This window comes from Pleurodeles waltl, chromosome 1_1 (assembly GCF_031143425.1).
Source record: "Pleurodeles waltl isolate 20211129_DDA chromosome 1_1, aPleWal1.hap1.20221129, whole genome shotgun sequence".
Classification (NCBI taxonomy): Eukaryota; Metazoa; Chordata; class Amphibia; order Caudata; family Salamandridae; genus Pleurodeles; species Pleurodeles waltl.
Genome location: NC_090436.1, coordinates 265,793,656 through 265,865,744, shown reverse-complemented (window position 1 = coordinate 265,865,744; position 72,089 = coordinate 265,793,656).

Sequence of the window (72,089 nt, the reverse complement as noted above, 5' to 3'; positions counted from 1 at the left end):
TCCAGGAATCTGCACAAGATAGTTCCCCCTTACAAGGAGGGGGATGACATTAACAAGTGGTTTGCTGCACTTGAGAGGGCCTGTGTTGTACAGGAGGTCCCTCAAAGGCAGTGGGCTGCTATCCTATGGCTATCATTTAGTGGAAAAGGTAGGGATAGGCTCCTTACTGTGAAAGAAAATGATGCTAATAATTTCCAAGTTCTTAAGAATGCACTCCTGGACGGTTATGGCTTAACCACTGAACAATACAGGATAAAGTTCAGAGAGACCAAAAAGGAGTCTTCACAAGACTGGGTTGATTTCATTGACCATTCAGTGAAGGCCTTGGAGGGGTGGTTACATGGCAGTAAAGTTACTGATTATGACAGCCTGTATAACTTGATCCTGAGAGAGCATATTCTTAATAATTGTGTGTCTGATTTGTTGCACCAGTACTTGGTGGACTCTGATCTGACCTCTCCCCAAGAATTGGGAAAGAAGGCAGACAAATGGGTCAGAACAAGGGTGAACAGAAAAGTTCATACAGGGGGTGACAAAGATGGCAACAAAAAGAAGGATGGTAAGTCTTCTGACAAGGGTGGGGACAAATCTAAAAATGAGTCTTCATCAGGCCCACAAAAACACTCTGGTGGGGGTGGTGGGCCCAAATCCTCTTTTAATCAGAACAAGGAAAAGAAACCATGGTGCTATTTATGTAAAATAAAAGGCCATTGGACAACAGATCCCAGTTGTCCAAAGAAAAGCACCAATGCTCCTACCACTACAACCCCTACTGCTACCCCTAGTGTCCCTACTAATAGCAGTGGTGGTGGGAGCAAACCTACTAATAGCCAATCCAAGGGAGTAGCTGGGCTCACTATTGGTAACTTAGTTGGGGTTGGCCTTGTTAGGGAGGCCACAGAGGCTGTGTTAGTCTCTGAGGGGGCTATTGATTTAGCCACCTTAGTTGCTTGTCCCCTTAATATGGATAAGTACAAGCAGCTACCCCTAATAAATGGTGTTGAGGTTCAGGCCTACAGGGACACTGGTGCCAGTGTGACTATGGTCATAGAGAAACTGATCCACCCTGAACAACACCTACTTGGTCACCAGTACCAAGTAACCGATGCTCACAACAACACACTTAGCCACCCCATGGCTGTTGTTAATCTCAACTGGGGGGGGGTTACTGGTCCAAAGAAAGTTGTGGTAGCCACAGATTTACCTGTAGACTGTCTACTAGGAAATGATTTGGAGACATCAGCTTGGTCAGATGTGGAGTTGGAGGCCCATGCAGCAATGCTGGGCATCCCAGGGCATATTTTTGCTTTGACAAGGGCTCAGGCCAAAAAGCAAAAAGGACAGGGAAGCTTGGATCTTGGAACAATGGACCAAGTGCTCCCTAAAGCTAGGGCTAGTAGAAGCAAACCACTTCCTACTATCCCTCCCTCTACAGTGGATTCAACTTCTGAGGAAGAAGAATTCCCTCCCTGTGCAGAACCTACACCAGAGGAGCTGGAAGCAGACACTGCTGAGCTTTTGGGTGAAGGGGGGCCTGCCAGAGAGGAGCTGAGTGTGGCACAGCAAACCTGTCCCACATTAGAGGGTCTCAGACAGCAAGCTGTCAAACAGGCTAATGGGGATGTCAGTGACTCTCACAGAGTTTACTGGGAGGACAACCTCTTGTACACTGAGCATAGGGATCCTAAACCTGGAGCTGCCAGGAGATTAGTGATTCCTCAGGAGTACAGAAAGTTCCTCCTAACCCTGGCACATGACATTCCCCTAGCTGGGCACCTGGGTCAAATGAAAACTTGGGACAGACTGGTTCCATTGTTTCATTGGCCTAGGATGTCTGAGGACACAAAGGAATTTTGTAAGTCCTGTGAAACCTGTCAAGCCAGTGGCAAGACAGGTGGCACCCCAAAGGCACCCCTTATCCCACTGCCTGTGGTTGGGGTTCCCTTTGAAAGGGTAGGGGTTGACATAGTTGGCCCCCTTGACCCTCCTACTGCTTCAGGCAATAGGTTTATCTTGGTGGTAGTGGACCATGCCACAAGATATCCTGAAGCTATTCCTTTAAGGACCACTACAGCACCTGCAGTGGCAAAGGCCCTCCTGGGAATATTTTCCAGGGTGGGCTTCCCAAAGGAAGTGGTATCAGACAGGGGAAGCAATTTCATGTCTGCATACTTAAAGGCCATGTGGAAGGAGTGTGGTGTAACGTACAAGTTCACAACACCCTATCATCCACAAACAAATGGACTGGTGGAGAGATTTAATAAAACTCTCAAAGGCATGATTATGGGTCTCCCTGAAAAACTCCGCAGGAGATGGGATATCCTTCTACCATGCCTCCTTTTTGCCTACAGGGAGGTACCCCAGAAAGGAGTGGGCTTCAGCCCCTTTGAACTTCTTTTTGGACACCCTGTTAGGGGTCCACTCACACTTGTAAAGGAGGGTTGGGAACAACCTTTAAAAGCTCCTAAGCAGGACATTTTGGATTATGTACTTGGCCTCAGATCAAGAATGGCTGAGTACATGAAAAAGGCCAGTAAAAACCTTCAGGCCAGCCAAGAGCTCCAGAAGCAATGGCATGATCAGAAGGCTGTTTTGGTTCAGTACCAACCAGGGCAGAAAGTGTGGGTCTTGGAGCCTGTGGCCCCAAGAGCACTCCAAGATAAATGGAGTGGTCCCCACACAATTGTTGAAAAGAAGGGAGAAGTCACCTATTTAGTTGACTTAGGCACGGCCAGGAGTCCCCTTAGGGTGCTCCATGTCAACCGCCTGAAACCCTACTATGACAGGGCTGATCTCACCCTGCTCATGGTAACTGATGAGGGACAGGAAGAAGACAGTGATCCTCTACCTGATCTCTTCTCTTCCACAGAACAAGATGCTCTTGTGGAAGGTGTAGTTTTGGCTGATTGTCTTACTGCTGAGCAGAAAGATAATTGCATAAATCTCCTAGATCAATTCTCTGAACTCTTCTCTACTGTGCCAGGTACCACTTCTTGGTGTGAGCACACTATAGATACTGGAGACAGCTTGCCTGTCAAAAGTAAGATCTATAGGCAGCCTGACCATGTCAGGGACTGCATAAAGCAAGAGGTCCAGAAAATGTTAGAACTAGGAGTGGTTGAGCACTCTGACAGTCCATGGGCTTCTCCTGTGGTACTGGTACCAAAACCCCATTCCAAAGATGGAAAGAAGGAAATGCGGTTTTGTGTAGACTATAGAGGTCTCAACTTGGTAACCAAAACTGATGCTCACCCTATACCCAGGGCAGATGAGCTCATAGATACACTGGCATCTGCCAAGTATCTAAGCACTTTTGATTTGACTGCAGGGTATTGGCAGATCAAATTGTCAGAAGATGCTAAACCTAAGACTGCATTTTTTACCATTGGAGGACATTACCAGTTTACTGTAATGCCTTTTGGTTTGAAAAATGCACCTGCCACTTTTCAGAGGTTGGTGAACACAGTCCTGCAAGGGCTGGAAGCTTTCAGTGCAGCATATTTGGACGATATAGCTGTCTTTAGCTCCAGCTGGGATGATCACCTGGTCCACCTATGGAAAGTTTTGGAGGCCCTGCAAAAGGCAGGCCTCACTATCAAGGCTTCAAAGTGCCAGATAGGGCAGGGTAAGGTGGTTTATCTGGGACACCTTGTTGGTGGGGAACAGATTGCACCACTTCAGGGGAAAATCCAAACAATTATTGATTGGGTTCCCCCTACCACTCAGACCCAGGTGAGAGCCTTCCTAGGCCTCACTGGGTATTACAGGAGGTTCATTAAGAACTATGGCTCCATTGCAGCCCCTCTTAATGACCTCACATCCAAGAAAATGCCTAAAAAGGTATTATGGACAGCAAACTGTCAGAAAGCTTTTGAGGAGCTGAAGCAGGCCATGTGCTCTGCACCTGTCCTGAAAAGCCCTTGTTACTCTAAAAAATTCTATGTCCAGACTGATGCATCTGAATTAGGAGTAGGGGCAGTCCTATCACAACTTAATTCTGAGGGCCAGGATCAACCTGTTGCTTTTATTAGTAGGAGGTTGACCCCTAGAGAAAAGCGTTGGTCTGCCATTGAGAGGGAGGCCTTTGCTGTGGTCTGGGCTCTGAAGAAGTTGAGGCCATACCTGTTTGGCACTCACTCCATTGTTCAGACAGACCACAAACCTCTACTTTGGCTAAAACAAATGAAAGGTGAAAATCCTAAATTATTGAGGTGGTCCATATCCCTACAGGGAATGGACTATACAGTGGAACATAGACCTGGGAGTAGCCACTCCAATGCAGATGGACTCTCCAGATATTTCCACTTAGACAATGAAGACTCATCAGGTCATGGCTAGTCTTATTTTCCTTCGTTTGAGGGGGGGGTTGTGTAGGAAAGTACCATCTTGCCTGGCATGTTACCCCCATTTTTCACTGTATATATGTTGTTTTAGTTGTATGTGTCACTGGGACCCTGGTAACCCAGGGCCCCAGTGCTCATAAGTGTGCCTGAATGTGTTACCTGTGTAGTGACTAACTGTCTCACTGAGGCTCTGCTAATCAGAACCTCAGTGGTTATGCTCTCTCATTTCTTTCCAAATTGTCACTGACAGGCTAGTGACCATTTTTACCAATTTACATTGGCTTACTGGAACACCCTTATAATTCCCTAGTATATGGTACTGAGGTACCCAGGGTATTGGGGTTCCAGGAGATCCCTATGGGCTGCAGCATTTATTTTGCCACCCATAGGGAGCTCTGACAATTCTTACACAGGCCTGCCACTGCAGCCTGAGTGAAATAACGTCCACGTTATTTCACAGCCACTTTACACTGCACTTAAGTAACTTATAAGTCACCTATATGTCTAACCTTTACCTGGTAAAGGTTAGGTGCAAAGTTACTTAGTGTGAGGGCACCCTGGCACTAGCCAAGGTGCCCCCACATTGTTCAGAGCCAATTCCCTGAACTTTGTGAGTGCGGGGACACCATTACACGCGTGCACTACATATAGGTCACTACCTATATGTAGCTTCACAATGGTAACTCCGAATATGGCCATGTAACATGTCTATGATCATGGAATTGCCCCCTCTATGCCATCCTGGCATAGTTGGCACAATCCCATGATTCCAGTGGTCTGTAGCACAGACCCTGGTACTGCCAAACTGCCCTTCCTGGGGTTTCACTGCAGCTGCTGCTGCTGCCAACCCCTCAGACAGGCATCTGCCCTCCTGGGGTCCAGCCAGGCCTGGCCCAGGATGGCAGAACAAAGAACTTCCTCTGAGAGAGGGTGTGACACCCTCTCCCTTTGGAAAATGGTGTGAAGGCAGGGGAGGAGTAGCCTCCCCCAGCCTCTGGAAATGCTTTGTTGGGCACAGATGTGCCCAATTCTGCATAAGCCAGTCTACACCGGTTCAGGGGACCCCTTAGCCCTGCTCTGGCGCGAAACTGGACAAAGGAAAGGGGAGTGACCACTCCCCTGACCTGCACCTCCCCTGGGAGGTGTCCAGAGCTCCTCCAGTGTGCTCCAGACCTCTGCCATCTTGGAAACAGAGGTGCTGCTGGCACACTGGACTGCTCTGAGTGGCCAGTGCCACCAGGTGACGTCAGAGACTCCTTCTGATAGGCTCCTTCAGGTGTTAGTAGCCTATCCTCTCTCCTAGGTAGCCAAACCCTCTTTTCTGGCTATTTAGGGTCTCTGTCTCTGGGGAAACTTTAGATAACGAATGCAAGAGCTCATCCGAGTTCCTCTGCATCTCTCTCTTCACCTTCTGCCAAGGAATCGACTGCTGACCACGCTGGAAGCCTGCAAACCTGCAACATAGTAGCAAAGACGACTACTGCAACTCTGTAACGCTGATCCTGCCGCCTTCTCAACTGTTTTCCTGCTTGTGCATGCTGTGGGGGTAGCCTGCCTCCTCTCTGCACCAGAAGCTCCGAAGAAATCTCCCGTGGGTCGACGGAATCTTCCCCCTGCAACCGCAGGCACCAAAAAGCTGCATTACCGGTCCCTTGGGTCTCCTCTCAGCACGACGAGCGAGGTCCCTCGAATCCAGCAACTCTGTCCAAGTGACCCCCACAGTCCAGTGACTCTTCAGTCCAAGTTTGGTGGAGGTAAGTCCTTGCCTCACCTCGCTGGGCTGCATTGCTGGGAACCGCGACTTTGCAGTTACTCCGGCCCCTGTGCACTTCCGGCGGAAATACTTTGTGCACAGCCAAGCCTGGGTCCACGGCACTCTAACCTGCATTGCACGACTTCCTAAGTTGGTCTCCGGCGACGTGGGACTCCTTTGTGCAACTTCGTCGAGCACCATTTCACGCATCCTCGTAGTGCCTGTTTCTGGCACTTCTCCGGGTGCTACTGGCATCAGAGAGGGCTCCTTGTCTTGCTCGACGTCCCCTCTCTCTGCTGGTCCAATTTGCGACCTCCTGGTCCCTCCTGGGCCTCAGCAGCGTCCAAAAACGCTAACCGCATGATTTGCAGCTAGCAAGGCTTGTTGGCGTTCTTTCGGCGGGAAAACACTTCTGCACGACTCTCCACGGCGAGCGGGATCCGTCAACGAAAGGGGAAGTCTCTAGCCCTTTTCGTTCCTGCAGAAACCTCAGCTTCTTCTGTCCAGTAGAAGCTTCTTTGCACCCGCAGCTGGCATTTCCTGGGCATCTGCCCATCTCCGACTTGCTTGTGACTTTTGGACTTGGTCCCCTTGTTCCACAGGTACCCTAGATTGGAAATCCACAGTTGTTGCATTGTTGGTTTGTGTCTTTCCTGCATTATTCCTCTAACACGACTTCTTTGTCCTTAGGGGAACTTTAGTGCACTTTGCACTCACTTTTCAGGGTCTTGGGGATGGTTATTTTTCTAACTCTCACTATTTTCTAATAGTCCCAGCGACCCTCTACAAGGTCACATAGGTTTGGGGTCCATTCGTGGTTCGCATTCCACTTTTGGAGTATATGGTTTGTGTTGCCCCTATCCCTATGTTTCCCCATGGCATCCTATTGTAACTATACATTGGTTGCACTGTTTTCTAAGACTATACTGCATATTTTTGCTATTGTGTATATATATCTTTTGTATATTTCCTATCCTCTCACTGAGGGTACACTCTAAGATACTTTGGCATATTGTCATAAAAATAAAGTACCTTTATTTTTAGTATAACTGTGTATTGTGTTTTCTTATGATATTGTGCATATGACACTAAGTGGTACTGTAGTAGCTTCACACGTCTCCTAGTTCAGCCTAAGCTGCTCTGCTAAGCTACCATTATCTATCAGCCTAAGCTGCTAGACACCCTATACACTAATAAGGGATAACTGGGCCTGGTGCAAGGTGCAAGTACCCCTTGGTACTCACTACAAGCCAGTCCAGCCTCCTACACCAAGCACTTGGCATAGGCAGTGCAGGGGCCCCCAAGCACCGAATTACGGACAGTGGAATGCGCGACGGGTGCTGCTGCACCCGCCGCACCTCCACTTTGGCACCGCCTACATTAGGGCCCTGTTCACTGCAGGGCCGGCGGGTGGAAACACTGTTCCTGCCTGCTGGCCCTGCGGTGAACTCCTAATAGGGCCGGCAGGGTTCAGGCCGCACAGGCGGCCTGAAGGTGGGAAGAGTTTGGCAGGCGAGTGACTTCCGCCGCCTGCCATACTCGTAATGAGGGCCAAGGTGTCTTTCTCAACTACTGAACCACCTCTTCTTATAAACTAAATATGTGATAACCTCCACCAATCCGATGACAATTCAAACATAGTGAAACACACATTTTTATATTACATTATTTCTTTCCAGAATGTTCCTCATCTTTAAATACCGCTATGAGCACAGTTTCATTCTTAGTCACGGAGGAGAAATTCATGACTATCAAATATACGTATACTACGTTGCAAAGGTGAAAGCGCAAAATCAACATTAAAAAATAGGCTTAAAAACAACTAAACACAAACAAATATGTGTATATATATATATATATATATATATATATATATATAGAGAGAGAGAGATAGATAGATTCACTGAAAAAAAACAAAGGTTACAGGGACATTATAGTAAGGTTCTGAATTTACTCGCACAAAACCATAGAAATTCAGCAGTTTTCTCATAAAAAATGTTATTAGAAATGGTGCAATGATACTATCACTGATGCTGTAGAAGATGTTATCAATGATGTAATATGTAGAGTAATTAGCTGTGCATGGTGAAGGCGTGAGTTATAGTTACCTTAGAGTGCGAGTTATAGTTATTTGAGATAGCTTTAACTATAACTGCTGAATTTCTATGGGTTTGTGTGAGTAAATTCAGAACCTAACTAGAACGTACCTGTAACCTTTGTTTTTTTCAGTGAATTTCTAAGGTTTTTATAATTCTATTTCCTAGCTATAACGTCCCTGTAACTTTGTTTTTTTAAAGGTGAATTTCTTTGATTTGTGTTTAACACAAAGTAATTTCAATTCCTATATACTAATCCAACCACCACCATGCAAGGCCTTTAGCTGTGCACACCGGAGGTTGACTGCAGGCACTGTGCCTAATCCCCAATAACCACCCAACCCTGCACAGTGTATGGTCTTCAGCCATGCACAGCAGGGATTGGCCACAGGGCCTGGCCTCCAGCTCCTATAACAACCCAACCATGCACGGGGGTGGCAATGGGGCATGGCTAAACTACTAAATAAACAGACACACAACCATGAGATACCAGGATTTGAACATTCAACCTACAGAGTGACAGTACAAAAGCTTCACCAACAGGACACAGGTGACTCTGGTATGTTGTGCAGCAAAACATAACTATAGCTTCTGGACCAAACATCTTGCAGGTGTGACACTTTGAAGTCATTGTATGGAGAAACCATTGCAATATTATTTCTCTCTCTCTCTCTTCTATCACATTATGGGACTCAAGGCCCTCGCAGTCCTAGCCAGCTCTCGACTCCTGATGGAGCCAGTATTGCTACTGCAAGCACGAGCTGCTTTAAATAGCAGCTCCCTGCTTGTAGGAGCAATGTTTTCATCTGTTTCCCTGCATGCAGGAGCAATGTTTTCATCTGTTTCCCTGCTTGAATTTTTGTGTGCAGGGAAACAGATTAAAACTCCGCTTTCTGCAAGCAGGTTCTGTTTGACAGCTCCCACTTGCAGAAAGCAGAGTTATGTTTGCTTTTGCTTGGTGGGAGAAGCAAAAGCAAACAGCTATGTCCTGGGGAACGGCACCCCAGGACAGAGCAGGAGTCAGCACTGGTGGGTAGCAGTACCTAGGGCCATGTATGGCTCCATGAGGGCAGCTGTGCAGTCCCCTTCCAACATTGTATTTCCCCCTGGGAGGTGGTATGCCCTGGGCTGGGGGTCCACAATAAACCCTCTTCATTCTTTTATTTTAGCCCCAGAGAGGTGGCAATCCTTGGAGCTGCAGGGGGACCATGCGACCCTTGCATGCAATTCAATCTTTGCCCTGAGGGGGTGGCGGGCCCCAGGGCAGGGGGGCCAGGCGGCCCTCCGTATTTTTATCTCTGATCACCCCAGGAAGGTAGCCCTCCCTGGTGCTAATACAAGCCCATAGGAGGGGGGCCCATGTGCCCCCCTCCTTTTTAAAGTCCCCAATGCTCCAGGACCTGGCCCACCAGGGGGCAAAAGAAAAGGGCAGGAGACCACCCTTTTTTTTCAATGTTGGGAAAATCTGGGGGTCCAGATCCATGAATTGTCCCATCATTTAGCCCTGACAGGTGCCTGAGGAACCCCTCTACCAAGGCCAGCGGCTGAGGGTGACCCTACCCCAGCCCCTTTTTGCTTTTTGTCACTTCCTTTTGTGGGACTTTCCTGGAGCCCTTTTCTCAGCCCCTGTTTGACGTATCTCCCCGAACTTTTCAAAACAGCATCTAAACTGACCAAAGTATAAGCTTTGAAAATGTAATAAATATTCATCAAATGGTGCCAAAGTTATTGGCAACACAAAAAACGCCCTGTCTATGAAAAAAACGTACTATGTTTCCATAAAAACGTGTTTTTGACTTGCCTATATCGTTGGTGCCATTTGATGAATCTTCACGAAAATCTCCCAATAAAGTGTTGTAGAGAATCTTGTTGAACATGGGAAGATTCTGGGTGATCTGTCAATCTGGGATTGAGAAAAAGGGGGGGAGGGCAAAAAAAGTGTGTTTTCCACAATACGGATTTTGAACATGATTACAGCCCGTAATGCTGGACGGAATTAAGATTCGCTATTAGAGCTCATCTTGGCTTTTATCCCTGAAAGGGATTTTTTTTTACTTATACTGGGTGCTCCCTTGTGTCTGCTGAGCTCTAATGAGAGCGAAACATGTGTCAGGGGTTGCTTTTACTCATTCCAGGTTGGCTTGGGCGGTATTTTACCAGTCCAAAGGTACAATACTGTGCCTGGAGTGGTAAATGGCTTTTGTCATTTTACAGCTCGGCAAGGTTGACACTGTGTCAAACCTATGCTTAATGATTTTGCTGTACAAATGACAAAATACTTTGTCACTATCTAGCTCGGTGTGGATAGCACTTTGCTGATCCTATGCTTAAAAACTTTGCTAGATAAACAGACATTTTAGGCGAGCAAATACTAGAGTGTCGCTGGTGTTGCAGGGTGCTGCTCACTAGAGCTGCTCTCCAACTAAACTTGGGAACTACCCAGAGTTCTCTATTCTTTTTTGCATAATTTATGCGTCACTCTAACCCTGAAAGGTTTTTATTTTTTACTTATACTGGGTGCCCCCTTGTGTGTGGACAAAGCTAACTTCTTTGATGAGCTCTTATGAGAGCGAAACACATGTCAGGGGTTGCTTTTACTCATTCCAGGTTGGCTTGGATGGTATCTTACCAGTCCAAAGCTGTAATACTGTGCCTGGAGTGGTAAATGGCTTTTGTCATTTTACAGCTCGGCACAGTTGACACTGTGTCAATCCTATGCTTAAAGATTTTGCTGTACAAATGGCAAAAGACTTTGTCACTATCTAGCTCGGCGTGGATAGCACTGTGCTGATCCTATGCTTAAAAACTTTGCTAGATGAACAGACATTTGAGGTGAGCAAATTCGAGAGTGCCGCTGATGTTGCAGGGTGCTCCTCACTAGAGCTGCTCTCCAACTAAACTTGGGAACTACCCAGAGTTCTCTATTCTTTTTTGCATATATATATATATATATATATATATATATATATATTTGTGTGAAACAAAAATAACTTCATTTTCAAAACATAAACAAAAAAAATAAAAAAATTGCAAAAAAATTACAAAAAATATTGCAAAAGTTGAAAAATAAATAGAATTATAAACAAATATTAATGATAAATACATTTACCCAATATTAGGAAATGTGTTAGAGTCTGGGAGTAATAAATATACTATTGCCACTTCAGTTCATGCAACAGTAGAGAAAGTGCAGGGTGCAGGACTTTGGAGGATTTAAATATATTATTTCCACTGCAGTCTGTGCAATAGTAAAGAAAGAGTTGGACTTCGGAAGGGTTAAATGTGCTGTTCCCACTTTAGTCTGTGCAACAGTAGGGAAAGCATTGCACTTCGGAGGAGTTAAATTTACTGTCCCCACTCCAATCTGTGCAACAGTAGGAGAGTGTTGGAATTTGGAAGGGTTAAATTTATTTTCCCTCCCCAGTCTGTGCAACCGTAGGATAAACATTGAACTTCCTCTGAGTAGTAATTGGCCATTTCCAAATCCTTACATGTCATCCTCACATTTATTGTAACATGGTTATCAAGAGCAGTCCCGTTTGGCTACATCACATTCTGGTCCATTGCTGCAAATAAAACAATCGTATTGTTATTCAGTTTTCATTAATCATATCTGATGCAATTCTATTGCCAGTAAAGGTAGTTCCTGGGATAGTCTCCAAAGAAAGTAAGGAACAGGAGTCACAAAAATTAAACTTCTGATTCTTTTTTAACCTTGTGAGTTCTCAAACATTTAACATTTTTAGAAGAATGATTCCAGCTCAAGAGGATTTAAGAGGGCTCTGCGTCTTCTAATAAGTCTTGAATGTCATTGGGAAACCATAGGAAAAGAAATGCTTAATTAAAAAGTGTTTCACGATTAGTTTCACCCCGTTGAAGTAGTTTGTGACTTCTGTTTATTGTTAGTTTGCAGCATCTATTCTGACTGTCTTTCTCTGAGCTATTTGTTGCACAGGTCAAGAGGGAAGTTTCCTCCGCAGACACCAATCAGTCGAAAACATCCCATGAATACCCAGAAAACCTTGTTCCTGAAAAATGTTACCAGAGAATAAATATACATTCATGAGAACAGGATCTGCATTTCCTTGCACAGAAAGGTCTTGAATTGAGCCGTTAACAGGCTTTCACTGAGAATAGTATAAAGATGTAGTGGTAAAAAATTCAAAATACTTGGAGCTACGAAAGAAAAAGAATTTCCTCCAGAATGGGCTTTCTGTACTTAAGGAACATAAAGCAAATTGTGATTTTCAATGCACTTGCAGGGGTGTATTTTGTGAACCTATTCTGGATGTATGGTGGGCAAGTCTGATGAAATGCTCTGTAAGTGAGAAAGAATAATTTGAACTTAATTGTAGACTTAATTGGCAGTCAATGCAGTTGCTTTAGGCCTGACCTGACAGAGGGCCTAATTAGGAGTTTGGTGGATGGAAGGACCCGTCGCTGAACTGCCGAAAGTTTCCACCAGCCAGCCTAGCAGGAAAGTGGTGGCAGCATTGTCTCTGGCTCTTAATCGAGCTGGTGGCAATGCTGTCGCTTGCAGGGTGCACCAGCACCATCGCAATGTTCACTATCTGCAAAGCAGCCAAGTGCATAGGATGTGCAAGGGCTCACCTGTGGCCCCCTGCACCTATTTTTTGCCAGCCTTTTCATGGCGGTAAAACTGCCATGAAAAGGCTGGCAGGGAACCAGGTCGTAATCAGCGGGGGTGCTGCATGCAGCGCCATCCTGGCTGATTCGTACCTCTGCCACCATCAGCCAATGGTGATCAGTGATTCCGGCAGAGATGGTGGTACCCTGGCAGTCTGACCACAACGGTCTTAATGTGGCAGTCGGACCACCACAGCAGCGATGGTCAGAACACCACAGCAGCAGCGGTCCAGACTGCCACAGCAAGGCTGGCGGTCTACAGACTGCCAGCCTCATAATGAGGCCCAGAATACCTTTTAGAAACATTTAACACAAGCCAGGCTGCAGCTTTCCGAACACGCTGAAGACGCAAACACGCTGAAGCCACATAAGCTGTTCTTGAGAAGCTCCCAGGTAGAGGATATTAGCTTAGTCTAATTTGGAGGCAATCGAGGCATGTACATTCCCCTTTGGGATGACCAGAGGGAGATATTTAAAAAAACGTTTTCAGTGATTTTAGCAGTCCAAAACAAGTAGCACTTGTAACATTGACCGGGGGTTTGAAAAAAAATGCCATGTCCAATAACACCCCAAGATTCCTGATGACTGTGCTTGCCCCAGTTTGGTAGGCTCGAGTCTAGTGGCATCAACTGGGGAGGGAGTACCAAACACCAAAATTTCAGTTTTGTCACAGTTAAATTGCAAACAGCTGTAAGACATTCCTGAAAATCATCAACCACAGAGTTGTCAAGTTGTTGGAATGCCAACATAAGTTGTGTGTCATCAGATACAATGTTCAGACCCCAACATTCTACATCCAAATCAAATGGGCCCATATGGATGTTAAAAAGAGTAGAGCTCAGAGCTGAGCCCTGAAGGACACCACAACTCATGTGTCTAAACTGAGATGTGAAAGGGGAACAAATACTGCTTGTTGTGTTCCAGATAAAGAGGAACAGAGACATTCTAGGGCTATGCATCCTATTCCTCCCTTGTCCAATCTCTGCATGAGGAGTTTATGAGATACTGTATCAAATGCAGCAGGGGGACAAATAGAATGTCCCGTGCCTTACTGCCCAGATCCATGTTCGTTCTGATGTATTCAGTGATCTCTAAGAGGGTTAATTCCTTGCTGGACCCTGCACGGAAACCAGATTGAAAAGGATGAAGACTATTGTTCCACTCAACATAATTAGTTATTTGTCAATTCACCAAGAAGACCAACATCTTCCCTTAAATCGGGAGGAGTAAAATTGGTCACAATAACTCAGAGTGAATTGGTCAGCATTTGCTATTTTTAAAAAGGGGCACTACGAGTGCCTTTTCCAGAGAGCAGGCATTTCACCCTGTTCCAAACAAAGATTAAAAACAGCATTAATCTGGGGCTTAATTTCAGTAGCTGCCTTGCCTAATATGTAAGAAGGATCCAGATCCAGAGAGGACCCAGACATCAGTTTGTGGATGATAGAGTCGGATTCTCCTAATAAACTTTCTTAAACAAATCAAGCAGTGGACATTCCTTGTCTTGCAAGGAGTGTGGAAAGGGCCCACAGTGTGGGAGGAACAGCAGCCTGTTTGAATTTCGCACACATTATTTCCACTTTGAAATGAAATTAAATGAAAGGAAAGGAATTTGTAAAACTTTCTTTACCTGGCTACAATCAAGGCGCTACAGCTAAAGAAATCCAAAACCATATCAAGGAATCCCACCAAGAGAGAAAGGTAGACAGATAGAGATACTGCCATAAACTAAGAGAAAAGCAAAAGTATAGAGGATAGAGCAACTAATCGAACTAAATCTAGGAAAGTACAAGCCGAGGACATTAGGAGTTTAGGTTTTTAAATGTTTTCCAAAGGAGACGAAGGGATCAGTCTCAGCAAAGTAACCTGGCAGGGTATTCCATAATTTAGCAGCTGCCGCAAATATGACATGAGCATTCCATCTTGCCTTTTGGAATTTGGGAACTAAAACTTTTCTGCCAGAAGGTGATCTTAAATGCCTCGTTAGCCTGTACTAATGAAAGCAGGTCCTGAAAAACAGTGATCCTTTGTCATGGAGAGCTAGATGCACTATAAAAAGTGCTTTGAAGATCACACACTTCCTAATTGGCAGGCAGTGCAGATTCCAAAGGCCTTCTTTCACCGAAACATGTTTCAGAATGTCGAGGATGAGCGGCAAGCCACATTTTGCACCACCTAAAGTTTGTACAAGAAGCAACTATTAATATTAAGATATATGACATTACAATAATCTAGTCACAAGGTGATCAGCACGATTGCCACTGCTTTGCAGCTCCTCAGGAATGAAAGAAAAATTCTTCCTGGGGGAATAAATAATGAGAAAGCAACTGCTCGTGCTATATTTCCCTGTGGATTAAAATTAAGAGACAAATCAAATAATGCACCAAGATTCTTAACTCAATTCACAAGGGTGGGGAAGGGCCCACATGACTCCGGCCACCAAAGCTCTGACCAGACTGAATGCTGGGCTCCAAAGACCATCATTTCAGTTTCATCAGCATTAAGCTTAAGGAACTTCTTTATCCAGAGGCTTATTACAGTCACACAGCATTTGAAACACTCAGCTGTTTCCGAAAGATTATCAGTGAAAGACAATAACTTGTGTATCATCGGAGTATGATAAAACCTGGAAGATAAAAGATCTCACCAGGGTGGCCAAAGGTGAGACACACAGGGTAAAAAGTGTGGGGCTAAGTGTGGCGTCCTTCTGCAATCTACTAGGAAGTCTGTAGGCCTTGGCCCCAAATTGACCGCAGCTCAATCATACGTCTCCCAACCAGAAAGGAGTGAAGCAATCCCAGCACCTCGTCACCCACCACTACTTGCTGTAGCTGCTTAATCATTTGTGAGGGGGAGATAGTATCAGAAGCTGCCAACAAGCCCAGTAGGACTAAGACAGCAGCTCCACTCTGGTCCACCCGCATTCTCATCACATCAGTCGCAACAATGAGAGCTAACTCTGTACTATGACCAGTTCTGAAGCTGTTTTGAACCCGGTCCAGAAGCTCATGGTCAATAATGAACTTGACTAGCTTATTATTCAACTGTTTCTCAAGTATTTTTTCAGGGGTAAGAAAAAGAGAGATCAGGTCGTAATTCTTCAATTTGCCTAGATTTACATTTGGCCTTTTAGGGAGTGGGATAACATTCGCTTCCTTCCAACACCCGGGCCTTCCAACACACTTTAGTGTGGAAAAATAAATATAAGTTATCTGCAAGCACCTGGGAAGTTGGGATGGTTTGTTTGCATGCCTCAGGCTTTAACAATCTAAAAAAAAAATTCAGATGAATCTGTTTGTGCAACAAATAGACTATTATGAACTGCTTCAGGACAATACAGTAAGACAACGTTTTCTCAGTATCATAAGTTAGCCTCCATTTTCTTTCCAACTATTTACATTTATGATTTCCGATCTGAAGGCTAGATAGGAACCAGCCCGCCAAAAGCGCAGATCTTTTTCTAGTACATGTTTTTTTGGGCTTCAAGGCGACACAGCCCAAAGAAAAGGCATCATTTAAGAATCTGATTGCAACATATGTTTCCATAAACATGTTAATCTTTATACGAGAATATAAATTGGCTAAACTCGATTCAGAGATAGTCTGACAAGGTCTGGAAGGACCTTTGTCCTTACAGATAACAGTCAGGACCATAGCAAAATAGACAGAGAAAGGCAGTTAAAAATGACCCACCCACGTGATTTGAAGAGGTGGACCTGTCACAACCAAAGAGTGGCTAAAAAAAATCAAATCAAGGGTATGACCCTTATCCATAATATGAGTAGCATCCTTGGCAACCTGTATAAGATTAAGGTTAGCCATTGATTCCTTGACCTGCTCTTCTACTCTATTGTTGAGATCACCTGCATCTGCATTGAAATCCCCCAGCACCACAAAATTTGCATTTTCTAAGTGTAACGGGGAGATTGCATTGATAAGTACACCCACAGACTAGGAGAAGGCTTTAGGGGGGCCATACATTAGGGCACCTGATAGAGAGAAGTGTTCTGAAATGTTTAAGGAAAAAAAAAGCTCCTCAGTTCACCCTAAACCCTTCAACTCATTAGAGGTACACGAGAATTTTGAGTGATAGATAGCAGGAATACCACTACCAGGACTTACTTATCAATCAACTTCAGAAATTGAGTAGCCATCTGCTATGGCCAGGGTGATATCAGGCCCAGAAGTAGCACTTAGCCAAGTTTTAGGTAGAAACATAATATCCCACACATTATCGTTAAGTAGGTCCTAGATTTGGGTTTTATGTTTAGACAGGGATCTAACATCGACTTGTCAAACTTTTAATTCCTTATGATATGGTGGTTGAACCCCCTTAAACAACTTAGAGCAGTGTGTGTTTGCAGAAAAATGACCTATGGGAGTCAGACAAGGTACGCTAATTGAAGTTATATTTAGAACATTTCGAACCATGCTACCTGCAGGAAAACAAGACAGTATTTCGTGACTTGGCAGCATACAAAGAGACATTACTGAGACTTTATTGTAAGTCAGTCTCTGAGACAAAGCTGGACCAAAAAGAGCAGCATGGTGGGTGCTGGTCATGTCCTGAGCACAAACAGGAGCAGACGTGCTCACCTTTGATAGCGCGTCCAGTCCTTATAAGTTACTCATATTTGGACACGCTGGAGGTCGGTGAACCTTTTGACCGAGTTGAGTTCTCCTCATCCAAAAATAGTCAGATCCCTCAAATCAATAACTAATAATACTTTATAATGAATAACCAATACTCAATTAGTAATCAAACAACACATTAGGAATCAATAACAATCAGTAATTTGACACACCATGACCTTTCAGTCATGAATAACCACACCTGTCTATTAAAAGTTAATGAGTTTATTTCCCTATATTAACAAAGCTAGCACAATATAAGTAAGTCTCAAAATCAAATGGTATACATATACGAACATTGCTCGCTGTCCATAGCGACGGAAGAAACACAATCTACGCAAAATTTGGATTATAATGCACTCGGTTATAGCAATTCAAATTACTGATATAAGTAACTGAATTTGACTAATTGCATACATCGGTCAGCATAACAAGATTTCAATTCAACATGGTGCATCAAATGGATACCTCAACTATCTTCTAATTAGCATTGGAATATGGGGCCTTCATGCAAAACGAATTTAGTCAACACAAATTTAGAAAACTTCTGGCTTGGGCTCTTTCAAAATAAGCAGTTGGTACCTAAGAAGGAAACACAATGCATAATTCATTTATCCTTTCATAATTACCAAATACAATCAGCATTCAAGATAGGTCTTCGTCCTTCAGGTACCAGCTCTATCAGCATGGGGCAGATTTCAAAAGGGCAAAGTTTAAGTCAAGTTTTCCTTGCAGCAGCAAGGAGAATGGGTCAAAAGTTATTGCATGGGCAAGGCGGGGTAAAGTTAAAGTCTCTAGGGTGAGAATTCTTTAAAGTCTCTCTCTCTGGGATAGAGAAAATGCATCAAGGTGTCATTTAAAATGACGTCTTGAATCTGGCTTCAAATAGGCATCAAAGAAAATGGCTGACTTCTCTTTTCCGGTGGGTTTAAGTAAGAAACGTTCCAAATTCTTCAGGGTCTTCCATTGGAGGGTTCATAGGGTGGCTTCTTTTTAACCAATGTATAGTGTCTTTCTCTTAGTACTCATTTATGCATAAGGTGTCCTTGGAGCTTTGGAACACAAGTAGCAACAAAGTTTGCCAATTATTTCTGTATCAGTGTCTTTATTGTCTGCACCTGCAGAAACTGACCTTGATTCAAAGGGGATGAAACTTGCCTAGCACGAAACCTTGAGATAAATGTATTAGTCATTTTACTGGAAAAATACAGCCTTTAAACTTTAAGCATGTTTTTGTTAATACAAGTGAAAACCACGCAGTCAAATTTGGGACCACGCAACTAGGCCAAAGCCTTTGCTAAATTTAGGCTAAACATATAACAGTTTCAACAAGAAAATCATAGAATACATTTGCAATTTTGACAGATTACTACATTGTCGATTCTTCATGAATTAAGCTTGTTTACAGTAATGGAAACTACTTTGTGGGCACATTTTCCCACAAACATTATTTTTCTTTGCTAAAATCACACTACCTTATATGAATTTTGTTACATGATATATGAATATTTGTTAGCCTTTCTTTTTCTGCTTCATCGATCCCTCCTCTGATGACTAATTATGTCATCACATCAAATCTTTCACCACAAATTTTAGTTCATTAAAATTCTGTTTTAGTAATTTGGCATTTCAGTCAATTCCCTCTTCATTTTTGTTCCCTTTGATTTTTCTCTGTATATTTCTACTATTTTATTTTGTTCTTTCTCTTCTCTTCTCCTCTTGCTTCTTGATTTCAATATTTTAATAGCTTTCCAGATTCCCCAAATACCTATTAAGCAAATTAGTATTATTACTATTCCTTTTACTATTTTCAGTAATAGTCCGTTCCAAATGTTGGTGAGCCAATTTCCCTTGGAAGCAAATCCTTTTCCAACCTTTTCCCATACTCCTGGTTCTTTCAATTATTTCAAATCTGCACTCTTGTTAGTTAAATTTGTAAGCATTTTCCTAATTTTGTCTGGTATTTATGAACAACAGTGACGTGCACTAAGCATTTTGCAAACGCCGCCATTCTTTGCTAAAAGAATATCTAAAGCAAGCCGGTTTTGAAGAGTCATAGCTCTTTCTGCAGCAAGTTCAGCATCATGGCTCCTTAGAATTTTGTCAGCATGTTATCCACAATAGTAGACATCTTTCATATTTTAATTGAATTCAATATAACTCCTACTGAAGGAATCATTGCTCCAAATATATCTCCTACCACACCAGAAGCTGTCTCCCTTTTCTGAATACGATGTAATTCAGACAGCTTTGGAAATTTCTTTAAGTCGTCCAGTTGAAAAATCTTTGGAAATACTATTCCCAAATAACATCTCCCATACCATCCCTTTAGAAGACAATAATAGGTATTGAGTCCACAAATATAGTATACTCCTGGAGTAGCTGGATCTAGGCCATTTAACATGAATGTCCACTTAGCCTGAAACAAAAACACGTGTTTACATTCACTCGTTCCTACAAAGATTGTGGCATAATATGATTTAGGTGTATATTTACAAAGCTTCCCTACGTGTATTGCATCGAAAGCTAATTTCCCTTGTGTCTTTCTTGCGGCAAAAGCATAGTTATCTACAGATGTCCTTTTGTGTAATTCTTTTTCTAATTTCTCCTTTACCACTTTCCTTCTATCTTCAGTGTGATCTAAAAAGCTTTTCTCTACTGGTCAAAGCAAGCATGTAAGGTTTTCTCTATGAGCTTGAGCTGTGGTAAAGGTGATAGTGGTTCACAGAAACCCCTAACTATTTTTATGTAATAATCTCTTTCTACTTTACTCAAGTACTCTATTATGGGGACATAAAAAAACATGACATCATGATTGGAATAGAAGTATTGACTCCTGACCATAAAATCTGGTCAGTATTAAGCTACATGTTATTCCATACGTAAGAGGCATGCTATGATATGTCACTCCTTCTATTACTGAGGTAAGTATTTGTGTGCACACATAACAATCTTTTGCGTCCATTGTCTCAACATACTCATTCAGCAAGCGATAGAAGACGTTAGAAGAAAGTTCCTTCTTGTTGTGTAAATATTTCTCGTCTTGTTCGAGTTTCTGCAAAGGAGTTAATTCAGTAGTAGTTTTAGAAGTAGAAGCATAATTTGCGTCGCTCTCATTCCCTCTATGCATTTCAAGAATTATTGCCATAATTATTAGTATGCATGCAGTTATTAGACCTATACACATGTATTTACAATATTTCCTTTTATGTCCTTTTGTAGTACTGCCTGGCATGATCTATATAGAATCAGAAAGCTGAAGACACGTTATCAAATCAAATTTGCAGATATATATGTAAAGTTGAACGAGGTCAAAGTACACACGGTTTTCTTTAGCAGCTTAGTCTCTTGTCGGTTTAGCAGCTTTGTCTCAAAATCGGTTTCAAAGTCAATCAGGTTATCAATGTCTTATTCGGTTCAGAAGTCAATCAGGTTATCAATGTCTTATTTGGTAATGTCCATGAAATTTCACTTTTCAAGTACCAAAGTGTTGTTCTGTTTCTTCGTTTTCAAGACTGAGAGATAGAAATTCGTCTGACCAATCGTTAGTGGCTGTGTATGCCCATTCTGGACCAGAATATCTTCTGCTCTGTATTCTTTTCCTTTTCAATTTTGCATCTCCTTTCGATTCCCTTTCACTTATGTCTTGTCCTTTGGCTGTGTCTTTTTCCTCATTCGATGTTGTTATTGCGATAGACACTTCTTTTCTTTTCTCTTTCAATTTTGTCCCTTCATTTTCTTTTAATGTTTCTTTAGTCTTTGATTTCACTGGCGATATGCTTTGTCTCCATTTCGCGCTGTTTTCACCTGATGGACCTGCAACCGGTTCTGGAGGAATTTGAACAATTTCACTCTGCTCTGTCTTGTCTTCTTCCCCTAGGAGGTCAATCGGGGTTTCTCCTTCTTTTCCTGTATCGTCTGCTTCTGGGAAGGCCCTCCTCTTATTAGGCTCTCCTGCTTCTTCACTTGAGATAGGATCTTTGTCACCTCCAGGATCTTTGTCGCTTCCTGAGGCTTCTTCTCCATTTTCCCCAAGATGAACGACCTCGTCTTCCTCAGAGAATATTTCTTCTGTCTCAATTTCTTCTTGTTCGCTCTCAGGCTCTCTTTTTTCTGTGTCAGTGCTTGGTACTTTCCTGTCAGTTGCTGGTAATTTCAGCGCTTCAATTTCCTCTTCTGTGGGACACGTCACCCTTTTCATGTGACTGGCGTGAATCCAGTTGGGAACTCCCGCACACTTCACGGCGGTGGTAGTTGTCAGAATCACTTGAAAAGGTCCTTTCCAACAGGGTTCCAGACACAACTTCCTCACATGCTTCTTTATCACGACCCAGTCACCTGCTTTCAGGGTGAGTCCTGTACCTTGGATCGGTGGCAAGTGGTTGCCTCCACCTGGTGAGAAAAAGAGCGGACCACATCAGCCAGACCTTTGCAGTAGTCCAATACCATATCATCTGTAATATTTACAAGAGCATTTGCAGGAACTGCTGGAAGTCTCATGGTTCTGCCCATGAGGATTTCATGCGGTGAGAGTCCAGTTTTCCTATCAGGTGTGTTTCTCATTGACATTAACACCAAAGGTAACGCGTCAGGCCATTTCAAATTTGTGGATGCGCATATTTTCGCCATCCTCGATTCCAGTGTGCCATTCATTTGCTCCACTAGTCCTGAAGCTTCAGGGCGATAGCTACAATGCATTTTTTGTTCAATGTTCAGTGCTGCACACAATAATTTAATAACTTCATTATTGAAGTGACTTCCCCTATCTAATTCTAAAGAGATCAGGAATCCAAAACGTGGTATTAGTTCTCTCAAGAGTAGTTTTGCAACTGTGAGACTGTCATTTCTGCGTGTAGGGTATGCTTCAATCCAGTGACTAAAAGTACACACAATCACCAACACATATTTCAAGCCTGCATGCATAGGCATCTCAATGAAATCCATTTGCATCCTGCTGAATGGCCCACCTGCTCTTCCAATGCGGCTCAAATTTACTACGGTTCCCTTCCCTGCGTTCATTTGTTGGCAAATGACGCAACGATGGCAAACTGCTTCAGCAACTTGGCAAAATTTGGGGTTAAACCAATCAATTTTGAATAATCTAATCATGGCATCCCTTCCAAGGTGGGCTTGTCCATGATACAACCTGGCTAATTGTGTCAAAAGACTGTCTGGCAAAACTAATCTCCCTTCGCTTGAAACCCACAAATCATCTGGTTTCTTTACGCATTGTAATTTACTCCATGAGAGTTTTTCATCCTTACTGACATTATTTTGTAGGAATTTCAATTCTTCGATTGTGTCTGCAACTTTTAGAGCAAAGGCCTCGCATGGTTCAAGTTCTGGCTCATTTATCAAATTCCATTAGTCTCTGAGCAATATACAGTTCAATGCGCAAAACCTTGCGACTTGATCTGCATATCCATTTCCCAAAGAAACAAAGTCTTGTGATTTCGAGTGTGCACTGCATTTTACCACTGCTACTTCTCCTGGTAACTGAATAGCATGTAACAATTCTCTTATTCTTTCACCATTTTTCACTGGTGATCCTGAAGAGGTCATAAAGCCTCTTTGTGACCACAATTGTCCAAAATCATGCACTATTCCAAATCTGTACTGACTGTCAGTGTAAATGGTGACTTTCATTAATGCGGAAAGTTGGCAAGCTCTAGTAAGGGCTACTAGTTCCGCTACCTGTACAGAGTAAACTCCTTGAAGCCAAGATGCTTCCAGAACACCAGTTATTGTGCATATAGCATATCCTGCTTTCAATATTCCTAGTGCATCTCTTAAACATGAACCATCAACAAGAATAATTTGATAATTTTCATCCAATCGAGTATCTTTGATATAAGGTCTTGGTTTAGTACAAAATTCAGTCACCTGAAGACAGTCATGCTCAATATCATCCGCATGTTCAATCTCAACATTCTCACTGGGAAACAAAGTTGCTGGATTGAATGTGGTGCACCTTTTCAATTGCACATTCGGTGATCCCAAAATTATTGTCTCGTACCTTGTAAGCCTAGCAATAAGTATTTCGACTGAGTGAGGGACCATAACTCTTAAGGGATGTCCCATCACTATTCCTTCACTTTGATTCAGGCTTATACCAACTGCTGCTACGGCATGCAAGCATCCTGGTAAGGATGCTGCGGCTGGATCCAAAGTAGCTGAAAAATATGCTACTGTTCTGTTTACGCCACCATGGGCTTGAGTCAAGACAGGCAAGGAACATGCATCACGTTCATGACAAAACAATGTGAACGGCTTTGTGTAATCAGGCATACCTAAAGCTGGAGCTCTGCACATGCATTCCTTTAATTCAACAAAGGCATTCATTTCATCTCTTTTCAACACTATTTCATAGCGCATCTTTCTGGGTCAGTTTCAGTAAAGGTTTGGCTAGAGTCGAGAAATTGGGAATCCATTGGCGACAGTAGGTCACCATTCCCAAAAACGTTCTCACTTCTTTTCTCGTTTTGGGTGGACTCATTTGAAGTACACTTGTTATCCTTTCTTTCATTATTCTTCTTGACCCTTTTTCTATTTGGTGACCCAAATATTTCACTTTCTTCTGGCAGAATTGAAATTTCGAAGGAGACACTTTGGTGGTCATTCTGACCCTGGCGGTCTTTGACCGCCAGGGCGGAGGACCGCGGGAGCACCGCCGACAGGCCGGCGGTGCTCCAATGGGGATTCCGACCGTGGCGGTAAAGCCGCGGTCGGACCGGCACCACTGGCGGGGTCCCGCCAGTGTACCGCGGCCCCATTGAATCCTCCGCGGCGGCGCAGCTTGCTGCACCGCCGCGGGGATTCCGACCCCCCCTACCGCCATCCAGATCCCGGCGGTCGGACCGCCGAGATCCGGATGGCGGTAGGGGGGGTCGCGGGGCCCCTGGGGGCCCCTGCAGTGCCCATGCCACTGGCATGGGCATTGCAGGGGCCCCCGTAAGAGGGCCCCTACATGTATTTCACTGTCTGCTGTGCAGACAGTGAAATACGCGACGGGTGCAACTGCACCCGTCGCACAGCTTCCACTCCGCCGGCTCGATTCCGAGCCGGCTTCATCGTGGAAGCCTCTTTCCCGCTGGGCTGGCTGGCGGTCTGAAGGCGACCGCCCGCCAGCCCAGCGGGAAAGTCAGAATTACCGCCGCGGTCTTTCGACCGCGGAACGGTAACCTGACGGCGGGACTTTGGCGGGCGGCCTCCGCCGCCCGCCAAGGTCAGAATGAGGGCCTTTGTGTCCATTCCTTCCCAAATGGTTCAGTAGGGCAATAGTGTCAACTGTACAGTAATTTTCTGTTTTGGATGCGATCAGTAAATCGTCAATATACTGTACTAAGGTTGATTCAAAAGGTAATTCCAATGATTCCAAATTTTTCTTTAGAATCTGATTAAAAATTGATGGTGACTCTGAGAACCCTTGAGGAATTCGACACCAACTGTAGACTCTGTCCAGGAATTTAAAGCAAAAGAGAAATTGGCTGTCCTCATGAAGAGGCACAGAAAAGAATGCTTGTGACAAATCAATGACTGAGAACCACTCTGCTTCACAGGGAATTTGAAACATTATTAAAGCTGGGTTTGGTACTACGGGACAACATTTGACTATTATTTCATTTATTTTTCTCAAATCTTGAACAATTCGGACCTTTCCTCTTGGTTTTCTTAGTCCCATGATTGGTGAATTACATGGGCTACTTAGTACTTCTTTCAGTACTCGCTGTTTCACAAACTTGTCAATGAGTTGGGCAACTTTCATGAGAGTGTCTTGTGACATATGGTATTGTGGAGTCTGAGGAAAATTTACATTAGGTTTTACAGTCACTTTCACTGGTTCTGCTCCTTTGGCCAACGCTACTTCTTTCCCAGTCATATCCCACACTTCCTTTTCAACTGTTTCTTGTAACTCAGCTGGAATATCTGCTTCAGTGATCATAGGATAAAGAGTAATCAGGGGATACTCCTCATCAACAGTTTCCATTTCGTCCTCTCCTAAACTGTCCTCTTCTTCCTCATCACTGTTTGTCTGAATTTTAATTCCATTATTTGAGCACATAATTGAGCATCCAAATTTGCACAACAAATCTCTCCCTAATAGGGATATCGGACTTGAGTCACACACCACAAATTTATGTGACCCTTGAAAGTTACCAATTTTGACTTGCACTGGATCTGTAATTGGGTTTGTCAGATACCTATTTGCTACTCCCACTACTTGAACTGCTCTCCCTGAAAGTGGCAAATTTGGTACTTCGATACTTCTGACTGTAGAGCGTGTAGCTCCTGTGTCAACCAAGAATGAAACGCTGTGACCCATAACTCTTCCTTCCACATACGGTCCCTTTTGATCAACTTCCAAAGATGCTGTAAGCATACAATTTCACTCCTCATCTGAACTCTCAGTCTCCCATACATTGTTTATTCCATTCTCACTGTGTAACGGGAATTGGTGTACTGTGTCACTTTGATTCATTCCTTGACCCGTGACCTGTTGAGGAAGCATTATTTGTTGCTGATTCATTGGTGCTAAGGGTATTTGCATTTGCTGATTAGGTACCATAGGAAACTGCTGTTGCATTGGCTGCAACTGTGCCATCTGGGCACGGGGCATTTGCACCTGCTGTTGTTGTATGGGTTGTAGACCCTGCATCTGATTTACATTATTCTGGAAATTTGGGTTTGGACCTCTCAATTTTGGTCCTCTCATATTCTGAAATGTATTGACATCATTGTTTTGCTGACCTGCACCTTCCTGCACCAACATTGGGCACTCCCGTTTCAAATGCCTGACGATTCCGCACGTGTGACATGGCATCACTTTCTTCATAGCCTGGATACCATAAGGAATCACGACATTATTTAAATCAGGACCATTATTCACAAAACCTCCTCGGCTTCTGCCTCTCATCTGTGGCTGAAACATAGCATTTCCCTGCTGTTGCTGCTGCGGCAACTGTTGTTGAAAACCTTGCAAACCTGACTGAGCTGCTCTAATCTGCATCACCATCACTTTTTCTTTCAACCTTTTCTCCTTTGTCTCAATCTCATCACTGCAGTATTTTGCATAGTTCAACACTTCATCGATCGATTTTGGCTGCCAACAAATCGAATGCATTTTAGTCATCTGGCTAATTTCGGGTCTCAATCCTTCCACAAATCTGAATACAAAATGGAGCATGTCCTTTGCCTCAATCGTTTCCGTGCCACTGTAATTTTTAAATGCTTTCAACAATCTCTCATAGTATGCATGTATCGACTCTTTAACCTCTTGTGCTGTTCTGTCAATTCTCTGCCAATCCACATTTTTCGACGCAACTTTTGTTTTTAAATGCTCAATCACCTTATGGTATAAACTCATTACCGTAGGCGATGGTGCACCTGTGTCCCTATCTCTTTCTGGTTCACTTGTTGGCCAACCTACAGCCCTTTTACAATCTTCCCACAAATCTGCCGGTACTACAGTTTCGAATAAAGTATTCAGGTCTTCCCAAAGACATTTTGCGAGTTTCACAAATCTATCTGTTTGTTGATACCATTCGATCGGTTTCTCTCTTAATTTAGGGAAGTCATCCGTAAAGGATTGAATATCACACCTGTGCCATGGTACATGGACAAGCTTTCCCCCAGCTGTTTCTCTCATTGGTAACATCGTTATAAGGTCATCATTCTGTTGTGCTTTTTCATTCCGATCTGGAGTACTTTCTTTCTTCTTATCCTTTTTCTTAACCCACCTGCTCTCCCACTTCTCTAGACATCCCCAAACCTGTGCACTTTCAAGTATCTCTTTAAGGTGTGTTTTCATTCCTGCAGACCTCATGTGTTCAAAATCTTTTGTCTCAAAGTCTAATCTGTAACTTCTGCTCAAGTGCTTGGTTTTACTTATGTCTATTTTGTGTCTGTCTGCAATTTCTTGTAACCTTTTATGTATGTTGCTCACTTCTCTTGTAATTCTAGGGCAAATGTATCTCAGCTCTTCTTCTGTGTATGATTCTAACCTGTTCAGACCCATTGTTCCTTCTACTAGTTCATCTGTTTCCATGCCCAATCTTATTCTATTCAAATATTCTTCTCCTTTCCCGCTGGGTGTACTCTGTGGGGAGTTCAGGCTGTTCAACCATTTGGTTAACTGTTGTGCGTTCAGTCCCATCAATGTAGCATTTACATTGACTGCCACTGATGGTTTCTGTAACATTTCTGTTTTTTAAGTTAACTGTACTATTAGTGGTGGACTTGACCTTACCACAGTTGATGGAGCACAAATTGGAATTGGACTAAATTCCAACAAAGACCCAGATCTATTTGGCATTGCTCCTACCGGAGTCGTTTCTTGAGTATTTTCTATGTATCTCCTTCCTGTCTCATTTTGTGTCATTACACCTTGATCGCATACACTCGGCTTTGCCTGTATATACAATGGTACTGGCGGACCTACAGTAATAGGCAAATATATTGCGTCCGGATTCTGTCTGTTACCCAAATTCTGTGGCATGTTAATTCCCACATTATGGTTCATCATTGCTGGCATGTCTAACTGTGTTTCTGCACTATGAATGTACTTCGGCATGTCTTGCATCTGCTTTTGAGACATCAAAATTTGTGTTGGTTCGGTTTGAATCAATGTCGGTCTTTGGTTATTCTATCCTCCTTGCACCATTGAATTAGAGGTCATTTCCAAAATATGCTCATCATAATAGCGTTTTTGGACCTGTGGCTGATAATCATTAACAGGTTTCAGTTTAGTCATGTAAGGATCTATTCTCTGAACTTGTGGTATTTCTGGTGTAAAAGGCATAACAGGACTATTTTGCCTCTGCAATATTCTCAAATTCAGTGTTACAGTACCCTGTATTGGTTCTTAGGGGCAGTACTAGTGCTTGGGCCATTTTCATTTTCCACATATGGTGGTGGGCGGTCATTTAGTAATTGCGGAATTAACTCCTCATCATCTGATTCGTCTGACCTTTTTGAGTTTCTATTGTTTTCTCTATCTCTGGACTGACTCCTGTTTGTTTTATAGGTAGCTTTCTTTCCTTCCATCTCTGCTTCGTCAGTAATTGCTGGAAACAATTTAATTCCCTGCAATATATCTGATCTCCAAACCTTTTGAGTATTATCCCATCTAGCATCCGCTAGTGTCTTTTCTACTTTTCTCACTCTTGTCTCAAATTTCTTTTGCCTTCTAGCCATTTGTTCCCAAATTGCTAATGCTTCAAACTGTGCTGGTCTTGGAGGTGTTTTCATGTCATATAGCGCAAATCTCGAATTCTCCAAGACTCTTAGGTAAAATGTCCCATGGATAGGAAACGCTACACTCCCATGCTTTTCTGTTAATTTACACCATTGCTTTAACCAAAAACATGGCGCAACACCCTTTTCTTCGATTATGATGTAAGCTGGTGTACCCTCAGGCGGTGTTTCTTCTCCTACATTTGCTTTAATACATCTCCCCTCAAGGCACTCTTAAGTGCTTTGAAAAATTTCATCTTTCCGTCTTTTATTTTCTCAAAAATGCAATCAATAAGTTACTTTAATTCCCGGAATACTCTTCACTTGCCTTTCCCCACCAATTGCGCTTCACGGACTGCGTCCAATCCGTGCACGACCCTTCTCACCAACCAACCTATCCCAGCGCGGCTCCTAGTGACGTCACACTCAAACACTGCGGCAGACAAAGTCTCGCGGCTTGTCCTCCTTCATTCAGCTTCACCCAAAACTAATTTCTGCAATATATCGCGAGCACTAACCAAAAAGAAGAAAACAAATCTGTCGGTTTACTACAGGAAGGGTAATACAATCGCTTAAGAAACCCTAGGGATTTTTCACTAAAATTAGTTATTCTATCTTTCTCGGTTTCCCACTTTTGCAAGCAAAATTTGACCTGCAAACTTTACTCTCAACTGATCAATGAACTATTCTCGAACACCTTAGAATTCGTCAAATCTCAAAGTTGAAATTTTTTTTCATTCCTCAATATTCATACTGACTCTTTGACCACGCCCGATCAACCTATTAAAACGAACAGATTACAACATCAATCAAGTGTCTCATACATTTTTCAACATACTCCGGAGTCTCTTGACCTCGCAGTTCCCATCTCAACATCAACAACCATGTGGACAATTTTTCCTGCACAAAGCGCTACACTCATATGATGTTCGACGACTTCCCTACTCTCACACTTTGGAGTATCACTCCTCTGAAATTTTGATTTTAGTTCGTAACCCCCTAAAATCCTCACACACTTCACAATTCATCTGTGGCATAAGCTGTGCAAGCGCAAAACCCTAACTTCACTCATACTGTCACTAGAAACGCCGAAAACACCCTCACACCTCCATTTCCTCCATTTGCAAGCTCCGAGATTCCGGGAAAGTCATTGGGGATTTAGGGCATCATCATCTCTCCAACTTGTTTTATCAAAGAAAATTCTAACTTGAATCCGTCTATTGTTCGGATGGGGTCCCAAAGGGCGAGACCATCAAACTCTGCTACCATCTACTGATAGCGCATCCAATCCTTATAAATTACTCATATTTGGACACGCTGGAGGTCGGTGAACCTTTGGACCGAGTTGAGTTCTCCTCATCCAAATTTAGTCGGATCCCTCAAATCAATAACTAATAATCCTTTATAATCAATGACCAATACTCAATTAGTAATCAAACAACACATTACGAATCAATAACAATCAGTAATTTGACACACCGTGACCTTTCAGTCATGAATAACCACACCTGTTTATTAAAAGTTAATGAGTTTATTTCCCTATATTAACACAGCTAGCACAATATAAGTAAGTCTCAAAATCAAATGGTATACATATACGAACATTACTAGCTGTCCATAGCGACGGAAGAAACGCAATCTACGCAAAATTTGGATTATAATGCACTCGGTTATAGCAATGCAAATCACTAATATAAGTAACTGAATTTGACTAATTGCATACATCGGTCAGCATAACAAGATTTCAATTCAACATGGTGCATCAAATGGATACCTCAACTAACTTCTAATTAGCATTGGCAAGTGGGTCTTCATGAAAAACGAATTTAGTCAACACAAATTTGGAAAACTTCTGGCTTGGGCTCTGTCAATATAAGCAGTTGGCACCTAAGAAGGAAAACACAATGCATAATTCATTTATCCTTTCATAATTACCAAATACAATCAGCATTCAAGATAGGTCTTCGTCCTTCAGGTACCAGTTCGATCAGCATGGGGCAGATTTCAAAAGGGCAAAGTTTAAGTCAAGTTTTCCTTGCGGCAGCAAGGAAAATGGAGCAAAAGTTATTGCATGGGCAAGGCGGGGTAAAGTTAAAGTTAAAGTCTCTAGGGTGAGAATTCTTTAAAGTCTCTATCTCTGGGATAGAGAAAAGGCATCAAGGTGTCATTTAAAATGGCGTCTTGAATCTGGCTTCAAAATGGCATCAAACAAAATGGCTGACTTCTCTCTGTCCGGTGGGTTTAAGTAAGAAACGTTCCAAATTCTTCAGGGTCTTCCATTGGAGGGTTCATAGGGTGGATTATTTTTAACCAATGAATAGTGTCTTTCTCTTAGTACTCATTTATGCATAAGGTGTCCTTGGAGCTTTGGAACACAAGTAGCAACAAAGTTTGCCAATTATTTTTGTATCAGTGTCTTTATTGTCTGCACCTGCAGAAACTGACCTTGCTTCAAAGGGGATGAAATTTGCCTAGCACGAAACCTTGAGATAAGTGTATTAGTCATTCTACTGGAAAAATACAGCCTTTAAACTTTAAGCATGTTTTTGTTAATACAAGTGAAAACCACGCAGTCACATTTGGGACCAGGCAACTAGGCCAAAGCCTCTGCTAAATTTAAGCTAAGCGTATAACAGTTTCAACAAGAAAATCATAGAATACATTTGCAATTATGATGGATTACTACATTGTCGATTCTTCATGATTAATTAAGCTTGTTTATAATAATGGCGAACTACCTCGTGGGCACATTTTCCCACATGCATTATTTTTCTTTTCTAAAATCACACTACCTTATACGATTTTTGTTACATGATATATGAATAATTGTTAGCCTTTCTTTTTCTGCTTCATCACCTTCGGCGCACCTTTGGTGTGCTAGTGGTGCATCTGTGCAGCTGCCTACATTTGAAGGGCTGGGGAACACACTGTTAGCACTGTCCACCTCCAACCCCTAGAGCGCTCGGCTCAAAGCAAACAAGTGAAATGGAGCACAGAAGAAAAAATTCACAACACCCTCCATTCAAATTCCACATCCTGCACCACCCAGTTAAACACAGCTTTGAAGTACTGTCAAAATGTAAGAGCCAGGAGGAGCTTTGAAAAGATGCCTAACTTGAATTAAAAAACTCGTATTGAGACATAAAAGTGACGTATTGTTGATATTTAAAAAAAAGTTAAAACACAATTCAGTTAAAAAACACAACTAAAGCCACAGTACAGAAACAATAACAATACATCCTTACTCTCACGCTAAAGCGTGACAACACAGCTGCCTGAATTGGAAGGGCTGGGGAGTACTGCCAGCCACACCCACGTCTGATCACTAGAGCACTCAGCTCAAAGCAGAGAAGTGGAATGGAGTGCAGGAGGAATCGTTGGAGTGATTCCTCCCCAAATGTTTGCCCAGTCGGTTGTTCTGCCTTTAGAATTCTGTGCATTTCACCTCTGATATGCAAAAGTAAAATTCATGAATTCCCCCTTTAGACAAGGTTAAATTGGCTTAACCCTATTAACATATTTTAAATGCCTATTTGCCACTAGTGCACGATGTAGATATAGAAAATACATAATGTCACTGAAGTAAACAAAAAAGTGATGGCTGGGATGCTTGAATTAAGCTTACCTCCTGGTAATTACTCAGGGGCACATTCCGGCCCATCCTGTGGACTACAGTACCTATTGTGCCATTCACCAAGTTGGAAGGTTGGCCTGTAAAACATGCATTAATTCCTAACATGTAACACCTGACTCCAGCAGCCTTGAAACCTGCTATCAAACCTTTCTAATAATTATTTTGTGCTTGAAGTAAACCCAGCATTTAAATATTAATAGGTCACCTCTGAATATACCTTGGCACCCACAGGGTAGGGTGCCTGAGATGTAAAAGCAGAACCTGTGGAAAATGTTAAATTGCCATTTTCCTTAAGCAGCTAATCCCCTAAAGCTGTTTTCACTGGCAGGGCTGCAGCTAGATCCTAGAAAATGTCAAAGTACAGATTATACACTTTAATCTGTAACTTTTGGCAGGTGATTTGCCATTCAAAGACTTTCTTTCATATTTATTAAAAAACAAATTAATTGGTTATATTAGATTCTTAATAAATATTTAGGAAATGTTACTTTTAGGACGTTACCTTTTTCCTTCCCAAAACAACTGATTGCTGATGGTACACTAATTTGAATTAGCGTACCATCCGCTACCAGCCCATGCTTCACAATAAAGAGGTATGAAAATTGCTTACATGGCAAAACAGTTGTTTACGCTTGTAGACAGGATGGACTGGGCTAGAGATTATGATACATATAAGCTCATACAAGGCAGCAGCCAGGTTCCAGGAACTTTGTTAACTTGAAAGGGACAGAGGTCAAGCATGCCCATTCATAGTTTAGTGCAAGGGAGACCTATGAAAATGACAGCCTATGTTCTTTATGCCCAAGGTAGCCAGATGGGCACCAGCCCAGTGGTATGGGGGAGCAAATCCCAGAACCAATTTTTGGTAGCTGAGAAGGAGGGTCCTGCACCCTAATCACACCCCTGGTACACAAGCTCTGCCCAAGGGAAGAAGGCCTGTACCATCTTGAATGTCCCTTCGAATAGTAGAGTGTTGGAGAGTTTCAGTTAAGGCAAACAAGATGTGCTGCAAAAGTGGGTAGGATTGCCCTAAGAACTTTCTTACCATTGGTTAGGGAGTATACAGGAATCACCACACCCATAACAAGCGCAACTAATAAACATGGCAACCCAAAGAATCATCCTCAGAACACTTTCTGAGCCTACAGAACATCAGAATAGGACTGGGCCTGCTATCTGTAACCCGGTCAACAAAGTGGACTCCAAAATTAGTTGACCTCCTCTGTGGCTACAGGGACACAACAAGCTACAAGAGGCTTTTTTCTTGAAGTGACCAGTTGACCAATGCTAATTGCACTTGGACTGGACTGTGCTGGTGGCCTCTGCTTGATGCAGTCATGGCCCCTAAGTGCTGTCCCTAAGGTTGCAGGAGTCTTAGATGTGACCCAGAGGAGCTACTCCAGAAATCCTGAAACATTAGAACTTAGAAAATCATTGAACTTCCAAAATCTCTATCGCTGTCAATGGAACCTCGCAGCAAAGGTGTTTGATGCACATTCATTGGTTACAACTACAAGCCTGCCCCTCTGGAAGATTTTGAGCTGTATAAAAAGACAATTGGAAGATCAAATCTTAGACTGGGACAAACCCACTTGGTGTATCCGATCCGCACTCCATAATGGTTGGCCAGTCCCAATCTACCACGTCAATAGTCATTGGTGCTTGGTGCTTTGTGGTGCTATTAAAAAGTCATATCTCTGGTTTTCCTCATTGGATGTTGCTGTTTCAGTGTCATTTTGCTAAGTCAATGTAGGATTTGTATTTTTTGGTGTTTTGATTTTGTTACTGTATTGGTATTACAAAAATATTTTTCCCATTGCTCTAAATTGAGCCTATGTGGTGTGAGCCATAGCTATCAAGGGGTTGAGCTCAGGTTAATTTAGTGACTTTGTAATCTACTCTGACATGTTAGTGGTATTATTCTTTGAGGTGGGCAACTGCACATTCACAAGAGTGTACATTTTATCTATTGAAGAGATCGATCACATGGTGACCAATCAAGCCTTGCCTATCACAAAGGTGAATGTATTTACACACATGTACACTTGACATGCCAAAGACCAAAAATTATGTTGGAGTCACCAAAATCCACTTTGTTATTTCTTCCACATTAAAAGATTGCATACAATCCTAGAGTCCCTAGTATTGGTTTCTATTGCTCTCCAAGTTCTTGTCTCCACATTCACATCACAAAATGTTGGATTCAAACCATAAAAACTATTACTCACCACAAAATAAAGCACCTGGACTTTTTGGCTAACATCAGTTACAAGGTCAAGGACTATAACAATATAATTTATAAAAATGTCAACTCTTAAAATAAATTCTCAATAAAGGTCAAGCAAACCACGGCTTTCAAAATCCTTATCCTTTAGAAGAAAACTGATAGAAATGTGGAAAATTGAGGGTGACATTCAAATTCCATATTTTCCACATCAAACTAATAAGATTAGGAAAAGATTACAAACATGATGTCCTATCAACTAAATCTAATTTCATCTAGGAATATATGAATATCTTGCATAAACCTTCTAGATCCCTCTCCTGGCACATTCAGTTAAACTCAATATTAGGCCTGTAATTTTTTCTCTCACCCTAGCTCACCAAGCACATAATTACCTGTTAAGGGGTTATAATAATAATACTGCTGAGTATTTATTTATCAGGTGTGATAAATGACACCTGTTATAAGTTCATGGGGAATAACATGCGGATTTTGGTGTCTAACACACCAAAATCTGCATGGTAAGGTAAATACCTTATGTTTTCTCCTGTTACATTTCAGATTGTTTGACCTGACGAAATCCAACAAATGTTGAGTTATTTAAGACATCTAATTACTATTTAATGCCTTATATAAAAGCAAACTCATAACTCCGACCCTTGCGTAAACAGGATTTATGCATGGCTCAGAATATTATGAGAAATTCATAATCAGGCCCTAAATATAAGCAATGACATCACTAATTTGCTAATACGATTTGGGCATTCCCGCACCAAACTTTAAAAACACCTGGAACTCTTTCCCACCTATGTAGCTTTGTTCCTTTATTCACCCTTTGTCCTTTTTGTTTGTTTGATGCTAGATGGACTGTAGTTAGGAGTAGGAGCAGTTTCTGGGATTGTTATGTTAAGAGATAATGTTTGTACATGTTTGTGATGGTGGAGGCTTAGGGGCATATTTATACTCCATTAGCGCCAAATTTGTGTAATTTTTTTACTCAAATTCGGCACAAAACTAACTCCATATCTATATTTTGATGTTAGACACGTCTAACATCAAAATATTGGAGTTTGAACCATTTGTCAGAGGCGTGAACCTACCTTGCTTCATTGAAATACAAGGTAGGCATTACCATCTATAAAAAATGATGCTAACCCCATAGACCCATACTTATCCCCCCATGCTAAAATGATGCAGGGGTGGGAGGAGGGGCTAAATAATGGTGCAAAGCTTGCTTTTCACCATTATTTAACACCTGGGTCAGACCAGCTGTTAGAGGACCTGTGGACCTATTACCATGTTTAACCACCATGGAATTGGTCCACAGGTGCCCTCCTCAAGCCCCAGGAACACCCCCTCCTACACCAGGGGGACACCGGAGGATGGGGGACCCCATCCCAGATGAGTAGGTTAAGTATAGGTATTGTTTTTTTTTATTTAAAGTGCCCTTGGGGGCCCAACATGGGGTCCCCTGAATGGCACAGGGTGGAATGGCCATGCCCTGGGGACACTGGTCCCCTCTGCTGGCCATTGGGTGATGGGCATGACTCCTGTCTTTTCTAAGTCAGGAGTTATGTGGTATGGATGGTTTTGCATCAGACCAGCCCCTAACCAGCCTAACGTCATTTTTTGGTGCAAAACTCCATTCTCCCACAACGCCACCCCCACCCGGCTAATGTCATTTTTTTACCCACCCTTTTCACCAGCTTGCACCATTCCATAAATATGGCACCTGGCTGACGCTCATGAGTGGCGCAAGCCAGTGCTAAACGTTTTGATGCAAAACTGCATTAGTGCAGTTTTGCATCAAAAAGTATAAATATGCCCCTTGGTGCTTTAAATACGATTTCTACATTTCTTTGTGTTTTTTTGGGGGGGTGTGGATTTTATACTTATTTGTTAATGATTTTATTGTGCTGTTGTTATTTTACTGTTAGGCTCCCAGTCTGCGCTGCAGTGCATTTTGCAAAGTTTTCTTACAGTTTCAGCTGCTCCTGTACTACATGTTTTTAATCATTTTAGGGATTGTGTATTGCCGTGTGTTAAAAGCAAAATGTGGGTTATTTTTTGTCTGCATGTGCCTGTAGGCAGCTAGGATCATGTTGACTCCTGGACTTCAAATACATGTAGGAAAACATGTTTCGTTGTTCCCAGCTACCCTCTTCCCAAGGTGTATGTCCACCATTTTTGTATGTTTGTGTATGTATGACATAGTTAGTATTGTTTTATTTCAGTGTTTCGTAGGAGTAATTGATGCTGCCTTGGTCTGTTTGTGGTTAGGGAATTTTTAGTGCAGATTTAATTTTCTTTTCTGATGTTACTTATTTGCTGGTGGTAGATAAAGAGCAGTCTCATGTGTGGGTACATTTTGGGCAGTTCTTCCCCTCTAATGCTAAAAGATGTTTTGTGATGATGCTCTATGCAGAAGAGTCCACCATGGTCTTTGTTCTCCATGTCTCGCATCTTTGCTGACCATGCAAAAGTGGACATGTTGTGTAGCCAGTTTGTGTGTGTTTTTAATTGCCTGCCATTTTTTACTGTTCTCCATTTCTCCTTCTTTACTGGCCATATTGTTGTGGCCATATTGTGGAGCAAGCAAAAGCATGTGGGAGTGTTTAATGACCATTTTGTCTTTGTTTTCCGTGCCTCCTTCTTCAGTGGCCATGTGGTGGATGAGCTAGCTACCACCATTTTGTGAAGACAGTGTGTTTTTATTTTTTTTATTACATTTTTAAAAGCCCTTTTCTAGTGACATAGACAGAAGAGTCCCAAGATATTTTGTTCATTTTTTATTTTTTGTTATGATATATTTATTTGGCTGATTATAGAACAGTGTTGTTGTTTGCTATTCCTTTATTTGAAGTTTTCCTACCCCTACCTCCCACAGTATTCCCATGAGCCCTGGAGGGGCATCTGCAACAGCTTTATTAGATTTTTGCCTGCCTTCCATAAGGTTCTCAGGGACACCAGCAATTATTTAGTTCATTTTTTTATTTTTGCCTAGCTCCTTTTGTTTCCCAAGAGGATGCCTTGGGCCATCAGCAACTCTTGGATTCATTGAATTAGATTTTTGTCTGACCGACGGCCTTTCATATGATCCTCATGGATCCTGGAGTTGCATATGTAATAGGTTTATTCATTTATTTTCAATTTGGGTCTTGGAGGGACACCACAAATATTTACTTAATTTATTCAGTTTGTGCATGCATCCCATATGGCCCGTAGGGACCTTGTGGTGACAACAGCAATTATTTTTTTTGCCTTTCCCCTTCCTGCTGTAGGGTCCCCATGGGCTCTGGAGGGACATTAGCAACTATGTAATTAATTTGTTTAATTAATTTGTTTGATTTTTGTCTGCTTCCGATAGGGTCCCCATGGGCACCAGAGGGACATGAGCAATTATTTAATTAAGTTCTTTGATTTTTGCCCTCCACCCCTGCCCTAAATCCCAAAAGGTGTACCCATGGACTCTGGAAAGACACTAGCCTTTATTTAATTTAATTTTATTTATTTATTGACTTTTCACCTGCTCCCACTTTTCAAAGGATATTCTTGGGTCCTGGATGGTCACCAGCAAGATTTTTATTAATTTATTCAATTTTTGCCTGCTGCTTCTTTCCTCCCATATGATTTTCATGGGCATTGGAAGGGCACCAGCAACAATTCTACTAATTTATTCAATCTTTGCCTGCTCCCCTACCTCCCATCGGCCTCTAAAAGTCCTAGAGAAGTAGCAGCAATAATTGTAATAATAATCTTCAATTTATGTCTGCCTTTTGCCTTCCATGTGATCCCCATGAGCCCTGGAGGGGTACCAGCAATAGTTTATTCATTTATACAAATGTTACTTGTCCCCCAACAGCCATGTGGTCCAATGTGCCCAGGATTATGTACTGCATTTATTTGATTTGTATGAACACCAGCAATTATTTAAATCATGTATTCAGTTTTGCCTACCTCCTCTTACTGCCCAAAAGGGTCCCATGGGCATAGAGGGACACCAGCAAACATTTTATTCATGAATTCAATATTTGTCTATGCAACACCTTCCACAGGGTTCCCGGGGCTCTGAGGGCACACCAGCAATACTTGTATTAATTTTTTCAATTGTTGCTTAATCCCCATGTCCTATAAGGTCCCATTGGCCTTGGAGGGGTATCTGCATGTGATATATTAATTTATTTGATTTTTGCCTGATAATGGGGCACCATGAGCCCTCAAGGGACACCAGTAATTATGTAGTTCATTTATTTAATGTTTGCTTGCTTCCCATATGGCCTCTATGGGCCTTGTAAGGACAACACAGATTATGAAACACATCTATTAGATTTTGTACTTAAACTTCTCCCTACCATAGGGTCTCTGTGGGCTCTGGAAGAAAACAAGCAATTATGCAATGCATATTTTTGATGTTTGCCTGCCTCTCATGGAGTCCACATGTGCACAGGAGGGACAGCAGTAATTATGTTATTCATTTAATCATTTTTTGTATGCCTCCACTTGCTTCCAAAAGAAGTTTGATGGCACTTGGAGGGACACCAACAATGCTTTAAAAAATGTACTGACGTTTTTACTGTCACTGCCTTTCATATGATATTCATGGACCCTTGAGGGGCACCAGCAAGATTTGTATTCATTTGTTGGATTTTTGTCTGTTACCCACTGCCTCCCATAGAGCCACTATGGGCCATGGAGGGACACTAACAATAATTGTATATTTTTATTCCATCTTTGCCTGCACCCACCTCCCATAGGATCCCCAGGGCCCTGGAGGGGTACCTGCAATATATTTTTTTAAATGTTGTTATTCATATTATTTAGAGACAAAATAGTAGTTTTGTATGTAATATTCCAACACATAACTATAAATAACATGGGAGACCAAGGCACATCAGATAGAAGTACATAGATCAACAGCGTCAATGGGGAAGCACATATTGAGACAATACCTTGCATATGGATACAGGCATTTGAAGAGCCTGAAATATACACATCAGTCACAAAGTTCAGAGTTAACATCTGTTCACAGGATAAGGTCATAGTATGTGATCCAGGCACCCCATATTTCCTGGAATTTACATGGACAATCTTTGCTCTTGTAGATCACTTTCTCCACTGCCATATATAAATCCATCCCCTGCCTTCGTTCGGCCAGTGTTGGTACCTCAGGGATCCCCAATATTTCATCAGGTCCCTTTTGGCAATTACCAGGCCTAGGTTGCAGAATAATAATTTCACACGGGGAGATATATATTTTAGGGTGTGCCTAGTAGAACATATTTAGGATTTTCTGGTAATGTTATTTCAAGCATCTTACCTAGCTCATCCAGCAGGCTTTTCTAGAAAGGATGTACTGCCGGGCAGGTCCAGAGGGTGTGAAAAAACTTTCGTCTTTGACCCTTGCATTGTAAACAGCCCAGCCCATTTTATGAAGGTGAGCTCTATCATAATGAATTCTGTGGAGTATTTTTAATTGAGTGAGAGGCAGTCTGGACTTGATCACCACTTCTCTGTGAAACATGAGAGCAGCCTCACAATCTGCATCTTCCAACTCACCCACTTCTTCTTCCCAGGTGTATCTGAGTTTTTGTAAAGTGTCAGACATGTTATTATTAAGGTTTATATATGGATGAGACTGCCTTCTCTATTATTTGCCCCATCAGCAGCCTACCTTCCTTGGGTGAGTATTCCAGGAGATCAGGTTGGATTGATTCCGCTGTCTATGAATGTGGAAGTTGAAGGTATCTAAAGTTTTGTGTCTTGGAGTTGATAGTCTAGTTCAAGTGAGGAAAATGGTACAATGTCTCTTCCCTTCAGTAGGTCTCCCACTTTAGAGATTCTATGTTATCCCAGCTATGAACGCCTCTTAGTTTGCAGAACTCCTTGAGCCTTTTGAGACTATTGCCTATGTTTCTAATGTGAGTTTGTCTGCCTAATCTATACATTTATTGGCCCTATGCCACACCTCAATGGCTACTTGAGTTGCAGGCAGGAAATGCCTCACTCCCTTTCCGCCAGATAGGTAGTGTAAATAAGGAAGTTCCCCAAATTGCACTCTTTCCAGCACGTAAGTAGGGTGATCTCCCTCCACATTTCCCCAGTTGTTGATTACCAACAGGTGAGAGGCCCAATAGTATGCTTTAATATCAGGTAAGGAAATATTGACATTATAGTAAATTCATTGCAGTGTCTGGAGACTTATCCTGGAGCTTTCTTAACTCTTTTTCAATTGTGGCAAAGAGCTCATCTCGGAGTTTGTGGTAAGTGTTTTGCAGAACATAAAGACATTTGGAAAGGGTGATCATCTTGAAAATGACTGCCCTACTCATTATTGTGAGGGGGAGCACTTTCCAGTGTTCAGCCTCTGTTTGAATGATTTAACCTTTCCAATATTGTCTGCTCAACTTCTCACAGGATTTAGCGGTGCATAAATGCCCAGGTATTTGAAGCTCTTCCCTGACACTCTCAGTCATTCACCTGAGATACAGAGGGTGGCATGCTTAGTTTCTGACAGGTGGTTCAAGTAAACGACTGATTTTGCCCAGTTTATGGTGTAATCGGAGTGGGTACCATAATTCTCGAATGTCTGAAACATTGCAGGGATTGAAGTGGTTCGGTGGGGTTAGGTATGAAAGTATATCATCTATGAACAAGGAGATTTCTTTCCTCCGCTAGGGGGGATCCAGATGCTCGAAAGCCTTCTGTGTCGGGGTTGTCACAGATCTTACAGGCCAGGGGTTCCAGCATGAGTGAAAATAGGAGAGGAGAAATTGCCAGCCCTGCCCGGAGCCTCTCATGATAGGAAATTCTGTCCACATTGTACCATTGACCCATACTGTCATACTGCTCTTTTTAAAGTAGGATTCCCACCTTATAATTTTTTTCCCGAACTCCGTTCTGCGGATGGCGTATATTACGTAAGGTCAATGGACAGTATCAAAAGCCTTTTCTGAGTTTAATGATACAAATACGTGAGGGTCTAGGCTGAGGACTACTGCTGTCATCCAATATGGAGCCTGCACATGTGCCCTCTGGTGGAGCATTTTGGCATGAACCCTGTTTGATCTTAATGAACAAGGGGCGATATGACTCTTGAGAGTCTAGTGGCAATAGTATGTTGAAGGTTTTGGTTTCAGTATTAGGGAGGGAGATCGAGCGGGAGGACCTACATTCTGTAGTAGGCTTTCCTGACTTGGGGATAACCACTATTGTAGCCCATCGTAGATCAGGAGGTAGGATCTTCTCTTTCATGGCTGTAATAATTAAAATAAGCAAATGGGGTGCTAAGAGATCTGTTAGGTCTGACGACCTTAGGGTGGTCACCCATAACTATTTGCCTACCTCCCTCAACCTTTTGGACACTGTTTTTGCTGGTTTTAGGACTCTACGCAATTTACCACTGCTAACCAGTGCTAAAGTGCCTATGCTCTCCCCCTTAAAACATGGTGGCATTGGTTCATACCCAATTGGCTTATTTAACCAACTTGTAAGTCCCCAGTAAAGTGCATTACATGTGCTCAGGGCCTATAGATTAAATGCTACTAGTGGGCCTGCAGCACTGTTTGTGCACTCACATAAGTAGCCCCTTAACCATGCCTCAGGTCTGCCATTGCAAGGCCTGTGTGTGCAGTTTCACTGCCACTTCAACTTGGCATTTAAAAGCACTTGCCAAGCCTTAAACTCCCCTTTTTTTACATATGTCACCCCTAAGGTAGGCCCTAGGTAACCTATATGGAAGGATGCTATGTAGGTGAAAGGCAAGACATTTAACTGTGTAGTTTATATGTCCTGGTAGTGTAGAACTCCTAAATTTGTTTTACACTGCTGTGAGGCCTGCTATGTTAATAGGCTACCATTAATGCTACCCTCATATACTGTTTGAGTGGTAGATTATGTTCTGAAAGGAGTAACAAGGTCATATTTAGTATAGCCAGAATGGCAATACAAAATCCTGCTGAGTGGTGAAGTTGGATTTAATATTACTATATTAGAAATGCCACTTTTGGAAATTGAGCTTTTTTCTGCACTTAAATCCTTCTGTGCCTTACAATCCACGTCTGGCTAGGTTACTTGACAGCTCCCTTGTGCATTTCACTCAGACAACCCTAAACACAGGATGCTCAGTCACACTTGCACACATCTGCATGCTGAATGGGTCTTCCTGAGCTGGGAGGGTGGAGGGCCTGACACATTTGAAAAGACAGTGGCCTGCCCGCTGACCCTACCAACTCAGACACTTCTGGACAAGGTACCACTGGTGAAGAAACTCTGGCATAGCAGCCAGTGAAAAGCGCGACGGGTGCAACTGCACCGTCGCACGACCGCAACACCACCAGCTCCATTTGGAGCTGGCGCCTGTGTTGCGGCCGAGATCCCCGCTGGGCAGGCGGGCGGAAACCAGGTTTCCACCCGCCGGCCCAGCGGGGATCTCATAATGACCGCAGCGGGAGTGTGGCCGCATTGGCGGCCTCCTGGTGGTCAGATCTTGGCGGGCGGCTGAAGCCGCCCGCCAGGGTCATAATGAGGCCCTAAATCCTAACAAAGTGCTTGGAAACACACCAGCTCCAACTGGCGATATCACTACATTGTGATAGGGTTGTTCCTACCAGCCCAATGCCACTGGCAAGGTGCCATTCACGGAGTTGCACAGACCCCAGGGACAGTACCTTAGAAACGAGGCAGAGTCAAAGATGTAGCACGGAGTCGGGTAGTTGAGGCGTTACTGGAGCCAGAGCGGCATCGGTACCACGCTGCTACACAGGAGGTGAGGCATCAGTTCCTTACAGAGGTGAGGTGTTGGGTCCTTGTGGAGGCAGCGGAGGTGAGGCAATGTCGGCAGCAAGATGTTGGTTCCTGGCGATCCAGTGTGGTCAATGAGTTCAACGGGTTAAGACGCCATACGACGTCTTCACAGGGTCACAGTCACACCACCGAGGAGTCGGAAGTCATGGACATCGGTGACATGGCACTCAGGACTCACAATGTTGCAGGACTTCAGAGGTGCTGTGGCAGCGTGGGCCAGTGGCACTGGGCCTGCGGCATTTATCACAGTTGTTGCACTTCAGTGGAGACCACGGCTTTGGGTGCAGGCAGCAGCATGAAGTCGAGCAACGGCACCGGTTCTGGATTCGTCTGGAGTCAATGTGCCAGGTTCTTCTTGTTTTTAGGCTGGAGTGGGCACCACCTGGTAAGTCAGAGTCCTCAGCATGAGAACCCAGAAGCTGGTAGGTGAAGTCTTTGCTGTCCCTGAGACTTCTTATCAGGAGGCAAGTTAAGTCCAACACCTTGGGGAAACTTCACAAGCAGGACACACAGCAAAGTTCAGTCTTTGTCCTCTCCAAAGTACAATCAGCAGCTGTAGGCCAACCCAGCAAAGCACACACCACAAAGGGGCAGTACTCCTTCTCAAAGTTTTCAGCTCTTCTACTTGGCAGAGTCTCATCTTGATCCAGAAGTGTTGTAAAAGTCTGGGGTTTTGAGTCCAATACGTATACTCATTTCTTCCTTTGAAGTATGCAAACTTCAAAGGAAAGTCTATGGAGTGCACAAGACCTTGCCTTTCCTACCCTTGTCCCAGACACACACTATGGAGTGGGAGAGTGTATTGTATGAGGACAGCTCTATTCAAGTGTCAGCTCCTCCCACCACTCTAGCCCAGGAAGACTCAACAGATTATGTAGGGCATACCTCATCCTGCTTTGTGTGACTGTCTAGAGTGAATTCAAAATCAGCCCAACTGTCATCCTGACCCAGACTTGTATTCCACAGCCAGGCAGAGACACAGAATGGTTAAGCAAAAAAATGCCAACTTTTTAAAAGTGTCATTTTCAAACACACAATTTAATAGCCACCTTCACTAACAAATGTATTTTTAAATTGTGAGTTCAGAGACCCAAAACTAATAATCTCTCTCTGCTCCCAAGGGGGAATGACACTTGAAAGATATTTCAAGACATTCGCCATGTTAATCTACAGGAGAGATAGGCCTTGAAATAGTAAAAACCAAGTTGTGCAGTATTTCACTATCAGGACTTGTAAAACACACTAGTACAGGCCCTACCCTTTAAATGCACTGTACCCTGCCCATGGGGCTACCTTGGGTGTACCTTAGGGGTGCCTTACGGTACTAAAAGGGAAGGTTTGGCCTTGGTAAGTAGGTGCAATTGCAAGGTCAACATAGCAGTTTCAGACTGCAGACACAGACACTGCAATGGCAGGTCTGAGACATTTTTACAGGCCTACTCATGTGGGTGGCATAGTCAGTGCTGCAGGCCCATGAGTAGTATTTGATTTACAGGCCCTGGGCACACACTGTGCATTGTACTAGGGACTTACTAGTAACTCAAATATGCCAATCATGGATAAACCAATCACCAATACAATTTAGACAGAGAGCAGTTGCACTTTAGCACTGATTAGTAGTGGTAAAGTGCCCAGAGTCCTAAAGCCAACAAAATCAGTTCAGAGAAAATAGGCAGAAGAAGGCTAAAAGTTTTGGATGACCCTGCAAAAAGGGCCAGGTCAAACACGCCTTCATAAATCAGTCATGCCCAATGTATTGACGAAACACTGTAAAGGTGTGGGTCTGCGTATGACTGTGGCAGGAGCTATATGTATTTATTCTAGTGCAGGTGTCAATACATCAAATTGCCTCCAATGATTTTAGCTATTGCAGTTAACGTTGGTTGCTGTAGACGGGCAGTGTATACACTGATAATGGTGACATCTTTTCTTCCCCATCTGCCCTGAACTGCTGCATATGTCCCATTGGGGTCCAGACATTTTCTGTTCTCCTCTCTCTCCGGTGGTAAATCTGGCATGCACCAGCTTGTTATAAGCTCCTCGGGCCAAGAAGTGACAATGATTACCTCAAAGGTGTGGCTCTTGGCACCTGATAAAGGCATCTACAAGCCCCTCTTTACTTTATGACCCAACCCATTGACATTCAATGTGAGCACAGAACATGTCTCTAACTCCACGCTATGTGTAGACATGACAACCAAAGTAAACTTTATTTACATCTCCCCTCAGTTCGGTGGGGCATCTTTTATTACCTAAATCGTCTCCTCATCGAAGAGCATGCAAATATGAACTGTATGTGAACAAAAGTAACATCACACAATAGTACCCCCTGAATTTCCCCTCCCCGCTCGCGTACCACCACATATTTCTCTTATGGCAATCATATCGCAGGACCAGGCCTGAGGGATCTGTAGATCACCCTATCTCAACCTTGAAACTCAAACAAGTCTTAACTTCCCTCTTTGAGAGCATTCACTTCACACACTCACCTCACACAAGGATTCCACCAATAACTATTTCTATGGTTGTGTAGGAAAGTACCCTCTTTTTGCCATGGTTACCCTCATTTTAAGCCTGATGTCAGTGTGCTTGACTGTGTTCATTGGGATCCTGCTAACCAGGACCCCAGTGATTATGCTCTCTCTCCTCAAAATTTTGTTGTTGCATACTGATAACCCAGTATTTCACCCAAAATTGGCATACTGGTGCCCCCTTATAAGTCCCTAGTATATGGTACCTGGGTACCCAGGGCATTGAGGTTCCAGGGGATCCCTATGGGCTTTAGCATTTCTTTTGCCACCCATAGGGAGCCCATGCAAAGGCTTCTGCAGGACTGCCATTGCAGCCTGCATAAAAAGGTGCATCCACCCTTTCAACGCCATTTACACTGCACCAGGTCACGTATAAGTCACCCCTATAGCAGGCCCTCCAGCCCTGAGGGCTAGGTGCAGAGTACCTGTGTGTGAGGGCACCACTGCACTAGCAGAGGTGCCCCACGACCTCCAGGACCATTTTCCCACACATCGTGAGTGCAGAGATGCCATTTTACGCCTGTACAGGACATTCGTCACTACCCATGTCCAGTTACATATTGGTAACTGTGAACATAGGCATGTTTGGTATCAAACATGTTGGAATTATACCCCAATGCTTTTGCAAGCATTGGTTGTATGATTCCATGCACTCTGGGCTGCTTAGAGGGCCCCCTGTATTGCCATTCCAACCTTCTTAGGTTTTCCAGGCAGCCCCAGCTGCTGCCACCTCTCAGACAGGTTTCTGTCCTACTGTTGCTTGAGCAGCTCAAGCCCAGGAAGGCCGAACAAAGGATTTCCTTTGGGAGAGGGATGTTACACTGTCTCTCTTTGGAAATAGGTGTAACAGGCTTGGGAGGGGTAGCCTCCCCAGTCCGCCCAAAATGCTTTTAAGGGCACAGATGGTGCCCTCCTTCCATAATCCAGTCTACACCAGTTCAGGGACCACCAGTCCCTGCTCTGGCACGAAACTGGACAAAGAAAAGGGGAGTGACCACACCCCTGTCAATCAGCACCCCAGGTGTGGTGCTCATAGCTCCTCCAGAGGGTCCCTGGGTTTTGCCATCTTAGATTCCAAGTTGGCAGGGAACTCTGGAAGCATCTGAGGGGTCAGTACCAGTAGGTGATGTCAGAGCCCTCCCCTGATAGGTGCTTACCTGTTTAGCTGACCAATCCCCCTTTCAGGGCTATTTAGGGTCTCTCTCTTGGGTGGTTCTTCAGATTCCGGTTGCAAGACTCCAGCAGGAATCCTCTGCATCCTTTACTTCATCTTCTCACTGAAGAAACGGCATCTCGACTTACAGGAACTCTACAAACTGCAACAAAGAAACAAAGACGACTTCTGCAGCATTGTAACTTCAGCTCCTGCTAGCAACTGCAACTGTTTCCCAGGTCATGCATCCTCAGAGGTCAGCCTGTCTTCAGCCTGCACCAAAAGAACAAAGGAATCTCCCTTGGAGTGAAGGAGTCACTCCCATGCTTCAGCAGGCACCTCTCTGCAACGATGACCGGCTGCATGAGTCCCCTCTCCTGACCAGTTGCATGGATCCCACATCACAGGTGGTAGACTGAAGTGGTCCAAACCGTCCTGACGTCCTAATGTGGTAAAAGCTTGCCTCCCCACGCAAGACAGTACCCCTGGTCACAGTGGGTTTTGCAGTTGCCAAGGCTTGTTGACATTCTTCCACAAAGTTCTTCATGCACTGTGCAGCTCTGGTCCCCAGTACTCTATGCTGTGACACACAGCTGCATGGGCCTCCTTTTGCACCTCCTTTGTCCCCTTGCTGTGGGACTCCTGTGCACGCTGCCTGGTCTTCTGGGGGCTCTCCGAGTTGCTGAGAGCCCCTTCTGACTCCCCCTCCTGGGTAGAGTCCACCAGGTCCCTCCTGGTCCCGGGCAGCGCCATTTTCCGATTACCTCAAGCTTTGCATGTGCCAAGGTTTGTTGCCAGACTCCAGCGACGCAAACCAGGCTGGAATCTTCCATCCGGCATGGGACATCATCTGCACCAACCAGGAACCGGACTCCATCTTCTTAGGTGCAATACTGACTGTTCTTCTTCACCGGTGGTTCTTCTTTTGCACCTTCATCCAGGTTAGTAGGGGGGGCTGTTTTCCTTGGACTCTTCTGTGCTTCTTGGACTTGGTCCCTTCTTCCATAGTTCTTCAGGTCCAGGAATCGACTGTTGGTGTCTTGCAGTCTCTTCTGGTTCTTGCATAATCTTTTTTCTCATGTTCTAGGAAAGTTACTGTGTTTTACTCTTGCTCTCCTGGGCTCTGGGGTGGGTCCTATTACTTACCTTTGGTGTTCTCAAAAACTCGCAGTGCTTCTCTACACACTGCACTTGCCTAGGTGGGAAACCAACATTTACATTCCAGTTTCTTAGTATATTGTTTGTGTTCATCCCTAGACCCATTTCTAACCATTGTGATTTTCACTAATTGCACTGTTTTCTAACTTGTCTGTGGCCTATTTCTGCACACTAGTGTATATAATTTGTGTATTACTTACCTCCTAATTGAGCATAGTCTCTATGGTATTTTTGGCATTTGTGTCACCAAAATAAAGTACCTTTATTTTTGTAACACTGAATATTTGTTTTCATGTGTATGAGTACTGTGTGACTACAGTGGTACTGCATGAGCTTTGCATGTCTCCTAGATAAGCCTTGGCTGCTCATCCACCGCTACCTCTAGAGAAGCTGGCTTCTAGACACTGCCTACATTTCACTAATAAGGGATAACTGGACCTTGCACAAGGTGTAAGTACCGTAGGTACCCACTACAAACCAGGCCAGCCTCCTAGAGGCTGGCAGCTCCTGCTCTGTGGTTATCTCTTAGTCGATGTTGAATCTTGTATTAAATTTATGCATTACATTCATATAGATTGAAAAAGGGGAGGGAAAGGGGCCAAGGGGAAGAGAGAGAGAAGGTTATAGAAAAAGGGAAAAGAGAGACAAGGGTTTACATTTCTCCATTCAGGCAATTGGCATTGAGTCACCCAGTGGCCCAATTGATAGTACATAGTTTCACCCTTGATGAACTTCAGTGTTCAAAGTCTCCGTCTATCCCTCTGTTTGAATCTATAGTGTTCAGTTCAGTTTGATCCACGCAATGCGACCTGGAGGACTGATTCTCCTCCTCAAGGTCTGATCCATTTGCCTTCAACGGTGGTGGTTGTATTGACTCACCACGGTGGGAGGACAACACCTTCCATGAATCAGTGTCCGATTCCGAGGATTGGGTGTCTGATAGGGGCCTCTCAGTAGCATTTTCGCAGAGTATGCCACAGACACCTTTCGGAGAGTTCCCCCGTTTTCATTTGGAAGTCCAGGTTTTCGGTCTGGCCCCTAGTGCTCTGTCTCTGGGTGTCTCATTTGCAGTCATCTAACATGGATCTGTCGCGGTCTTTCCTCCACCCATCACCATGCATCCTCTGGAGCGGTAAAGAAATAGGCTTTATCATGCAGGATAACTTTCAGTTTAGCTGGAAATAGGAGCATATACTGAAGTTGCATTGCACAAAGTTTCACCCTGACTGTGTCAAAGGAGCGATGCCATCTTTCAAGAGTAGTCAAGAAAAACTCATATGGTGGAGGACTCATAGGTGAGCCTATCATGTTCTTGTGCTTCTCTGAGGAGAACATCTCGATTGTGATAGTTCAAGAAACACACTATGAGGGCTCTTGGAGGTGGACCAGTTGGAGGTTTTGACGCTAACGCTCAATAAGCTCTTTCAATCACATAGCATGTAGAAAAGTCAGCGGAGGCAACATGAGTCTGAATCCAACCCTCCAGGAATGCAGGTACATTGGTCCCTCCACTACCTTGAGGATCCCACAAAATGCAGATTGTTGCATCATGCCCAATTCTCTGCATTGTACACTCTCCAAAGGAGATCTTTCACAAGTGTCTGCACAGTTGCCAATTCTTTACTGTGTGTGCAGGTCGCTTCCTCCAACTCTGAAATCCTCTCCTCTGTGCTGTCACCCTTTCACCAACTTTGCAGAGATCCTGTCTCAGCAAGGAGAACTCAATTTTTTCTGACCCCCACCCCCCATATTATCTCCATGAGTCATGGAGGGGTATTAGCTCAAGATTTATTAATTTATTCGATTTTTAGCTATCCCTGCACCACTCCGATAGGGTCCCCATAGACCCTCAAGGGCTGACCAATAATTATTTCTTTAATGTATGCATTTTTTGCCTTCCTCCCATAGAGTCCCCATGGACCTTGTGGGGAGGGATGGCAGCAATTATTTAATTTATTTATTATATTTGTATCTGCCCCATGCATCCTATAGTGACCATAGGGTCCCTATTGGCTCTATAGGGGCACTACCATTAATTGTATTTATTAATTTGATTTTTGGATGCCTGTCCCCCTTCCTACCAGAGGGTTCCAATGGGCTCTGGAAGGACACCAGCAATTATATGATTAATTGTTTTGATTTTTGCCTGCCTCCCATAGGGTCCCAATGGTCTGTGGAAGGACCGCACCAATTATATAATTCATGTATTCAAATTGTGCTAGCCTCTCAAAGGAGTCCAATGGGCCCTCTGACACCAGCAATTACTTGTTATTTGTTATGTTATGGGTATTTGTATAGTGTACAACTCACCTGAGAGGGTATCCTGATGGTGAAGTAGTAGCTGTATGGGCTGAGCCCAGGTTGGGGCTTGGTGAAGAGCCAGTTCTTTAGTTTATTGTAGAATTCAAGAACTGAGAAAAAGGGTATGATGTGCAGGAGCAAGGGGGGCATTCTAGGTTTTAGGAGTGAGGTAGGGGAAGGCACAACCACTGGATTGGGTTCTGCTTGTGTGGGTGTGTGTGAGAAGGAGTCAGATGTTTGAAGAGTGCTCAATTGCAGATCAATAGCCAATGGAGCTCTTTGAGGCATGTGTTGCTGTGAGTGCAGGATGGGAAGCTGAGGATCTGCCTGAGTTTTGTATGGTCTGAAGTTTTCTGATCAGTTGAGCGTTGATTCCACCATACAATGGATTGCTCTAGCCGAGTCTGCTGGTAATGAGGGCTTCAGTGACAGTTCTGAGAGTGTTAGTGGGGTGCCATTAGAAAAACTTCACAAGCATCTTGAGGATGTGGAAGCAGAAAACTGTATGGTAAAGTCCAAGAGAGAGGTGACTTTGTAAAATATTACTACTTCTGTCTTGTCTGTTTAGACCTTGAGGCAGTTGGTTTTCATCCATCTGGTGATCTTGTTCATGCAGGCAAAGAAATTGGTCTGGGTGTTTGGTGTCTTGCTGGACAGGGAGAGTATGAGCTGGGTGTTGTCAGCATGGGTTATGATGTTCATTCAGTGGGTGTGGATGAGGCTGTTGAATCGAGACATGTAGGTGTTCAACAGCGTGGGGTGAGCGAGGATCTTTGTGGAACCCCGCAGATGAGGTTGACAGTGTCTTAGGTGAAAGGGGAAAGGCTGACCAACTGGGTGTGGCCAGTCAGGAAAAATCAGCACACCTGGGATGCTAACTTCATGCAGTTGTTAGATAAGGATTGGATGTGAGACAGTGGTGAAGGCTGTGGAAAGATCCAGGATATAGTCTCTGTCCATGACCATCCAGATGTCCAGGGCAGTGATGAGAGTGAGGATAATCTGTTCAATTGTTGTGTTTCCCCCCCACTTCCCAAAGTAGTTGTTTTTGGATCCCTCCAGGGCCCTGGAGGTATACACGCCATCATTGTATTATTTTATTGATGTTTTGCCTGCTGCCCCTCTCCCATAAGGTCCCTATTGAACCTCGAGGGGCAACAGCAATACCTTATTAATTTAATCAATGTTTGCCTGGTGCCCTGGAGCCTCCTAAGGTCCCCATGAATTTTGAAGAGTCCAACAATAATTTTATTTTAACTGTGCCTCCCTCTCACCTCCCATAGGGTCCCCACTGGCACAGCAGGAGTACAAGCAAGAATTCATTTATTTGATTTTGCCTATGGCCCACCCTTCTTCCCATGGGTTTCCATGTGTTTGAAAGTGTAACAGCAATAATTGTATTCATTTATTTGATTTTTGCCTGCCCTCCCCCACCTCCCATAGGGCCCCTATGGGTCCTCAAGTAGTACCAGCATTTAATAACCTATTCAATTGTTGCCTGCTCCTGCCTGCCAGAGGATCCCCAGTTTTCCTGAAGGGGCACAAAGTTAGTTGTTTGTATGTTATGTCTAGCAAAAGTAATTTATGCTTGGGCACGCTACTGTTAGGAGCTTAAGATGATTTGTGCCACATTGGCTAGATTGCCCAGGTCTCACTGACTTATTGCTTCATTTTTATTGCTTGCAGATAAATGTGAGAATTACCTGACAGTGACACTAGAGTCCTCTGCTAAGTGCTGCTGATTTTATTAAGAGTCAATCCCATAAATGAAGATGGCCCCAAAGAAGGAGGTTCCCTCTAAGAATGTGGCCAGTGATGAGAAGAAGAGGTGTGTTGCCATTAGTGGCTTCAGGTCCTTCACATTTTTGCAGAAGCGCAATGTACCTGCTGCACCCTCAACCCCCTGTGAAGAAAAGGGCTGGAAGGAGGATCACCCATGGATCAGTGGCACAATCACCAAAACCGAAGCCCATATCTCTCAGTGTTAGGACCAGCACTCACACACACACACACTTCTTGCTGCACCCTCACAAAATAAATCAGCATGTATGAAGAACGAGGAAACGTCATGAATGTGTTTACAACACAGCACTTCCCTGTAACTTATGAGGAAAACTACATTGTGTGTTTATTTATATTGATAAAAAAAATAGTGTTGTTCCATTTGTGAACTGTGTGCAAAGTGGTTTATGGAGACATGAATTCCTTCATATGAATCATCAGAAGTGTTTGATGACTCATCACCAGCATGTGTCTGATGTCTCACCACCAGAATTCCTTCATATGAATCATCAGAAGAGATTAATGACTTATCACCAGCATGTGTCTGATGACTCATCACCAGTCTATAAATAGAACTGCCAAGGTGTTTCCTGTGCTTGGCTTCGAGTTTTCCTTTGCTCGCAGGTGTTCCCGGTTCAGATGGAGTTTCCGTGATTCTTTCTGGAGTTGTCATTTCAGTGCAAGGCTTCATCGGAGCTTCCCTCTCTGGAACGGATTACTTTCGCAGCGGCTAGAGAATTTACGAAAAGTATTCCATTTCCCTCAAATAATTGAAAACATTCCAGGAGAAGTCGGTTCGTGAGTAATACCCTCTCGTTCCCCTATTTTAAATCATCTCAAGGTTAGTGATCTTTTCGAGCATTATGAAAACCATTAATCGATTATGAGAAACCTGTGATACAAGACTATTTTCCAAAGACAGCTTGAGAAGTATTTTTAAAGGCAGCATTGAAGTTAAGTGTTGTGAACTCCTGAAAGCATTGCTCGATATCTATGCAAAATTAGACGTTTATTCTTTTTGGAGCGAGTCTATTGTGAGAAAATGAATAACAAAAGACAAATTCTAAAGTTTGATTTTATAACGATTTTGTTGTGAGTTACAAAAGTGTGTTTAATAGTTGAGCATTCAAGTGCTAATAATTATTGTGATTTTGCTGAAAGGCTCTGTGATTGCTCAATCGAATGATAATAGTTATTGTTATTTTGCTAAATGACTCTGTGATATTTGTAGTTCTTTTGTTTTTGATTTATTTTTAGTCTTAGAATTTCTGGCACCAAATCCTGGGGCAACTTTCTAAGAACAACAGTGACGCTCCTTTGTGACCAGTGTTTTTCGTTCTCTTCCCAAATCCCTGTTCCCTATCCCTTTCCTCCAGAGATTATTTGCTCGTTCCCTGTTCAGTTCACATACAAGAGAATCGTGTTTAGGGGTGAGGGTTTTATTCTCTTCGCTCCCGCGGAACCTGGAATTCAGGTGAGTGGACATGGTCTTGTCAGAAAGCAAAGCCCAAAAAAATTAAGTCTGCCGGAGCAAAGATGTCTCAGACAGAGGTCACCATGAAGAATCTTGCACGGGCTCTGATGCAGTTTCAGGATTAGGTAGCGCAATTGGGGGAGGAAAATTATTCCCTTAGAAAACAACTTGAGAGATACAAGATTAGAGGGGAACCATGGTTAGGTGCAATTTTTTGAACAGATAAACCCTTTCTCAAACCACCAACCTTTGTTCCAATAAACCTACTAAACCTGAAGAAGCAACACCTATGAAACTCATTGTAGGACCCCTACACCAGTTCCATTGGCTCCGCCACAAAGATTCACTGGTGATAGTAGTAAATTTGATGTATTCATGAACCAATGTCACTTGCAGTTTTTATGCAGGTCCGCCGCTTTTCCGGATGATGCAGCAAAACTTACTTTTGTCCTTTAGTACATTGCAGGGAATGCTGCTAATTGGTCTATCCCCTTAGTCCAAAATGATGACCCTCTTTTGTATAATTTCCCAGAGTTTCAAGCCCGAATGAAGAAACCTTTTTCTCGACACACTTTTATGCAATCCAGTGATACTGAGTTATTGAATTTGAAACAAGGGAATAAAGACCTCTTGACATACGTAACCACTTTCAATAGATTAGTATCAGATACCCATTGGCCAGAGAGTAAAAGAATCTCATTACTTTATTGAGGACTCCGAGATGAGTTGAAAGACGTTTTGTCTCAGGTGGTAGAACCGCCCGAAGATTGTGGCAAATTTATTGACTTAGTCATTAAAATTGATCATCGATTAAATGAAAGAAAAGACGAAAAAGGTAGAGGAGATAATACACATCTTATTGTTGTATGTGCTGAGAAAAAAGAACAGACTAAGAATCAGGAAAGGAGTGAATCCGTTCTCTGTTATCAATAGAAGAAAAAGATCGGAGGCGTTCTTTTAAATTATGTCTCTATTGTGGCAAAGCAGGTCATTTTGGAAATGTCTTGTGAGACCCAAGATCCAGGCACCAATACCCAAAAAGACAGTAGCTTCAGTAAATGTAGGAAGTTGGCTCTGTATGTGCTATTTCAAAGTAAAGAATAGCATGCACAGAGTCCAAGGGTTCCCCTTAGAGGTAAGATAGTGGCAAAAAGAGATAATACTAATGCTCTATTTTGTGGTAGTGTGGTCGAGCAGTAGGCTTATCAAAGGAGTAGTGTTAAGCATTTGTTGTACATACACACAGGCAATAAATGAGGAACACACACTCAGAGACCAATCCAGCCAATAGGTTTTGTTATAGAAAAATATCTTTTCTTAGTTTATTTTAAGAACCACAGGTTCAAATTCTACATGTAATATCTCATTTGAAAGGTATTGCAGGGAAGTACTTTAGGAACTTTGAATAATTACAATAGCATATATACTTTTCACATAAAACACAAATAGCTGTTTTAAAAGTGGACACAGTGCAATTTTCACAGTTCCTGGGGGAGGTAAAGTATTGTTAGTTTTAGCAGGTAAGTAAATTACCTACAAGGTTCAGTTTTGGGTCCAAGGTAGCCCACCGTTGGGGGTTCAGAGCAACCCCAAAGTTACCACACCAGCAGCTCAGGGCCGGTCAGCTGCAGAGGTCAAAGAGGTGCCCAAAACACATAGGCTTCAATGGAGAGAAGGGGATGCCCCGGTTCCAGTCTGCCAGCAGGTAAGTACCCGCGTCTTCGGAGGGCAGACCAGGGGGGTTTTGTAGGGCACCAGGGGGGACACAAGTCCACACAGAAAGTACACCCTCAGCAGCGCGGGGGCGGCCGGGTGCAGTGTGCAAACAAGCGTCGGGTTCTCTGTAGGTTTCAATGGGAGACCAAGGGGTCTCTTCAGCGGTGCAGGCAGGCAAGGGGGGGCTCCTCGGGGTAGCCACCACCTGGGCAAGGGAGAGGGCCTCCTGGGGGTCACTCCTGCACAGAAGTTCCGATCCTTCAGGTGCTGGGGGCTGCGGGTGCAGGGTCTTTTCCAGCCGTCGGGAAATTAGAGTTCAGGCAGTCGCGGTCAGGGGGAGCCTCGGGATTCCCTCTGCAGGCGTCGCTGTGGGGGCTCAGGGGGGACAACTTTGGTTACTCGCGGTCTCGGAGTCGCCGGAGGGTCCTCCCTGAGGTGTTGGTTCTCCACCAGTCGAGTCGGGGTCGCCGGGTGCAGTGTTGCAAGTCTCACGCTTCTTGCGGTGATTTGCAGGGGTCTTTAAATCTGCTCCTCTGTAACAAAGTTGCAGTTCTTTTAGAGCAGTGCCGCTGTCCTCAGGAGTTTCTTGTCTTTCTTGAAGCAGGGCAGTCCTCTGAGGATTCAGAGGTCGCTGGTCCTTTGGAAAGCGTCGCTGGAGCAGGTTTCTTTGGAAGGCAGGAGACAGGCCGGTAAGACTGGGGCCAAAGCAGTTGGTGTCTTCTGTTCTTCTTCTGCAGGGGTTTTTCAGCTCAGCAGTCCTTTTCTTCTTGTAGTTTCAGGAATCTAAATTCTTAGGTTCAGGGAAGCACTTAAATACTAAATTTAAGGGCGTGTTTAGGTCTGGGGGGTTAGTAGCCAATGGCTACTAGCCCTGAGGGTGGGTACACCCTCTTTGTGCCTCCTCCCAAGGGGAGGGGGTCACATTCCTATCCCTATTGGGGGAATCCTCCATCTGCAAGATGGAGGATTTCTAAAAGTCAGAGTGACTTCAGCTCAGGACACCTTATGGGCTGTCCTGACTGGCCAGTGACTCCTCCTTGTTTTCCTCATTATCTCTCCTGGACTTGCCACCAAAAGTGGGGGCTAGGTCCAGTGGGTGGGCATCTCCACTGGCTGGAGTGCCCTGGGGCATTGTAACACGAAGCTTGAGCCTTTGAAGCTCACTGCTAGGTGTTACAGTTCCTGCAGGGGGGAGGTGTGAAGCACCTCCACCCAGAGCAGGCTTTGTTTCTGTCCTCAGAGAGCACAAAGGCTCTCACCGCATGGCGTCAGAAACTCATCTCTCAGCAGCAGGCTGGCACAGACCAGTCAGTCCTGCACTGAACAATTGGGTAAAATACAGGGGGTATCTCTAAGATGCCCTCTGTGTGCATTTGTTAATAAATCCAACACTGGAATCAGTGTGGGTTTATTATTCTGAGAAGTTTGGTACCAAACTTCCCAGTATTCAGTGTAGCCATTATGGAGCTGTGGAGTTCGTTTTTGACAGACTCCCAGACCACATACTCTTATGACTACCCTGCACTTACAATGACTAAGGTTTTGCTTAGACACTGTAGGGGCATAGTGCTCATGCACCTATGCCCTCACCTGTGGTATAGTGCACCCTGCCTTAGATCTATAAGGCCTGCTAGAGGGGTGACTTACCTATGCCACAGGCAGTGTGAGGTTGGCATGGCACCCTGAGGGGAGTGCCATGTCGACTTAGTCATTTTATCCCCACTAGCACACACAAGCTGGCAAGCAGTGTGTCTGTGCTGAGTGAGGGGTCCCCAGGGTGGCATAAGATATGCTGCAGCCCTTAGAGACCTTCCCTGGCATCAGGGCCCTTGGTACCAGGGGTACCAGTTACAAGGGACTTACCTAGGTGCCAGGGTTGTGCCAAGTGTGGAAACAATGGTACATTTTATGTGAAAGAACACTGGTGCTGGGGCCTGGTTAGCAGGGTCCCAGCACACTTCTCAGTCAAGTCAGCATCAGTATCAGGCAAAAAGTGGGGGGTAACTGCAACAGGGAGCCATTTCTTTACAGTAAACCTTTCCACTGAAAATTTGGAAAAACTAGATAGCCCAAGGAAAAGTGAGGTCTATCCTTTGGGTGAAAGACAAAAGACCTCAAAGGGTTCCAGATATACTCTTCGTAGACCTCCACGTCATTTCCTAATAACAGTGACCATGATTTTCCAAACCCAATTAAGAAAAGTCCAATATATTCTTCTTGATTCTGGGGCAACAGGTAATTTTTTGGATATTTCATTAGTCAAAAGATTAGGGATCACTTTTCTCCCTAAACAAGAACCTGAGGCCGTTCCGGCTGTCAATGGTTCTGAATTATCCTCAGGATTAATAACTTATTATTCGGAACCTATTACAATAGTCTGTGACAATGGTCACTCTGAATCTATTAGCTTTGATTTAATTGACACTTTTGGAGTTATTTTAGGAGTACCCTGGCTTCAACGACATAATCCCTCATCCCTTGTCCCATGTCCCACATGTCCTGATTGGGACATCAGGACTGTGACAATAAGGCCCTCATTACAACCCTGGCATTTGGTGATAAAGTGGCGGTAATACCGACAACAGGATGGCGGTAACTTCTGCCAAATTATGACTATGGCAGAAAGATCTCAGATAGACAGCCACTTTACCACACCGATCGCCAGGGCGGAAACAACAAGCATCACAGTGGTAGCAGCCTACAGCCAGGCGGAAGTCAATGTTCTGCCCACCATATTATGACCCCTGAACCCGCCACCTTTTCTGGGGCGGTATCGATGACAGCAAAAGCCTGGCAGAAACACTGCACAGAAGGGAAAGGACTCACCTTTGGAGACTCAGGGAACAGCCACGATGCCATGGAGCCCGAGCTGCAAATCTTTCCCATGATATATTGCATCCTGCTCCACCATGAACACCAACGACGGCGAAGACATCCACGGTGAGTACAGCCACCTAGCACACAGAGGCGGGGGGAGGAAAAAGAGAGTGACACAAAAATGCACAACCCAAACCAACACCCCTAACACCATAACCATAATCAGATGCAGTAAGAAAATATATTTCCCCCCTACCTCTCTGGAATAATGCAAGGACAACACGAATAGATGATAGTGAGTGTAATAATATAAATACAGTAAAAATATGAACATTCAATCCAAAAGTATATACACATGTACAGTTTAAGGGACACTACCCAGTCCTCAATGTGCGTGGGCCACAGGACCACATGACAAAGTCCAAGGCCCCACCTGTCTCCTGCACCAACACGGAGAGAACACCTCAGGTTCATCAGTTGGAAAATTGACAGGCACCTCAGGGGGATGAGGGACAGGGGGCTCCTCAGCCGGCAGCTGTAACAAATCCACTGGTTCTGGAGGGGCAACATGCCCTGTGCTTGGTCCTGGGGAGTGCAAGGCCACAGTCTCTCGATTGGGTGACTTGCCCCCATGCTCTGGAGGGGGCAACATGCCCTGTGCTTGGTCCTGGGGAATGCAAGGCCGCAGTCTATCAAGGTGGGTGACTTGCCCACTGGCTCTGGATGGGGCAACATGCCCTGTGCTTGGTCCTGGGGAGTGCAAGGCCACAGTCTCTCAAGTGGGTGTCATACCCACTGGTTCTGGACGGGGCATCGTGCCCTGTGCTTCAGATCCTGGGTAGCATGGGGTGAGTGGGTGTCATACCCACTGGTTCTGGAGGGGGCATTGTGCCCTGTGCTTCTGATCCTGGGGAGGATGAGATGAATGGGTGTCAAACATACTGGTTCTGGAGGGGGCAACATGCCCTGTGCTTCTGATCCTGGGCAGTGCAAGGTCACAGTCTCTCAGCTGGGTGTCATACCCACAGAATTTGTACGGGGCAGGCCACACAACAGCCCGCGGAGGCAGGTCTACAGACCGTCCGCCAGCGGTGATGGCTGCTCAGTGGTGATAGTGGTGCTGCTGCTGGTGGCATTTGTGGAGGGAAGCTCCTGCCCATCCCATGCAGCCTCGGACAGCTACCCACTGCTGGTGGTGGTGGTGCTGCTGCTGCTGGTGGCAGTTGTGGGGGAAGCTCCTGCCCATCCCCTGCAGCCTTGGACGGCTGCACGACAATTGTTGGTGGTGGGGGCTCCGACTGAGTCCCAGTACCAGGCCCCTTTTCCTTCCTGCTTGCTGGTGCAGGCCCCTTGTCCTTCCTGGCAGCAGCTGGGGACAGCACCTTGCTCTTCTTTGCAACACTTGGGTCAGGCTCCTTACCCTTCCTGGCAGCAGCTAGGGATGGCACCTTGCCCTTCTTTGCAGCACTAGGGGCAGGCTCCTTGCCCTGCCGGGCAGCACTTGGCGATGGCACCCCTTTCTTGTGGCTGCCCGGTGCCCTGGACCCTTTACCACCACTAGTGGGTGTGGACACTACTGTGCCATGGACTCAGTGGCTGAGGTGCTTTTCTGGGTTTTTGCCACCCTGGCCAGACATGAAGGATAGGGGAGGGGAGGGAAGAGGTCAATGATGGAGAGGAAAAGCTTCTTAGGGACACTATGGCAGGAAGAGGCAGAAGGTCTGGGAGTGGAGGAAGAGGGAGTGGTTGTAGGAGATGTCTGTCTGCTGTGTTTGGGTGCAGGTGCATGGGTTGGATGCTGTTGTGAGGTGGATGGGTGTCGGGTGTCTGAGTGCTTGCATTTGTTTTACCTTGGGACGAGGAGACAGACATAGTGGGAGAGGACACCGGGGACGTGTGCATGGCTGTGTGGTGGTGTCTGCCAGTGAGGTGTTTGTTCTGCTAGGTGTGGTGGTTGCCGGTAGTGGATGAGGATGTAGTGCATGCAGGTGTGAGTGTAGATGCAACTGGGAGTAAGATGGAGGAGGAGGGGAACAGAGTGGAGGCAGTGGATGTTAGTATATCTGCATCTGGATGGTGTATGTGTGAGTGTCTGTGGGATGATGTGTGGTGCCTGTGTTTGCCAGTGCCACTCTTGTGTGTTGTCCTGTGTGCATGCTCGTCTAACTTTGTGCTTGGGATAGGTTGGGGTTGAGGGAATTTAGATTGGGAAGAGGGCGTTGGAGGCGGGAGGGTGGAAACAGGGACAATGGCTGCCATCAGAGAGGAGGATTGATCTTTGTTGGGCCACCTAGCCAGTATGAATGACCTCAATAAATGCATTAGTCTGTTGCATTTGGGCTGCCAGTCCATAGATGGCAATCACAATGGTTGACTGCCCAACGGAGATGGATCTCAGGAGGTCAATAACCTCCCCACCCAGGGCAGCAGGGCTCACTGGGGCAGGGCCTGAGGTGCCTGGGTTGAAGAAGATGCCCACCCTCCTGGGTGAGCGGGCACGGGCAACTCGATTAGGGGCTGCTGGGAGGGTGGTGCTGGTACCAGAGAACTTCCATCTCAGGAGGTATCTGTGTCCGAACTGTCTCTGCTGTGGTGCTCCCCTTGCCCTCCGTCCCACTGGTGCCCTCAGCGTCGGTGGACTCTGCCTCCTGGGTCCTGTGGGATGCAGCTCCCTCCGTCGCCGGTGCCTCTGCTCCGCCGCCAGATGATGCTAATGCACATAAGGACAGGATGACAAAACAAAAAGGGGGGAAGAGACGAAGAATACACCTGGTCAATGGCTGCACCAACACCACCGTTGGTGTACATACCACCCTCACACACAGAGAATAGGCCTATGCACTATGCAGTTCACTACCAGTACCAATGCTAGCCACCAGGGCATGGGGAGGAACACATACCACCAATTGCAGCATACCTGGGGCCCACACAGCCCTGCCCAGTAGAGGATGCCTACAAGCTAGGTAGGAAGAATATCACATCCAAACCCTGCCCAACATGGGACGTACTCTGTAATGTCAGGCCTGGCCTAGGGGAACCCACAGACACACCTCCACCACCCGGATACCACCCTATCATTCATAGGTTGTAATGATGGGCACTGTACTCACCCCCTTGTGGCTGCTGTGATGGCCTCAATCACCCATCCAGCTCAGGATAGGCCACCACCAGTATGCGGGTCATCATGGGGGTCAGGGTTCAACGGGCACCCCTTCCTCGTTGGGAGGCCATCCCCAGCTGGGCCTTTACTCATTTCCATGCCCAGCCTCTCAGATCCTCCCATCATTTCTGACAGTGGGTGCTCCACCTGCGATAGACCCCTAGGGTCCGCACGTCCTTGACGATGGCACGCCATATACCCTTCTTTTGATGGGTGCTGACCTGCAGAGAAATACACACAGGGAAAGCTATTATTCAGACAGTCCTGCCTGTTACACTTTTGGCCAGCCATACCCCTTCACGTCGCCATTTGCACCCACAGGGCCCTGCACACAAGCTGTACGCCGCCCAAGGGACATCCACCAACCCCCCTACACGAGGCCTTCACACATACCACTCTACTGCATTCATGCCCCATGCATCGTGCTCACAGTGTACTCACCTGTTGGTCTGGAGGCCAATACAGCAGTCCGTGCTGGGGTAGGACCCCATCCCCCGGTCTCTCCAACTCCTCTGAGGTGAAGGCAGCGGCACTTTTCCCAGTCACACGCGCCATGGTAGGTCCCAGACACAGGTCAAAGCAGCACATGCAGTGTAGGTCCTCTTCTGTTGAAGGTCAGGTAGCAAGTGAGAGAACAGATAGAAAATGTCGGTGTGTCCGCGACGGTGCATACTGTCACCACCGGCATACATCACCATTGGCCACTGTACCCCATAGGGGCCAATATTATCCAATGATGAGTTTCACAGCGGTTCCGGACTGCCTCCTGCAACAGCTTCTACCTGTTCCTCCACACAGGACAGGTGAATGCCATTTCAGGGGGGGGAGCAGGCCCTGGATTATAACTGTGTCACAATTCACAATTGGACATACAGGACTAATGCCACTTATACATTTCAAGTTAACATCATGCAATGTACTGTTGTGGCTACAATGTTCAGTTTGTGACCGGCTCCTCACTCTTTTGTCCCTTAGACTACAACCGCTGCGGATGAATAGGAGGTGAAGACATACCCCCGTGTACAGACCCCTGGTGGACTTGCCAACAATGGAGGACAGGCACATAATCCTCATCCACAGACTTGACAGGGCCACAATCACGGAGATGTGTGCCCAACTGGAGCCTGACCTGATGTCTGCTATCTGTCACCCCACTGGAATCCCCCTTCTTGTGCAAGTTCTATCTGCGCTCCATTTCCTGGCAACTGGTTCTTTCCAAGTGACAGTGGGCTTGGCAGCAGGAATGTCACAGCCAGTGTTCTCAATAGTGCTTACCAGAGTGTTGTTTGCCCTGATTAAACACATGTGCAGCTGCATTGTTTTCCCCCAAGTGGAGGATTTGGCCATAGTGAAGGCTGACTTCTATGCAATGGGACATATCCCCAACATAATTGGGGCAGTTGATGGAACACATATTGCACTTGTACCCCTCGGCAAAATTAACAGGTATTCCGAAATCAAAAGAGTTATCATATCATGAATGTCTAGATGGTGTGCCAGGTGGACCGGTACATCTCCCATGTCAATGCTAAGTATCCTGGGTCTGTGCATGATGTCTTTATACTGAGAAATAGCAATATCTCAAATGTGATGGCCCAACTACAGAAGCACAGGGTGTGGCTAATAGGTGAGCCCTGGTTCCAACCCAGTGGATTTTGGTCAATGGGTATGGGGTAGGCCATATTGGATGGTGTGTGGCTAAATGTTGTCCCTCATATTTGCAGGTGATTCAGGTTACCCCAACCTATCATGGCTACTGACCTCTGTGAGGAATCCCAGGACAAGGGTAGAAGAACATTGCAATGAGGCACATGGGTGTACAAGAAGGATAATAGAACAAACCTTTGGCCTCCTGAAGGCCAGGTTTTGATGCCTCTATCTAACAGGTGGATCCCTGTCCTACTCACGCAAGAAGATCTGCCAGTTCATCGTGGCATGCTGTATGTTGCACAACCTTGCCTTGCATCGCCATGTGCCTTTTCTGCAGGAGCAGGAGGCTGGAGATGGCCTTGTGGCAGCAGTGGACACTGTGGACAGTGAGGATGAGGAGTCAGAGGATGAAGATGAGGACTACAGAACTGTAGTGATCAGACAATACTTCCAATGACAAACAGGTAGGACAGTTCATATTTCATTGAGATTTTCTTGTTTATCTTTGTCACTGGCATGCTGTTTTTCCCACTTCGATGCCCACTCACTGCACCCTTTGGTAACTTATTTTGCAGATGTTGGTGCCTCACTATCGCTCCTGGTGTGATCACTGCAGCCAACTACAGGTCTTTCCAATGTGAACATTATTGTGCATTTGAAATGCAATGTTTGAACCTGGTTAAAGAAATACATACTTGAATAATTTGATAGACTCCATAATTGTATTTTTTCAAAGGGTGTTTATTTAAGTTCTAAGGAGTAGAGGGGCAAGTGCATTGGGCTGGGGTGATGATGAAGGAAAGTCCAGGGTATACTTCCAGTCTATTTGTAGCACAGGTGCATTGTCCAAGGGGACATAGGAAGGGGAGCAATGGCTGTTTTGCAATGGCCACAACCCACAAACGTAAAAGAAATCCAGATTATACTTGGCTTTGCTAACTTCTATCGAAGGTTTATCTCCCACTTTTCTGACACTGTGGCCACACTTACTCGATTGTTATGAAAAAGAGTATCTTTTAAGTGGACTCCTGAAGCATAAAAAGCTTTTCACTCATTGAAAGGGAGTTTTAATACTACACCCATATTAAGGCATCTGACCCCTCTCTACCTTACTATGTAGAAGCAGATGCTTCACAAGTGGCAGTAGGTGGAGTCCTTTCTCAGAGAGATTCTGAAACTGGGAATATGCATCCAATAGCCTTCTTCTCTACAAAAACTTTTACCGGCAGAACAAAACTATACAGTAGCCGAAAGAGAACTTCTAGACTTCTAGCAATAAAATTGGCCTTTCAAGAATGGAGACATCATTTGTGGGGAGCACATTTTCCCATCACTATTTATTCAGATCATAAGAAATCACAGTTTTTAAATCTGCAAAAGCACTTATCCCACGAAAAATGAGATGGGTTTCTTTCTTTAATTAATTTGATTTCATAATTACTTATAGACCCGGTATACAACAATTTAAGGCTGACGCCCTGTCACGTCCCCAAAACTCCAAAACACAATCAGATACAAGACAAATAACACTGATTCTAATGATTCCCCCAGAAAAAATTAAGGGTTGTTCGGACAAGCTCCCATTTCTGGACAAATTAGAACAAGAACTGCAGAAGGAAAATATGGAATAATGGTTAGCACATCCAATCCAATCAATTTCTGACATTCTATTTTGTCATTATCAGGCTTTGTTTATCACTAAGAATCTGAGAGGGCTGGTTATTCAATGTTGTCATTCGTCCTCCTTGAGTGGACATCCGGGAGAGCGTAAGACTAAGGACTTGTGCACACAACGGTTCTGGTGGGATTCTGTAGATGCAGACGTAAAGGAGTTTATACGAACATGTCCTGTATGTGCTTGTAACAATTCCTCACACACCACCCCCATAGGAAAACCCATTCCTCTACCAGTACCGCCAGCTCCATGCCATACTATTAGTATGGATTTTGCAATTGATTTACCAAAGGATAAGGGGAATACATGAATACTAGTGGTAGTGAATTTATTCTTAAAAAAATGTCTCATTTAATTCCGCTCACTAAAATCCCAACTGCTAAAGAACTAGTTGAACCTTTTATAATGCATATTGTCCGGCTTCATGGCCTGCCAATTGTAATTATCTCTGATCGAGGTGAACAGTTTGTGTCTAAAGTTTAGCAGGAACTATGTTCTTCTCTTCGTACTGACTATCGGTTATCCTCTGCACATTATCCACAAACAGATGGTCAAACAGAGAGAACTAACCAAACCATGGAATAGTTCCTACATTGTTTAATTACGACCTTAACTAGCAGTTGGTTGCAAGCACTTCCCTTAGCTAAATTTGCATTTAACAACAGCATTCATTCGGCTCATAATATGTTACCTTTTTATTGTAATCTAGGCTATCATCCCAGGTGCATTCCAATCCTACCATCCCAAAAGGTACCTGCAGTACATGCACATTTATATGAATTACAAAACATCTGGAATAAGGCCCAAAAAACCCTAATTGACACCACGGAAAAGATGAAAAAACAACCAGACAAACACCGTACAAATGCACCAACATACTCAAGGTGATCGAGTATGGCTAAGCATCCATTATTTATTCATACCAGGGGTTCGTCAACTACAGCCTTGGTTCATAGGTTCCTTCACCAATGCCAACGTTATCAACCCAACAGATATGAAATTGAACCTTCTCAGTGAACATGAAACGCATCCAGTATTTCATGTCTCGTTGTTCATACCATTTCTCCCCACCACTCAACCTATTCCCCCACCACCTTCCATACTTAGGGATAATCATGAAGAATTTGAAGTCCATCTCAAGGTTGATTCTTGTAGATGACAAGGACGTCTCTTTTATCTAATAGACTAGATAGATTACCTACCCAAAGAGCAGTCGTGGGAACCAGCCGCCCATGTCCACGCCCCACAGTTGGTACGTTCCTTTCATGCACAATACCCCACCAATCCAAGGCCAGTGAAAAGGACTTTGGAGGAGGTACTCATAGGACTCTCACTCACACAGGCACGCTTCTTGCTGCATCCTCACCACATAAGTCAGCATGCATGAAGAATGATGAAACATGTCATGAATGTGTTTACAGCACAGCACTTCCCTGTAGCTTGAGAGGAAAACTACATTGCAAGTTTGTTTATATTGATAAAAGCAAGTGTTGTTCCATTTGTGAACTCTGTGCCATGTGGTTTATGGGGCCATCGAATTCCTTCATATGAATCATCAGAAGTGTTTGATGACTCATCACCAGCATGTGTCTGATGACTCATCACCAGAATTCCTTCATATGAACCATCAGAAGTGATTGATGACTCATCACCAGCATGTGTCTGATGAATCATCATCAGTCTATAAATAGAAGTGCCAAGGTGTTTCCTGTGCTTGGCTTCAAGTCTTCCTTCACTCGCAGGTGTTCCTGGTTCAGATGGAGTTGCTGTGATTCTTTTTGGAGTCGTCATTTCAGTGTGAAGAATCATCGGAGCTTCCCTCTCTGAAGCGGGTTACTTTTGCAGCGGCTGGAGAATTTACGGATAGTATTCCATCTCCCTCAAATAATCAAAAACATTCCAGGAGAAGTCGGTTCATGAGTAATCCCCCTCTCGTTCCCCTGTTTTCATTCTTCTCGAGGTTAGTGTTCTTTTGGTGCACTATGAAAAACATTTGTCGATGCTGAGAAACCCCTGATACAAGACTGTTTTCCAAAGACAGCTTGAGAAGTATTTTTAAAGGCAGCATTGAAGTTAAGTGTTGTGAACTCCTAAAAGCATCGCTCAATATCTATGCAAATTAGACGTTTATTCTGATTATTTTTGGAGCAAATCTATTGTGTGAAAATGAATAACAAAAGACAAATTCATAAGCTTGATTTTATAACGATTTTGTTGTGAGTTACAAAAGCATGTTTAATAGTTGAGCATTTAAGTGCTAATAATTATTGTGATTTTTCTGAAAGGCTCTGTGATTGCTCAATCGAATGATAATAATTATTGTTATTTTGCTGAAAGACTCTGTGATATTTGTAGTTCTTTTGTTTTTGATTTGTTTTTGGTTTTAGAATTTCCGGCACCAAACTCTGAGACAACTTTCTTAGACCAACAGTGACGCTCCTTTGTGAACCAGTGTTTTTGTTTCTCTTCCCTTCCCAAATCCCCGTTCCCAATCCCTTTCCCCAAGAGACTATTTGCTTGTTCCCTGTTCAGTTCAAATACAAGAGAATAGTGTTTAGGGTTGAGGGTTTTAATCTCTTTGCTTCAGGTGAGTGGACATGGTCTTGTCACTCAGGGCTGCAGTGACTACAGTCATGGAGACCAGTGAGTTTGAAATAGAATTTTCCCAATAGCCAACTTCACAGGAAAGTTGGCAATACGAACCACTGCATGAAACTCCTGATCTTCCAAAAGTAGGAGTAGAACAGGCAATTGAGCTTGCTGCATATAAAAATGGTTTTGTGACTGTTCTTTCCCAGACACAGCAGCTTCTTGATCTCTGGGAGGGGAAAGTAAGAACACTCCCCCACTTCCCAAAGTCCCCTTGATGTGATCTTAATTTAGACTGTAACTCAAGAGAGACCACCACAAGAAATGGAGGAAAAGTAAGATTCCCAAATAGCACTGGAAATGACGGAGGTGATAATGAGCCTGTGATTTTTAGTGTTGAGAGTGGCACAGAGGTGGTACAGCTCACCTCTATTGTACGTTCTCTTAGTCATGCAGTTCCACCAACACAACCTGCTACCATCTTTTCAAGACCCCAAACCCCTGCAGCAACCACCACCCATATTGCAGTCATAGTACACCCTAGAGAAAAACAAACACAAATGCTTTGTTCCACTTCAACCGGTTCTACAGGCATTGGCATCATAAAAAAGCTCTCCTCCCCAATTGGGAACGTCTTTGCACTCATGTCAAATGAGAAGCACATAGCAGATTGTTCAATTTGTAAAAAGAAAGTTTATTGTGGTAAGCTACATGGACAATATGCTACCCGGGGATAACTGGCTCATCTGAAAAATCAGCTTACAGTTATTTGGGGAGAGCACCTCAAAACATAGCTGGTGGTGGTGAGAGAAAGAAAAAATTCAAATAAGAGAAGGAATTGATGCTGAGGAAGAAGCAAAAGACCATGTCAGTGTCATGTGAGCAGCACTGCCATTATTGCAAATAGTGTGCAGTCATCAGCTGCAGCAAATTCAGTGTGGCACAAAGGACATAAAGATATAGGGCCATATTTATACTTTTTGACGCAAAACTGCGCTAACGCAGTTTTGCGCCAAAAAATGTAGCGCCGGCTAACGCCATTCTGAAGCACCATGCGGGCGCCGTATTTATTGAATGGTGTTAGCCGGCGTTAGCCGACCGGCGCTGTCAGGTGTGCGTGAAAAAAAACGACGTACACCAGGCAGCGCCGCCGTAGGGAAAAATGGCGTTTGGGCGTCCCAAAATGGGGCAAGTCAGGCTGAGGCAAAAAAATCGTCTTAACCCGATTTGCGCCATTTTTTTTGGGCGCCCAGACACCATTAACATGACTCCTGTCTTAGCAAAGACAGGAGTCATGCCCCCTTGCCCAATGGCCATGCCCAGGTGACTTATGTCCCCTGGGCATGGTCATTGGGCATAGTGGCATGTAGGGGGGCACAAATCAGGCCCCCCTATGCCACAAAAAAGAATTAAAAAAAATACTTACCACAACTTACCTTTTCTTCCCTGGGATGGGTCCCTCCATCCTTGGGTGTCCTCCTGGGGTGGGCAAGGGTGGCAGGGGGTGTCCCTGGGGGCAGGGGAGGGCACCTCTGGGCTCATTCTGAGCCCACAGGTCCCTTAACGCCTGCCCTGACCCACGTGTTAAAAAGAGGCGCAAATGCGGGGTTTTTTGCCCCGCCCACTCCCGGGCGTCATTTTTGCCCGGGAGTATAAATACCACGCACATGCCTGGGAGTCATTTTTTAAGACGGGAACGCCTACCTTGCATCTCATTAACGCAAGGAAGGTGTTCACGCCAAAAAATGACGCTAACTCCATGAACTTTGGCGCTAGACGCGTCTAACGCCAAAGTATAAATATGGAGTTAGTTTTGCGTCGAATTTGCGTCGAAAAAAACGACGCAAATTCGGCGCAAACGGAGTATAAATATGCTCCATAGTCACCACAAAATACCCAAGCAGTCTATATGCTCCTTATAGGCCAATGCTACTGGAAGCATGCATCATGAAGAAGACAATCCCATCAACTGACCAGCAAGGCAGTGTTCACCAAGGAGTTGCTGTACCACCAAACCCATGAGAAAGTCCAGTTATTCTTTAGGGAGCTGTTAAAAACTTTAGTGTTTGATCTTGTCCATTTATCTTTTGTAGAAGGAAAAGGATTTCTTGAATTTGTGGAGACTCTCTGCCCAAAATGGATGGTTCCAAGCAGGATCTATTTTTCCACTGTTGCTGTGCAAGTGCTGCACCATCAAGTGCTGCAATTGGGTGGCGATGCTATGAGGGAGTGCACTGTTCAGTCCGCCCACATCACGATGGACATGTGGTCCAGTTGTCAAGCAGCAGATTACACTGAATCTCTTTCAAGGGAGTAAATAGCTAACTATTGGTCTCACTGCTGCTTATGGGGGCATTCAGTGGCATGCAACAGGTACTATGTTCATCAGGGTGAAAGAGCATACAATTATCAATATCTTGGATGAATTTAATACTAAAGTGTCACATAGCTTTAATCCAGAGGTGTTAGCCATTGACAATGGCAATAATGTTGTCAACTTCATGGATGCATTTCATAAACCTAATTCTGCAAGACCTCATCAACAAAGAATACATAGTCAGCAACATACTGGTTGTGTGCCAAAGATTTTGCACTCATTTTAGCAATTCATTCAAAGCCTAGGAGCAGCTGAGGATCTTTCAGAACACTGATATATTACCTATGAAAGCCCTTATACAGGAGGTGCTGGAGGTACTGAATCTACTAAATGATACATATGCTCAGCCATATTCCAGTTACTCAGAGTGGTGAAAAATAGATTAAATGAAGACATGGTACCCTTAACACAAGTGTGACTGCATGGGCTTATTCCACACTCTTTCCCATAAAGTAGCATCCATGACTAAACCAGGTCACTAATATGTACATCCAGTGGTATGCCTGCATAGGAACACTAATACCCACATACGCCCAATGTATCTTATCATTCAACCATACCTAGGATGCCTAACAAAAAAGGAACACTTGGGTGGCCGTAAGGAATTTATATTCTAGGGAGACTCATTTTTTATCCTAAGTGTTCCCTGGAATATGATTGAGCACATCCTAGTTTATAGGGCTAGGATGAGATTTGATGATGGAGCATGCCACTAATAGATTGGGTAAGGGTCTAAGAAAACAAAAATAAATTTCCTCTTGTGGCCTTTCCTCTATTTGAATTGTTCAGAGCTTGCTGAACTTTAACATACTGGGTGGTAGAATACCAAATAGCTGTAAACAGGACTGACAGTGGACCCCCATCTCCTCCCCCACAACTAACAAAATGGGAGGAGCAAGTCTTGGCAAGTATGCATCCTGAGGGTCTGGCAGGAGTAGGAGGAGGACTATACTCTGGTAAGTTAAATCTCTATTACTATCACCCCCCTACCTGCATGCCATCACATACCCCTACCCTTACCCTCACTCCCATCACTCCACCACCTCCGACATTCCCCACCATCACAACCCACCCCTCCCAATACCAAGACCTGCATGTAACACCAATGCACGGACCCCCATCACACACCTGCATGGACACCCATCACTAAAGCATGCACATTAGAGAGAATCACCTAGCCCACAAAATCACTACTCACACAAGGCAAAGGTGCCAGAGCAATAACAACCATACAGGGCAACACACCCATGCACAAGATGACACACACAGAAACAATGACACTGTATTTACATCCCAGTAGGTCCCCCACCCAATGTCACCGGAGATGAGGTGCCAGCAACTTCAAGTACCCCCCCCAGAATTGGCCCACAGTGATGGAAGCAGCTCTGGACACCTGGATCTGGATGACCAACCTGGCCCATCAGGGATCTCCGGACAGTCGGTAACCGAGGTACAGTCCCATACCACCACAGAGTCTTCCCCCTCAGAAAACACCACCACAGTACCCACCCAGCGGGCTCATACCTCTGTCCCCAGGACACATCAATCAGCAGTGTGTCCACCACTACAGGGATTCCAGACAACACCACAAACAGAGGACGACCAGGGACCTGGGGGTCAGTGGCGGTGGGCTGTGAAGCTGGGAGAACTGCTGTGCAACAGGGGGAGGACAGGCCCAGGGAACCGACTCTCCAGGAGGCACTCACCAACAACCTGGGAGCATACCACCATTCCTAGGAGACGATGGGCCAGATACTAGACAAGCTGCAGGAAACCCAGCGGCTGCAGGAGGGACAGTACCTGGGGATCAGGGAGGACTTCAAGGACATCCACACTACCCTGGTCACTATTGCAGGGGTGCTGGCAGACATGGCCAACACCATGAGAGAGGCAGTGGCATACCACCAGCCCCTGACACTAGCCAAAATGATGAACAGCCTTCCACCTCCACTGCCGCTAGTGGACAGGAGGCCCTGCCATAGGAACAACAGGCCACCAACACCCCACCCGCTGCAGAAGGGGAACCACCCCGCAAACTGTCCCTGCGATCCAGGCAGAAGCTAGAGAACGTTGCCAAGACCCCCACCAGGAAATAAGACTCTTCTGAATGTCACCCTTGTGTCCCACTCTGTCACCCTGTCCACCTTGAACTGTCATTGCTCCACTTCCTATGCCCCCTTGGACAATGCACCCGTGACACAAATAGACTGGACTCTATCCTCGACTTTCCTCCATCATCACCCCAGCCCATTGCACATCCCCCTCTAATCATTATCACTTAAATAAACACCATTTGTATACAAGTATGGAGTCTGTCAAATAATTTAACCATGTATTCATTTA